The 72,089-nt window shown below is 37.2% G+C and overlaps 2 protein-coding genes and 1 pseudogene across 3 annotated transcripts; all 3 read left to right on the plus strand.

Annotated features, from left to right (window-relative positions):
- Nucleotides 1–5,484: 5,484 nt before the first annotated feature.
- On the plus strand, nt 5,485–6,385 carry LOC148875801 (small heat shock protein, chloroplastic-like; annotated as a pseudogene).
- Nucleotides 6,386–11,381: 4,996 nt separating this feature from the next.
- Nucleotides 11,382–46,745, plus strand: MOR1 (ARM repeat superfamily protein). The gene is made up of 54 exons (XM_088965397.1): nt 11,382–11,732; nt 11,936–12,041; nt 12,157–12,280; nt 21,555–21,634; nt 21,719–21,896; nt 22,009–22,073; nt 22,447–22,529; nt 22,710–22,795; nt 22,913–23,026; nt 23,960–24,079; nt 24,860–24,962; nt 25,165–25,301; nt 25,528–25,593; nt 25,766–25,883; nt 26,009–26,049; nt 28,070–28,141; nt 28,258–28,362; nt 28,467–28,572; nt 32,433–32,545; nt 32,815–32,902; nt 33,660–33,760; nt 33,907–34,014; nt 34,159–34,264; nt 34,353–34,432; nt 34,521–34,670; nt 34,818–34,893; nt 35,063–35,187; nt 35,293–35,403; nt 35,489–35,638; nt 35,729–35,803; nt 35,911–35,992; nt 36,086–36,213; nt 36,287–36,382; nt 36,462–36,536; nt 36,629–36,724; nt 36,812–36,913; nt 37,027–37,128; nt 37,217–37,399; nt 37,488–37,599; nt 37,722–37,798; nt 37,886–37,965; nt 40,206–40,268; nt 40,388–40,514; nt 41,784–41,906; nt 42,018–42,095; nt 42,182–42,340; nt 42,414–42,572; nt 44,628–44,725; nt 44,831–44,987; nt 45,097–45,213; nt 45,354–45,449; nt 45,575–45,646; nt 45,739–46,036; nt 46,133–46,745. The coding sequence occupies exons 1-54, from the start codon at nt 11,573–11,575 to the stop codon at nt 46,417–46,419; spliced, it is 6,114 nt and encodes a 2,037-aa protein (XP_088821523.1). The 5' UTR covers nt 11,382–11,572; the 3' UTR covers nt 46,420–46,745.
- Nucleotides 46,746–62,261: 15,516 nt separating this feature from the next.
- Nucleotides 62,262–65,202, plus strand: LOC148875803 (uncharacterized). 2 transcript variants are annotated; one of them, XM_088965399.1, is made up of 4 exons: nt 62,262–63,008; nt 63,289–63,426; nt 64,246–64,451; nt 64,632–65,202. In XM_088965399.1, exons 2-4 carry the CDS (start codon nt 63,337–63,339, stop codon nt 64,891–64,893), a joined length of 558 nt encoding a protein of 185 aa, XP_088821525.1. In that variant the 5' UTR covers nt 62,262–63,008; nt 63,289–63,336; the 3' UTR covers nt 64,894–65,202. The 2 variants fall into 2 exon arrangements, with proteins under 2 accessions (XP_088821525.1, XP_088821524.1); XM_088965398.1 differs by lacking the exon at nt 62,262–63,008 and having other exon boundaries at nt 63,053–63,426.
- The last annotated feature ends 6,887 nt before the right edge of the window (nt 65,203–72,089 follow it).

Genomic DNA, 72,089 nt, shown 5'->3' on the forward strand with positions numbered 1-72,089 from the left:
CTAAAAAATTTTCTCTCGCCACCATAACTAGTGTGCAACATCCATTTCTTTTGTATCATCAAACCACGGTTCTATTGTTAGTACTACAATTCCAAATAACCTTGTTCAAAACAACTCTCTCTGGATTGGAATCTCGTCGGCTCACTTGCTTTCTCTCAGACCAGCAACACTACAATTTGCAAGGTATAGTTTGGACCCTCTCTCTCACTATCGAAGCACCAACAACACCTGGGGAGAAGCATCAGCGTCCTCTGCTTTGGTGGAATCTTCGAAACCCTTCTTAAAGTTTCCGGTTATAGGAAGTAGCAATAGAGGAATCACTTTTCCTCAATTATAGCGGTCAAGACTTGGGCATCTAGAGGAGGCAAGACTTGGGCTCGCCAATGCCATTACATGCCACTAACAATAACATAGGAGGAGGCAATGTTTGAGCTCACTCACCGATGCCATTAGATGTTGCTGGTGTCTGGATCTGAGAAATCTTCTTATTTGAAAAACCCTTATGAAAGTTTCCGGTTATAGGAGGTATTGATAAAGGAATTCCTTTTCCTCAGCGGTAGCTCTTCTGCTAAAAATAAGATTTATTGGATAAAAGAATACAAGTGCAAACCTCCAATGGCATGCTCATGCACCGAGCAAAGAAACGTGTGACGAAATTGCGTCCGTTCAATGAAGGGTCTCCTTCTTCCTTATTAACTCCGGTTCTAGTGTAATGTGAATGCCCGTATTTTCCTAACTCTAAGAATTAGAACTTGCTGAAGAAAAACTATTTTACATGATTATCCCATCTTTTTTTTTTTACTCAATTAAGAGAAAATTTCTGCTGAAATTAGGAATCTCATACTTTCTCATATGGGTACCTTTTTTGCTCTCGTACAAGGCCTTGACTTTTATCAGATCTGGGCACCTAAATCGAGTAACTGATAAAGGGGTCAGAGGTGGAGATTATGAAATTGGGGAGAGAGAATAAAGGAGATGAAGAAGGAGAGAAAGAGAGAGAGAGAGAGAGAGAGAGATGGGCCGCTTTACAGCAGCGATGATGAAACAGGAGAGAGAACGAAGGGGAAGGAGAGAGAGAGAGAGAGAGAGAGTGAGCGAGTGAGTGTGTGTGTGTGTGTGTGTGAATGGTAAAATTGGGTTTAAAAAAATTAAATGTCACGTGCTGTCATGTGTGTATGGAATTTGACAGAATATTAGTGGATGATAATGGTAAGGGTAAACTAGTCAATTGTTAGAAACAATAGGGGTACTTCAAGACAATATTAAAGTAGTAGGGGTATAGTTAGTCAATTTCCTAAACCTTAGTGTTAGTTTAAGAAATTCACCCTTATTTTAATTATATTTTTTATTTTTATAATTCAAAATTTGTACTATTTATTTATGACATCATGGAATTATCCATTTGACCCAAATGGTTGAACTACTTACCCACCATTAGGTGGAAAATACGATTTCATTTCTAGGTAAGTAGGTTTATTTTAAAAATATAAAATTTCATTATATTAATAATTATTGTGAATGGATTTATTAGTAGAATTTAATGGTGATAAAGAAAAGTATAAATATTGGATTAAATGAGAGATAATGTGATTTGTTTAATGACTTAAATGTGAAACTTTATGAGATGTAACTGAATATACTTAATAGTATTATTTTAATTATATTGTCTCCCAATGGAAAAGAACCAAATTGAAGAATATGAGTATTTTAGTAAAGAAAAGTTTCATAAACCAGTACCCCATTCACACTTTTATAAGTAGTTCAAATTAGTTTGTAGTTGATTTTATCGATATTGAATTCTTATAAATTGCTATCATTATAACATTAGAATTTCTAGCACAAATTCTAACATTTAATATTTATTGGTTAATAAAATTTGGTGCAAATTATTTCGATGGAGTTAGTTGCATGTTTTTTATTAATAGATGGGTATACAATACAAGTTGTTTATATGAACTTTGGGGATGTTCTATGATGCAAATTGTTTTTACGATGTATTTGGAATTTTTTTTTGACAATTTTATATAAGACATAATATAAGTTTTTTTTCTTTGATAATTGGGTGTAAAGTACAAACTACATTGATAAGATACAATGTTTTCTTCTTCTTCTTTTTTTTGACAATTGGATATAAGGGGCGGATTACCTTAATGAGTAGTACAGATTAATTTGTAGTTGATTTTATCGATATTGAATTCTTATAAATTGCTATCATTATAACATTAGAATTTCTAGCACAAATTCTAACATTTAATATTTATTGGTTGATGAAGTTTGGTGCAAATTATGTGGATGGAGTTAGTTGCATGTTTTTTATTAATAGATGGGTATACAATACAAGTTGTTTATATGAACTTTGGGGATGTTTTATGATGCAAGTTGTTTTTATGATGTATTTGGAAATTTTTTTTTTTGACAATTTGGTATAAAACATAATATAAGTCTTTTTTCTTTGATAATTGAGTGTAAAGTACAAACTACATTGATAAGATACATTGTTTTCTTCTTCTTTTTTTGATAATTGGATATAAGGGACGGGTTGTTTTAATGAGATACCACTTTTTTTTTTTTTTTACAATTGGATATAAGGGACAAGTTACATTGATGAAATACAAATTATTTCAAAAGTTGGGTTGTATACGATACATCCATATATGTTATTTTGTTCAAATTGGATACATGTGACTTATATGTAAGTTGATTTGGTTATGCAAGATAAATGTGAAATTTATCATTTTTGATAAAGGTTAATATGTATTTTGTTGATTATACTTGGAGTTTTGTATCATCATGAATAGTTTAACAAAAATGTTGGTTCATAGTTAACACATATGAATTTTGTATCATTTTGACCCAAGGGAATTCATTGAATTCTATCCATTTCTCTATCATTTTGGTTTATAGTTATGATAATATGTTTGAGCTTTGTGTCATTTTGAACAATTGAACAAATACAATTGATTGGGTACTCTCTATCCCTTTGTCACATTAATTTATAATTAAGATAGTATAGTGAGGCTTGTACCATTTTGAATAGTCAAACAAATGTTCATTAAGTACTCTCCATCTTCCCCCCCCCCCCACACCTCCCCCTCGACCTACCCACCCACCCACACACCAAACAACCACATCATTGCTATTGCTACAATAAAACCACCATAGCCACTATCACAATAGCTGCCACATCATTACTATACAATAAAAGGAAAAGTATTCTCACAAAATAATAAAACATGAATTTTAGGAGGAAATTGTTCACAAATTATAAGTGTGTATTCAATTACAAACACCTACTATTAACTGAAAAAATACACAAATATAAGTGTGTATTCAAGTACATCATCTACAAGGTCATAATCATTTGAAACCTATCTAATGTTATTGATCTAAAATAAGAGGTTAACTTAGACAATTTAATGTATCCAAAACAAATATCAAAATCCAAATACATACATTTCAATTTTACTTATTATACATATAAAACAAGGGAACCCAATAATAGATGTAATGCCTAAGACATGCATGGTCTTTATCCCTCTATAACTAGTTTATTAGGAAGACTCCAATAATTTCAAATGATCGTTGACATCAACTATCTATCTAAGAAACTCCCTAACAGGGTTTTCTATTGAATTTGTTTTTAGATTGGCTTCATTACAATCATTTGTTAGAATTTCCCAATAAAAAAAGTTGTATGGTGTAGGTGTGATCTCCTACATATATAGTAAAATACAATAAACGTTAATACAACTACTATTTGATAATCAAGATCCATACATATATACAATTATTAGAATGCTTACAAGATTATTGGGGCAACTGTAAAATATTCAATTTGGATTGTAACATGTTTTGATCACCCGGATCATGCATCTCTTTCCACAGTTATATGAAGGTCATTTATTAGAACACTCCCATTGTTTCATAAATTTACTTATAGGAAGACTCCAATAATTTCAAATGATCGTTGACATCAACTATCTATCTAAGAAACTCCCTAACAGGGTTTTCTATTGAATTTGTTTTTAGATTGGCTTCATTACAATCATTTGTTAGAATTTCCCAATAAAAAAAGTTGTATGGTGTAGGTGTGATCTCCTACATATATAGTAAAATACAATAAACGTTAATACAACTACTATTTGATAATCAAAATCCATACATATATACAATTATTAGAATGCTTACAAGATTATTGGGGCAACTGTAAAATATTCAATTTGGATTGTAACATGTTTTGATCACCCGGATCATGCATCTCTTTCTACAGTTATATGAAGGTCATTTATTAGAACACTCCCATTGTTTCATAAATTTACTTAAACATACCCTATAGTTTTCATTTTACTAAAACACCCCCTACAGTTTACAACTTATTTACTTAATTGACCTTTCGTTAAGAAGTGTTTGTTTTTCCACCTGAAAATAATAACATTATAACTTAAATTGAGTGGAAAATGTTCAAGTGTATGGTTTCATGGTTGTTTATTCCAAAAGTCCCCTTAATACGTTTTCATACAAAAAAAAAAAACAAAACCAACTAAATAAAGCCAAATATTGTGGTTGCTTATATCTTAATAGGGGCAAAAAATGATATTTTTATTTTTATTTTTTATTTTATTGAATTTATCCAGATGGACATTAGGGTTAAAGCCATCATTTTCCACTGTTATCTAAAAAATGACGATTAAGTAAACCAATTGCAAACTATAGGGGCATTTTAGTAAAACACAAACTATAAGGTGGGTTTTAGTAAATCCATGAAACTATAAGGGGTGTTTTAGTAAATGATCTAAAGTTTATTGTATGAATACATATTAATTATTGCATATCACTAATTATTTAATAAATCAATGATTAATAAGTTAGATGTTTTAGAGATATCTTGGAATTCCAAAGCCTTTTAATTAATGAACTTGACAATGAAATTTATTGTAAAAATTTCCAATTTAATTTTTTTTGTACTTTTTATTTACAATAATTAACAATTTTCACTTCAGTACCTTGAACTTTGGGCGGTAGTGTCAAGTTAGTACCCAGACTTACAAAAAGTGTCAAGTTGGTCCAAAACTATTAACGAACGTTAAAAACATGCAAAAAGACAAAAAATGTCCATTTACCACATTCCCTACACACTGATCTCTCATGATCCTCCATCATTCTCCACAGACAGATCTCTCATGGGCCCCAACTCTTTTGTGGTAAAATGAAAAATTATAGAGCATGTTCATCTAAAACACCACGATCCATAACCATATCCAAATAAATAGTGTGCCTTCTCTATCTCTCTCTAGAGACTTCTAGAAACTAGAGCCTCTATTAAATACCCAACGAAAGCAAAACCCTTCGAAAAATGTCAACGCCTCCTTTTAAATATCACCCCAAACTGATTTCGATTTGATTCTTTGTTGAGTTTTGCTTTATTACCTTGAACTTCATCATTTCTAACTTCTTATTGCTTCACCTAGTAATAAAAATAGAAAAATGACAACATCTCTCACAAATTTGAGCGTCCCATTAGCTGCCTCATCCGAGAAAAACATTGGGTATAAGCTTCCATTGGCTAGATTTCCGCCTTTATTGAGACCGATTGGTAATATATGTTACAACAATATTAAGGCCATGGCAAGAGGAGGAGGGAGAGACAATCTCAATCACTTGCAGAGAGCAAGCAAGCATCAATAACCTCAACCAAAGACCCGAGTAGCCCTAGCTACACCAATAGGTAACTATTTATTAACTAATTCATTGAACATAAGGCCTAAAAGTGATAAAGTAGTGGTCTGGCAAGCAGAGGAAGTTGATTAAGTTTGTTGTATTTATCATTTGATCTGAACTTTGGTGAACGGGTTCTATGTAGGGATATGGGGTCGTTTTCCAACAATAGGGACAATGCAACTAATGATGGAGATGATGGAGAGAATGATGGAGAACCATTTTGCTTACAACACCACCTAATCATCGTTGATGCTAACTATGAGAGGGAGGGGGTTACAATTACAGGAGGGACGCCATGGGAGATAAAAGAGGGGGAGCAAGAGTACGAGATGAAGTTCAATATGCCAGGTATGACCAGGAACGATGTGAAGGTGTGGGTGGAGTAAAAGATATTGGTAGTTAAAGTTGAGAAGGTGCCAAAGAAGAAAGTTGAAGATGGGCAACAAGGAATTGAATAAGAGAAAGAAGAAAGTTGAAGATGGGCAACAAGGAATTGAATAAGAAGAAGAGTGGTCTCCCAAGAGCTATGACAAGTATAGCAACCAAATTGCTTTGCCAAAGAACGTCGAGCTTGAGAAGATCAAGCCAAAGGTCAAAGATAGTCTTGTATATAACCATTCCCAAGGCCACCACTTCCACCAAAATCTTGGACATTAACGTCCAATAGCTTTTCTTTTCTATTTCATTGTATGTGATGCTTTTGAAGTGTAATACAATATATACCTTAAAAAGACATAACTTTTTAAAACTTATGTAAACACTTTCATACCACCAGTGAAGGTTTGATACTTGGATATTGCATCAACTTCAGTTTAATCACAAAACTGGATCCCTGAATTAATACATTTGTATGTTTTCATTAAATTTGGCAAAATTTGGTAATAGAAAGGATGATGACAATGATTTACAGGATTAGAGATCATTACATGGCAAGGCCAAGGAAGGAGTGTGTCATGGGCATTCTCCAAATTTCATATTCCGTGATTACAACAAGAAGGATGATCATTTGATAGTACTTACCATGGAACATTGCGCTTGACATCATTATCCGATTTAGCAACATGCGTTAAGTTTTAGGATTACAAAGGAGCAATTGAGCAACCCAATGCATGAGACCGTCGATGCGGGGTCTAGGAAGCAAATGCACTCAAGCTGATGAATGAACTACAATTGCTACCAATAAACATGAGGAAATCGATCTTCAAAGATAAGAGAAGAAAAAAATGGAATAATTGGTGGCTGGTTAACACCTCATATAGCTCAGTCTCAAGGTAGAAGACAATGAACAATGTCTTCATTTGAAGGGTAGTTTCAGCATTTTTAAAAATTTTAAGTTGCACATGTCATCATGTGATTAGATAACTAACGGTCGGTTAACGACATTGACCAACTTGACACTTTTGAAAGTTTGGGTACCATAGTGACACATTTAAAAGTTCGAGTACTAACTTGACACTACCCCTAAAGTTCATGGTACTAAAGTGAAAACTTCCCTTAATTTAATTAGGAATAGCAATGGATTGGGAATCATATTCCCCATCATCAACCCCAATTTTGAAATAAATCTTTGTCTTCAACCCTGGTCCCCATAGGGATAAAAATTACCCTTATTCCCTAATCCCTGATTGAGCAGATTCCCCATAGGGACACAATATATATATATATATATATATATATATATATATATATATAGAGAGAGAGAGAGAGAGAGAGAGAGAGAGAGAGAGACTTATATGGAAACTTGATCAACTTATGAAGTCAAGTGGTGTCTAACCAATTCAACCATTTTTAATCTGAATCAAATTGATCAATCTATGAAGTCATAGTTCGGTAATAAAAAATTTTAAAATAAAAATAAATATAGAAATTTACAAATAATGTAGAAAAATTAGACACATTTATTATATTTTTATTAATTAAATTAAAAAAATAAGAGTAATAAATAATAATTATTTTTATTGGTAATGAAGATGAAATACACAATTTAGAACTAACCAAACTATTTGACAAAGATCAATAGTTCAAATTTTGGGTCAGACATGTTAACCTTTAATGTCATAAATAAATAATAAAAGTTAATAAAATATAAAAATACATAAATTAAAAAATATATTTAGGCACATGTATAATATCATATATTTATCATATTAAACAAAAAGTAAGCGTGACATATTAAAATTATTTTTACACATAATAATGCAAAAAAGTTATAGAAAAATTTGAACACAACTATAATTCTATATTTACAATATTATTAAAAATATAAATAAGATTTTGGAACTTTATTTTGACTAAGATACTCATTTTTTAATTTAGTTCTTATTTAATTATGAGTTTTAAATTGTAAATTGCACTACTACTTTTCACCCCATTCAATCCTCTATTTAAATCTTACATTTTCATAAATAAATAAAAAAACACCAAAAAGATTAAATACTACAAAAAGAAGAATCTAGCCAAGCAAATAGGTCTATTAGTGGTACTTTAAACTTTAAAACTCGATCTGATTATCACATATTTGATTTTTCAATCTACATACGATTAATAATAAAAAACAAAAAAATAAAAAATACATAAAATTTATAGAAAAATTATATACATTATTATTATCATTATCATAATTTAGAATTACCATGTTCAAAGCTCGTTGTCATGGGGTGACACAATGGGTTGTTAGGCTAGAGGTTTTTTAGATGTTTATTGAGGCTTCTAATCAATTCTGCATGCTTTTGAGGTATTATGGAATGTTCTTCATGTGTCTATAAGGGTTTAGATGTTGGTGGAACTCTCTAGAGCCTTGTGGAACAATTTGTGTTTGTATAGAACAACCTACTGGTGTTGGGAACAATCTAGACTTCTTCTAGAGTGTTTTTGCACGTATCTTATGGAGAAGGCATCTTCTAGAAGAGTGTAGAAGGTAGAACGTTCTAGGGGTGCTTCTGGATGATGCCAAGTGTATATGGTTTTAGAGGATTCCTGAAGGGTGTTAGTGTATAAATAGGGGTCCCCTCCTTCATTTGCAAGAGGCATTCAAGTTTCAAAATCATTATTTGAGTTGTAAGCTTTTTTCTAGTGCAATACAATATTTTCCTCTTACAATACTTTGTGTGCTTTTGTGTGCATTGGTGTATGTCCTTAGCATTTAAGTAGCCTAACATGAAGGGTCTTAGGCGTGCATTTTGGCTGATTTGCTTGGAGGGTCAAGTGAGTGCCATACGACTTATCCAATGGGAATAGTCAGGTCGTGACAACGTGCACACTTATTAGTGTGTGTGTGTGTGTTTGTTTGTGTGTAATTAGGGTGAGGACTTCACTCCCATTCCCATCATTGTCCTTGACCGGGTATCTCTATTAATTGCCACTCTAGATTTAATTATAATTTACATAAACTTATAGTTAATTAATTTCATTAATAGATAAATCTAATATCAAATCTATACTATATTCTAAGATGTAATCGTCCACAACAACTTACTCTCTTTTACTTCCTAACTATTTCAAAATTTTGTGTTTTTTTAATTGAAAAAATAAAAAGTAAATATATAGTGATTTAAGTTCATCAAACCAATTCAATTATGAAACTGAAGTAAATTAAATTACTTAAACATTTATCGACATTTAAATATATAAACATGCTTATATTCAACAACGCAAGTACATATGTATAAATCCACATATATAGCCTTATTGTATTTATCTTTATTTTTATTAAATCAATTTATTTTTATTTTTACTAAAAATAAGTTTAGTTAAAATTAAATCAATTTAATAAAAAAATAAACAGGAATGTCTTAATGGTCTTTCTTGGGGTGCAACTTGGGTGGGTTGGGTTATATTGAGGGTCGACCCAAGCATAATCCTAAGCCTCAAACCTCGAGCTCAGACTTGGCCCACTCAAGGTTAATCCTGAATTTACCAACTCATGCCTAACTTGCACTTAATCCAATATCTCAAGTTGGGCTTGGGCATGTTGAGATTTATACATCGACTTCCAAATATAATGGATTGGTAATATGCATGTATGTATGTCTGATGTTGGATTTTGTTGGGCTTGGCAATTCGAGGCATCAACCCAAGCCCAACATTGATTGAATTGAATCGAGCCCACCCAAATAACATCCCTAACTCCTATTTCCTCAAATTCTTTTAACGATGGTTGTGCACCATACAAATCTATGTTAGTTCATCTATATAAAATCACTAAAATTTGCATCAAAATATAAGAATTATATAGGGGTGTAAGCGGATCAAATTCGAATCGGATTAAAAAATTCGAGATCTAAATTCAATTTGATATCCAACGGATATCGAAAATTAATATTCGAATTCGAATATGATTAAATATTCAAATATTCGATTCAAATTAATTAATTATTTTAGGTAATTAATGAATATATAAAATAAATATTTTTATTTATATAATTTTTAATTATTATATATAAAATACATAAAACATTTAAATTTTATATATTATATATACAAATTAAAAAATCAGTTGAATTCAGATATTTATCGAATCAAATCAGGCCATATCCGAATTCGAATCCAATTAACTATTCAATATGTCGAATTCAACCAATTAAATATTCAAATTATTTAAATTCAATTGAATTATGTCAATCCGAGCACAAGCTGATCCAGTGTAGGGCTTCCCCCTCCCCCAAAAAACTCAAGTATATAACAATGTATAATTGTATATAATAACTTAAACTCAATTCTAATCCTATTACAAGCAGTCAGGACGGTGACCTGATTAGCCCTTTCCATCGACAATTTGATAAATGCGCAAATGCAGATTTTGTTTAAATTTCGAAGGACCCGGACCCGGACCCGATGCTGTCAAATCGCGTACCCGACTTGTCCTCCTCTACCCATCAAGAATATAAAAACAGGATGAAGCTCAGAAATTGGAGGAGGAATTCTGAGATGAGCGGCAGAATTATCAAATACGTCGTTGGCCACAGTGTTTTCCAATAAGATGACAATGATACGGAGAAACCCAATCATGGCCACAGGTGGGCCGCAGAGCCGGTGGGGCTCTTTAGTCCCTACTCCGGATTCCAACATACTGTTGTATAATTGCGCAACACCGTAATTTATCCCACACCTTTCATCTCTTTTGAAAATTTTCAAATTGCCTTAGCGGAATCAACCGCGACCGATATATTTTTTTAACAAAACAACACGACCGCCGTTGATTATTTTTATTTTCTTCATTTTTCATTATTTTCTAATATTTCTACTTACGACAGGTAAGTACAGAAAAGTAATTAAAGCGAAACCGACGTCATGTGACACCATCTCTAACAACCGTCGCATTAGAATAACTGCTCTGGTAGGTCCAACCAATCATTCTAATCCGACGGTGGTGAGAGGCTATTTCTTTTATATTATTACATTTTTGATTTTTTTAATTACGCTGTCACCGCTCCTCTCTCTTTCTCTCTCTCTCTCTTGAAAACCTTCAAAGGGATTAAGGTAAAGGGACCTCAGAGACCTAACAATGTTTGTATTTCCATGCGCAATCATAATAAAATTACGCACATAGCGTAGAATCCAAATTACCCTCCTTCCTCCACTTTCTCTCTCTACTCTCTCTTTCTCTCTCTCTCCAACGTGTAGCGAGGGAAGGAGATATAGGCACCGTACGCACCTTCTTTCCTCCTTTTGTCATTTGGGCGCTCCCTCCCTACCTGTGCCGGCAGGGACAAAAACGAAGAAGCAGAGGGACTACGCTCATTCTCTCTGCATTCTCTCTCTCTCTCTCTCTCTGGTACTCTCCTTCTTCAAAGCCATTTTTGTTCATCAGTGTAGATAAGATAGGTTTCGTTAGATTTGAATCGAATAAACAGAAATGTCGGAAGACGAGAAGTTATTAAAAGAAGCGAAGAAGCTGCCATGGGAAGATCGTCTATTGCACAAGAACTGGAAGGTCAGGAACGATGCCAACATCGATCTGGCCGCCGTCTGCGATTCCATTACCGATCCCAAGGATGCTCGTCTCAGAGAATTCGGTGAGTTTGCTCTACTATTTCTAGGGCACAGATCTGCTAGATTATTGTCTGAGTTTTGATCTATCTATCCCTTCACCTATGGTGCCTACTGATGCATTTTTCAATGGATCGAATACCAAAGTCTCTTTGCCCTGACTTGTATATATCTTATTTGTTGTGCTTGATGAATTGAAATTGTCATTGCTGTTATGTTTTGTAATCAGGTCCGCTTTTTAAGAAGACCGTCGCTGATTCGAACGCTCCTGTTCAAGAGAAAGCCCTTGATGCACTGATTTCTTTCTTAAAAGCTGCCGACTCTGATGCTGGAAGGTAAAATGCACCATTTAGAATAATTATAAAAAAAATGCACCTTTTAGAATGTTGCCTTCATTTCTATGCGTTCTCTCATTTGCTTTCTAATATGTACATGTGATCTTTTATGAAGGTATGCAAAAGAAGTTTGCGATTCGATTGTCGCTAAATGCCTAACCGGTCGGCCCAAGACAGTGGAGAAGGCTCAGATGGCGTTTATGCTTTGGGTGGAGTTGGAAGCGACGGAGGTGTTCCTGGTAAGTCTTTGTATTTTGAATACAAGATAAAAAAGGGTTCTGTGCACCTGGCTTAGGCAGAATTTGACAATACACTTTCTGCACAATTCAATGCTTTAGAAAGAAAATGGGTTCAGTTATTGTTAAAGAAGTCCAACTCTGGAATTTGCTTAATCCTCTCTTCTGTATTATCGTAAGTTCCTTCCTATGGCATTCATTTTGTTCCTGATAGTAAATCATATCTTCCTGGATTTGAAGTCTCAGTTCCTGTCGGCAGTCAGTTTTAATCTCATTAAACTATTTCTTGGTTCTGAACTTTCCGAATGGTTTTCTTACTAATACTGGGTCATTATCTGTGCCATGCCAATTCATATTGGAATGTTTTCACACATTCTGGTATTCTTGGCATTTCTTCTTTTTGAGTAATTGTTCATGGCAATTGATGCAATTCCCACTGCTCATATGCTCATCATGCATATGATGCAATCTTGCTGTTTTCTGAAATTGTGGGTTTCTATATGCAGAATTGATATTTAGCTAATCCCTAAATGGTTAAATATGAGAAGCAAACCTATTGGGTCTAATATAAAATTACCTATTTTTGGAATTTTGGAGATGAAGATAACCCTCCCTCCCTCTATTAGGTAATATAAAATTACCTATTAGCACTTAGGATAATAGGATCTTTTTTGAAGCTGAGTCTGATGAAACTGTTCCATTTTTCAGTTGTCAGTTTCACAGCATTTGAATGCATAGACAAATCTCCCAATTGGAAAAATTGGATTATAATAGAAAAATTGATAAGGTTGAAATTAGTTCATTTCATGAAATCATCAAATTACCTTATTACGTTTTTATTAGTAGTCCTGTATTGGGTCATCTTAGATTATGAGTTTGTTTTCAAATACTATGGTGAACCACTGAAACATTTTTTGTTCTATGTGCATTTTAATATCTTGTTGTTAAATCTTTAGAGTTTAGAAACACTAGAAATGTTAACAAATGTTGAAACTTTGGTATTATGGTTCTTGGTGATACCCACATACATGCATAAGTGGATGTATCTTGTTGGATATTTCCATTTTTAGTGTAATTTTTTTTTTCCAACACCTTATCTAGTTGTGACCTTGCCATATCCAGGTAACATAGGTAGACTATGTTATTTTGTAAGCTGGAGGGGGATGTATATGTGAGACTATGATATATCATTTCAGATATGGTTATTTTGTAGAATGTTTTGTTTTCTTCATTAATGATATCCGATTTTTCAATTGTGAAGGACGGACCTTAGATCTTACTGTCAGTTAACTTGGCTATGGATATGCTTTAAAGATCATTTAGAATAAAGACTCGAAGAACACTGCATCGGATAAATGTTTGACGACTAATGTCCTCATTAAAAGGGGTGTGATCTTGGATGGTCATATGTTCTTTGTCTAGTGTGTGCAGATTCCTCTAGTCAACCATTTATTCATTGCAAATTCTCTTATCAGTTGTGGATGTGGCTTTACCATGCTTTGGGGGTGTCTGGCTGCTAACCAGAATCAGTGGAATCCCTGTTTTCAAGGCCGATGAGTGCATGATTTGAGTAAAAGGGCAAGAGTCTTTGTGGGATGTTTAAATTTGCAATTTTATTGTTTATATGGAATGAGAGAAACTCTTGAATTTTTGAAAACAAATTTGTTGAAAATATGAAATAGAAGTGGCAATGATGACATGCACAAATCAAGAAATAGAAGTGGCAATGAGGAAATTGAAGGGTTTGGTTCATGTCAGGGTATCCAAAAAAACAATTCTGGGGTAATGGTGGTTGAGATTATAGTGGCTGGATTTTGAGTTTTGATGAGTCAAAGGGCAAAATTGAGTTTTTACCTCAGGCAAGGGCCAGGGAGATATGTTTAGAGAGTTGTGTGACTTTTAGTGATGCCTTTGTTTTGGGTGAGACCCAATATGCTGCATTTCATTGTTTAGAATGAGGGTTTGGACAAGGCAGCATGTAGATACTCATCTTGCGTTCTTGAATTTCTTCTTCCCACCAGCCTAATTTTTGTTATAAGTGCAAAGTAGGTGCTTTAGTAGCTGTTCTTGAGCATAAAGATGGTTCAAGTTAAAACTTGAAATTCAGAAAATCTGTGTAAATGGTGATAGAGCATGTTTACATGTTAGAGGACAAAGATAAAAAGTAGGGTGGTGTTGATGGAAATCATGTTTGTAGTCAAGAGATTTTTTATCAATTGTTGAGTCATGAAAAGGTAATAGATCTTAATTCTGGTAAATCTCTTAAAGTTTTCTTGGCCAAACGCCAAAGGCTTTGTTATGCTTTATGCTTGGAGGGGATGTTGTGCAAAATTTCAGCAGGGGCTTTGGTGAAGCGTGTATCGATATATGTTAGTTTATTTGAATGTTTTTGTTCTGAAATGGGTAAAGGAGATCTTTGTTGATGCTACAGGGTTTGATGTTGGACTTGGAGATTATATGAAGCAGCAAGATTGCAAGACGTAGGGTTCCTTCTCCATCTGAAATTGATTTTGTGTTTAAAGTTAAACCTGAGGTCATTTTGTGTAGGGTGCAATCAGATAGTTGTTGTGTCAGAAGATCTGAAATAGCTGATAATTTGGAAAAAGGAATTGAGGTGGGGGGTTTTGCTTGATTGTTCTAGCAATCTTTTTTTTTTTTTTTTGAGAAATGGTGGGGAGTCTTTCTTTTAGATATATAATGATGTGATTTCTGCTGCTCAGTTGATGAGGCAGTGCTCATAAATGTGAGAAGGGGTTTGGGTAATTGCATGGGATGTTGGGGTAATGGTGTGTGGGGTTGTGTAAGTTCAAGATGAAGTTTTATCAGAAATAAAAAAGGCTATTATGGTTTGGTATATTGCCAGAGAAAGTTTTTACGGGTCCAAATTTGAAAGTTGTGGGTGATTTTTGGCTGATGTAATGCTGATAAAAGAAGGGCTGAAGTAGATGGGTATAGGATGTAAATGGAATGACTTTGAATTGAATCAGGGCATATTTGAATTCATATTCAATCAGAAAGTTAGTGATTAGAGATTTAGAGTTTGATTTGATATTTGTCAGATCTATACAAAGGCATACTGAGTTTGAATTTGCCTAATTTGTCAAATATCTAAATTCAATTTGAATTCAACTGATCAACCCTTTAGTTGTGTTGAGGAGGGGCAATCACTAAGCCTTTAGTTTATTTATTTTTTTTTTGTTTTTGATCAGTCTAAGCCTTTAGTTTAATGTCAAATGAACAGAAATAGAGATGGCCTTTCTTGATAGATCAGTGTTAGATTGAACATGTATGTATATATTAATCATGTATCCATTAGGGAACCCCGGGCAATCAGGGATTGGAGGTGTCTTCAGGGATCAGAATGGGGTTGTTTCTGCCATGTTCTCAGGCCCAATTGGAGTGGGTGACTCTCTCAGCACTGAGATCCACGCAGTTATGGAAGGTGTCCAGAAAGCTAGGGAGATGAATATCAGAAAACTAATAATTGAAGGAGACTCGGAAGTGGTGGTTAGGTGGTTGAACAAAGAAGAGAGTGGTTTATGGAGTTATAGTAACTTGAAGAGGAAATTCAGATGGATGGTTCGAGAAATGGAAGTTAAAATCAGTTGGGTAAAAAGATAAGCTAATTCTTTTGCTGATGGGTTAGCTAAACAAGGGGTGGACAGGGATGTTATGTTTTGGGCACAGATGTAATTTAATTTTTCTCTTCTTATATTCTCTCTTTCTCTCTTGTTTCTTCTCTTGGGGCTCATAATGTAGTTGGAAGATAAGAAAGTTTGTCTTCCTCTTTGTAATTATTGTGATAATTAATGAATTGTGTTATTGATAAAAAAAAATCATGTATACTTAATTGTAGAAATCGTTGGGTATTTATTGAATTGAACGAATCAGGCATATCTGAATTGCAGGTGATAAATTAACTGGTGAAATCCATTATCTGAATCCAACAATACTGCATTCAGATAGTCTGAATTTTGATCTGATTATGGTGGATCTTGAATACAAAATCAGACTTTTGGGTGCCATTTACACCCCTAGTAGTGGTATTCAGAAATGGACAAATGAAGGATTTGTGACGAAGTGATTTTGGGCTTGTTCTTTGCCCACAACTCCTTGTTGTACTCCTTTTTATAATTACTAAATCATTTTTGTGTTGCTGATAAAAAAAATCAGTGCTGGCATTGTTAAACGGTTAAGGGTCTACGGTCCATACTCCATATTACTGAAGTTTTTTTTTTTTTTTTTAAATTTCTTTGACTGAAAAGTGGACTCTGTATGTGGGGTTGGGTAATGTAAAAAATTTCAAAGGGTTTATAAGAGGAGGGAGTTTAAGGATTTCTCTCATTAACTTGGTTAATCTGAATTGTTTAGCTGACAATCCTATGGTTGTGGGGAGAATTGAAGGGGCAAGAAAGGTGGGGCCATTGACAACTCTGAGATTTGTAAGGACCCATTTGCATTGTCTCAGTTTGAAGGAAATGCTGTTTATTCAGAGGATTTTAATCTGAATTCTGTTGTTATGGAGAACAAATTATTGAACTAGACCATCCTTCGAATTTTCAGGAGATCCCAAGAATAATCTTGTTGGTAATTCATAATTCAGAGATAGAAATCAAGAAACAGACATTAGTGGGACCTTGTTCTCTAGAGAAGATTAATCTGGTTTGGAAAAAGGTGGAATATGAGGCAAGGTGCCAACCAGCTGGTTACTGAAGTCTCATGCTGGTCGTAGTGGAGACTTGGGATTGAATCCCACCTGCACCTGGGTTGGGGGATGGGCTACCCCCCGTTGTGTAGCCCTTCAAAAGAAATAAAAAAAGGTGGAATATGAGCCATTTCCTAGAGTGGAGGGTTTGGAAGCAGGTACAGGACTTCACCATGGACTACTCAGGGGAAATGCCCAAGCAACCCAACAAAGAGTTGGGGGTTTTGGAGCATTGAAAGGAAGATGGTGATATTTTATTAGACCAAATTGGGTAGATTGAGAAGTGGTTCTCCAAAAAATTAATACATTGGACGTGCTTCAAATAAAAAGATCAAATTGGTGCTTGTCCTCACATGTGTGTAGCCTTTTCTTGTGGAGTGGTGAGATGGTGAATTACCTATTAATATCTTGCCCTTTTATTGCTCTTATTTGGGATTGGTTCTCCTCTCTCTTTGATTGTAGGTGGAGTCCTTCGTCAAGTGTAGGTCTTTTTGACCCTAGCTTCTTCTGACAACCAAAGAAGAAGGAAAGGGTATGGAGAACAATGAGTGCAACTATCTTGTGGGCAGTTTGGGAAGAGAGAAATAATAGGATTTTCTAAGGGAAAGAAAAAAACAGTTCCTGAACTTATAGAAGGGATCACCATCAAGGTCATACATCGGTTGAAAACTCTAAACTTATTCAAGGATGTTTCTGTAAATGACTTGACTAGAGATTAAGTATAATAGCAAGATCTTCTGCTTCATCTTCTCTACCATTCAGGCAGTTTGGTCTCCTCCTATGCAATGTAATGTGAAACTAAACTCTGGAATTGAGGGTGTTTTTAGAGATGCAGGAGGAAGAATCCCAGCCATTTTTTCTAGTCCAATAGGGTTGGGTGACTCGCTTAGAGCAGAAGTGATGGCCCTCCTCTAGGGGCTCAGATTAGCTAAGCAATTGGGCATTCAATAGTTAGAAGTGGAGGGAGACTCAAAATTATTAGTAGGCTTGGATGCAAACAAATAGTTTGGGAATGTGGTCCCTTAGACAACTTGTAAGGGAAGTATTGAACCTCACAAGGGAGCTGGGTGCACATGCTAAATGGACTAGGAGGTCAGCAAATGCTTTAGCTGACACTCTAGCAAAGCAAGGAGTTAAATGGGAGTCTTTGTGTTGGGCTGTTTTGTAATCTGTCTATATGATGAGGGGCCACCTTATGTCTCTGTAGGTGACCGTTGTATTTTTTCTCATATTAAGCTAATGAAAGTTATCGTTTCCTATAAAAAATGGATAGGTTGAGAAGAAGATAGATCCTGGGAGCATAATCGATAAAGAAGTTCAAGTTGGTAAAAAGCTGTGTTTATTCTTTTTAGGTTCTGAAGAGTTTGTAAAAGAAGCTTTTCTGGAGTTTGAAGAAAGAGACTATATGATGTTGATGAATTCCTTTATGATAATGAATATGGAGCTGGGATAGGGCTGGATTGAATATTGGGAGTTGGAGAGGTGATTGTAGATCGTAAGGGAATGGCTTGTAGTTTTTGTTAGGGGTGGATGTGGGTGGGTGGTGTTTGGAGTAAATATTTATTGGTTTGGAGTTGGGTGAGTTTGAGTCTTTTGGTTTATTGAGGTGGTGTGTAGTGGGGAGGGAAGAAGGCTTTGTTTTAATTTATTTTGGTTTGTGGTCATATCTGATCACCTCTTCTCTTGTGCTTAGCTTATTTCTTTTAATAATTATTTTTTGGTAATAAATAAAAAAATCTTGAAAGAGAAAGAGATATGAAAAAGGATGATAAGATATCACCCACAAAGAAGGGAGAAAAAACTCAAAACCCAAACACCATAACTCTCCAAGCCCCTCAAAATACAAATCTTTTTTCTTTTCTTTTAATAGTCATTTTCCTTACTATAAAAAAGAAGCCATTATAGAAACGGATCAAGGACTTGGCAACTTGCTTATGATGTCATAATGTATCTTTTGTAAAGGATGCTTTTTTGGGTTTTCTCTTCCTCTGTTGAAAATTATATGAGCTTCAATTCCCTTCTGCTCTTTTGATGATATAATTGCCCTAAATTTTGCACCAATGAAAAAAAAGTTCTAAATTTTCTTCTGCCAAGATAAAAAATTCTTGACATTCACATGTTGACAATTATTAGGGGCTATTTGATAATGAATTCATAAGGGGCCATTGCTTGGTGTAATGGTCAAAGGTCAGGGTCGTATCCGGTGTGCCCCTCCCCAGACCCCAGATAGCTAGGACCAACATTGGGTAATGACCTTTTTATTTGATAGTGGTTGAATTGTTTTAAGTTTTAACTGAATGACTTTTGGCTTTTTCTTTGTGGATAAAGTACTCATATAATAAAATAATTATGTTATAATAATCAACCAAATATGTCATTCAACCATTAAGTAAATTGCAACTTACTGCTTATAAAAAAAGTAGACTGCAACTAACTTAATGACTAATACATTGAAGAGCAAAGCGATAGGCCATTCAGTTTAGCCACTTAAGATATTATCAAATTGCCACTTTGACTATTAGATTGCTTCAGCCTATCTAATTTAATTTGAGTTGGATTTCAACCTAAATGGAAACTGTCGATGTGCCATTGCCTTATTATATAGTTCCAGATATTGTTAGAATTTTAAGCTTACCTCCTTGTGATGTTAAAAATTCTGTCACCCTTCTGCAATCTCCCTGCCCCCCTCTTTATCTTGCAAAAGGCACTAAGTATTCTAGTAATAAGTGAAAAATGATATGTAGATGTCAGAATGTGGAATGCAGATAAAAAATGGAACCTACCACTAAATGGTGATATGGTTTTGATGGGACTAGATCTAAAGAGGGGAGGGCAATGGCAGGATGTATAGAGTAAGATGGAATCTGGAATCATATCTATCAATGTGGTTGAGGCCTAGGCAGCAGGAGAGGCCCTCAAATTAGCTATTCAGAGTGGAGTGGCAAAGGTTATAACTTATAATAATAGGAGGATATTAAAGATATAGTAATTGATAGTTTAAAAGAAAGGATTAATGCCCTATGGAACGTAAGTAACCTGATCAAGGATGGTCATGACATGGCTATCCAGAATGTACAAATTGAATACATACTTTACAGGAAAACAAATCAAGAAAAAACTTACGGGGGAGGGCTACCCCTGTTCTTTGGTGTTTCGTAACAAATAAATTATATAAAACCAAGGTTTAAAAAATTGCAATGTATTGTTCTGTATCGGCCGATACGTGTTATTCCACTTATATCCCAATACATGGAATGCTACAAATCCAGTAGTTTCGTTCCTTCTTGTCTGTATTGGATTGATACGGACCCGTATCAGGTTGTTTCGGGTCTGTATTGACCGATACAGGACCGATACAGATCGATATTAGTATATCTCTCTCTCTCTCTCATGAATAAGCCTATCTAATAATTCTTTGTCTCTCTAATAACTCTTACATTTTAGGAAACTTGCCTAAATAACTCCTAATCCCTTATAATTATTACTTCTCTCTTAATTAATTACTACATTTAAGACAATATTCAAATTCAAATTTTAATTTGACCTGCCATTAAAGCAATAAATTTGAAGTTAACTTGTCATTAAACCAACCTATTTAAAACTACAGATAAGAGAGGTAAGGAGAATTGAGCCCTGATAATTTGATTGTAATAAACATAAATAAACCACTATGCCATATTCAATTGTTGATTATAATTGTATACATTGGCTACAAACTGTGGAACTGTTTAAAAGTTTCTCCTTTGATGACATTTGGAGGAATTGGCTTTCAGTAGCTTCTAGTTAGTACAAAAGGCTAAAACACGACTTAGTTGGACACCACCCATGGAAAGCTTCATGAAACTAAACTTTGACGGGAGTAGTTGAGGCAACCCGGGACTATCTGGAATTGGAGGAACCATTAGAGACAAGGATGGGAAGCTGAGAGCACTATACTCAGGACCAATGGGAAATGGAGACTGTTTAAGGGCTGAACTATATGCAGTCCTACAAGGTGTACAGATTGCAAGAGAGATAGGGGTGAGTGCTTGGTTATAGAAACTTCTTTTAAAATTGTGCACATTGGCTACAAACTCTGAAAATTAGTGCACATTTTTCTTCTTCCATTATCTTCATTAATTACCAATTTGTCCCCATATCTCACATTTTATATAAACTATCGAGGTATGGGTTTGTATGTTTAAATAACTTCTTTTCTTTATAAGTGTTTAAATAACTTATTTAAGGTCATATAAAAGTTATATTTATTGTTATTAACGTATTCTTTAAGATTTATATAAGTTTCCTATTGTATCCATGTGTATCTTGATTTTTCGTATGTATCCATGCGTATCCAATGCATATCCCAAAACGTCTTTTAAAATTGTCTTTCCGATACTTTGGACCTTGTATAAAACCCATATCGGAAGGAAGAAAAGGAAAAAGAGAATCTTTTCTGGGCATTGTAATTAATACATGTTTTATTGGCTTTCCTTTATTAGCTATTAAATGTGCTGTATGCATTCTTGTCACGCTTGGGATTGTATTGAAAGAATTCTTTCAATTATCTAAATTATTCTGCTGGAGTTTCAGGATGCTATGGAAAAAGCAATTAAGAACAAAGTTGCCAAAGCAGTTGTGCCAGCCATTGATGTCATGTTTCAAGCCCTCAGGTTTGCCATGAGAAGAATTTAATGGTACTGTACAATTACGTGTTTCCATGTAATATATGAACTATTCTTTCATCTTATTCGTAGTGAATTTGGGGCAAAGGTTGTGCCTCCAAAAAGAATTCTTAAGATGCTTCCTGAACTTTTTGACCACCAAGACCAAAATGTCCGTGCTTGCTCCAAAGGGTTAACACTTGAGCTTTGTCGTTGGATTGGAAAAGATCCAGTAAAATCAATTTTGTTTGAGAAAATGCGGGATACAATGGTGAGAATAATATCAGTTTTTAGTTATCAATTTTTTGATTAGCTGAAACAATTTCAATTTATGTGTTTTACCCATATTCTAGCGACTAATGTTCGTGTCCTATGGTGTTTAGAAAAAAGAGCTTGAGGCAGAACTTGTCAATGTCACAGGGGCAGCTAGGCCAACACGCAAAATAAGGCAGGGCACCACATTTCTAAACTGTTTTTTTTTTTCCTGTTGTAATATTATGCTTGTATCTCTCAAAAGAAAAAGTTTTGAAATATTAGTCAGTGGCATGATGACTAGGTTTTAATGAATTACTTGCACCAAGTTTGTCCCATCTCTAGTCTGTGCATATGCAGTTTTGTTTTTTGTACTTGTATGTCTTCTATTTTCTTACTATCTGGTATATTTGAGTTGGTTTCATGCATTTTATGGATTTCTAAGAGCTTTCCATTTCATCTATGTCTAAATTTCTTACCTCATTGTAGTGGAGCTTCACATAAGCACATAGGCGGGAAGTTCATCTTTGTTGTTTATTTCGTTTAACATTATGCTAGTCTCTTATCAGATCTGAACAAGACAAGGAGCCAGAGCAGGAAGTTGCCTCTGAAGCTACAGGCCCTGGCCCCTCTGAAGAATCCACTGCTGATGGTAAGGAGTCAAATATATGGAGTCCACTAATTTCATTAAATGGTGTTTATAAAATAATGTTAATTATCTTTATCAGAAGAAATCAATAAGACGTTGCAGGCCTATATTTTTTATAAGTGTTGCAAGCCATTAATTTACTTCATACCCTACATGTATCCTGACATAGATCTTAATTGCCAGGTCCTCAGGAAATAGATGAGTATGAACTTGTTGATCCGGTTGATATTTTGACTCCTTTGGAGAAGTCAGGGTTTTGGGATGGAGTGGTCAGTGTTACCTCTTTCATGCCATTTAATGCATCCTTCAATTTTATAAGTTACCTTGGTTCATATTATATTTATTGATCCATACAATTGCATGAACCTTTCTTTTTGCGATTTTAGAAAGCTGCCAAATGGTCTGAGAGGAAGGAAGCTGTTGCCGAACTAACAAAGCTTGCTTCAACAAAGAAGATAGCTCCTGGTGATTTCACTGAAGTCTGTCGGACACTGAAGAAGGTCTTCTGATTTTTCTCTTTGTTGTTTTGTTGCAATTAAACTTACATTTCCAATAAATTCACCATTTGTAAAATCTCAACATATTTTACCTTTTCCTTATTTGTGCTTCATGTATATCAGTGTATGTTTTACTGATTCCTGTTTTTTATCTACTTGCAATATTCATTCTTTTGTGATAAAAAAGAATGTTTCTTTTCCCATAGGGGGTGGATCAATAGACCGAACAAAACCTCAAAGAGCTACAAACACAAAGAAATAGAAGCAAGAGCCACAAAAGAATACAAAAAAGATATCCCCTGGGAAGGTGTTTGGAACCCCAAAACAAGCAGCTCTTCTCAACTCCACTCCACTCCTAATTATAGTATCTGCAGAGTGTTAGTCATCCTAGAAATCCACTCAAATTGTTATATTGTTTAATGTTCCTGAAAATAGCTTGTTCATTGTTTTTAATTCTTATGCAATTGGTTCGTCTCCTTTGCTTCTTAGTTGTATGCTGCTTGTATAAGTTACATGTCCAAAAAATGTCCCACCAGGGGAGACATTTTTAATTTCTCTGTAGTTTTTTAAAAAGTCTCACTGTTTCATGCACAATCTCCTTGAATCTTACATTGATTATATGGATATCTTTGTTGCTCAATTTTTGTATTTTCTAAAATCTTATGCTGGATTCAGGTAGGTGTGCTAGGCATGTAACTTGGTTGGGTCCTTGTTCAATGGTCATTTAGTCATACATCCTTCATACCATTGTCTGGGTTTCATGGTGGTGGTTGCTTCTGTTGTATTTTGAAATGTTAAGCTTATATTTATTTGTCTGATGCATGTTTTGTTGTTTAATTCTTGAATTTTGATTTCCATGTTTGAACCATGTTTTTTTATTTTCCATTTATTAATTGCTCATATAGTCCATTAAGTGGGTAAGGCCTTTACTTGCAGCTTATTATGGATGTGAATATTGCTGTTGCTGTTGAAGCCATCCAAGCTATTGGGAATCTTGCCAAGGGTCTGAGGATTAATTTCTCTGGGAACTCGCGCTTTCTGTTGCCAGTTTTGCTTGTAAGTCTACTGAAGCATATATGGAAACTTATGATTCTTGGATTTTTTCTGACATCTTGATGTTCCTTGTGCCATTAATTTTTTTTGAAGGATAAGCAAAAAAGGATTTCATTAACGAAAAAACAAGGTTTTCCTTATCAGACTTTATTGGGATTTGGGATAACAATATGGAACTAGATATTTGCCAAACCGTGTTCTACCTAATGCCATGGGTCAATTTTGTCCTACCTTTCTTTGACTCAGCAGCAACTTTTTTAGGGGGTAAAGAAAAGACATGTTTGAACCATGATGAAGTTTTTTCATTTTTTCTGTAGTACTAGGTGCCTGTTTGGGAGGGCTTTGACATGATGGCTTTTGGCTTTGTGAGGTAGGCCCCACTCTGACAGCTTATAAGCAAGTTTGGTGTAAATTCCAGAAAGCCCAAACTTTTCTGTCCTTCAGCCAAATAAGGGGCTTCCCATTGAAGTTTCTGTTAATAGCTTCTCCGAAGCAGCTCAACCAAAGCTATGGCCCTCCCAAATGGGACCTAAAAATATGTTTTGACAATATTGCTTCTATGTAGATAATTTTTCTATCATGGGAGTCATGACTGTCTTGTTTATATCTTAATTTTCATACAATGTTTTTATATTTGGATTTACTTAATGTTTTCCTAGTTTTTAATATTCTTGTATTTCTTATTTTTAAGATCTTTTCTTTTCCTTCTGGAATTAATTATTGTGATTGCTAATTGATCTACTGGTTCATTGGTTTTAAAAGTGCACATTGTTTCTTGAATAGGAAAAATTGAAGGAGAAGAAACCAACTCTTACCGATTCACTTACTCAAACACTCCAAGCAATGCACAAGTCTGGGTGCCTAACTCTTGCTGATGTTATAGAAGGCAAGTTTTCCCTTAATAGAGTTCAGAATAAAGCTTGAAATTAGCATATATGTTTTTCTTAGTGACAAATTTTTGTCATTATTAATTAACTGCTACAAACTATGTGGTTTTGCTTTGTATGTGGCTTTGGCGTGGTACATTAAGCGCCATGTACTTATAATGGATTGAATAGAAGTACTAATGAGAATACTTGCTGTCACAGATGTTAGAACAGCAGTGAAAAATAAGGTTCCTCTTGTGCGTTCTTCAACATTAAACTGGGTCACATTCTGTATAGAAACAAGCAATAAGGCTACTATTCTGAAGCTGCATAAGGATTATGTTCCCATTTGTATGGAGGTGAGTGAATACCCTGACCTTTATGGATTAAGGATTATGTGTATATAGTAGCTGAAATATCTGCTAATATTTTCTTTGCATATTTTATTTTGATTTTAATGCTTTACGGTGGAATCTTATGGATAATATGTGTGTAAGCTGAACAATCTACAACTATTGTGTATGTGTGTGTGTTTGTTAATTTTGAATCTAGTGCTTAACACTGGTAGCATTTTGGATCATGTAGTGCCTGAATGATGGAACACCAGAAGTGAGGGATGCAGCATTTTCTGCTTTGGCAGCAATTGCAAAGGTAGTCCATCTATCAGATGAATTATGTTACCATTTTTTTACACTCAGATGTAATTCAACTTATATTGTTTTTGAGAAAAGAATCCTTCAACCGTTATTCAGTATAATTGCATCCTTTTTTTTTTGACAAAGATAACTGTAGATATATCCTTTTTGTTTTCTTTTCTGTATAGTTGGTTGGTATGAGGCCTCTAGAGAGATCACTGGAGAAACTTGACGAGGTGAGGAAAAAGAAGCTTTCTGATATGATTGGGGGTCCTGGAGGTAGCACGCTTCCTAGTACAGGTTCAGGTCTGAATATGTTTTTATCACGTCATATTGTGTGATTTTGGTTTATTCTTTCTTTTAGTCATTTGCCCTTCAAATTTTCACCTTTTAGCATCTTAGCTGTCTTACATGTTTATTTTGTGATCCAGCTCCAGCACCAGCATCAAATGGAAGTATTTCAGGATCTATGGTATTTTTTTTTTCCTTTCGGTTTTTAATTTCATTTTCTATTCTACTTTTCATGGACTTTTACTTGTCTAAATGAAAAGTGGTATGATTTTATAGTTTGATTCTTATCTCATCTGCATGCTTCCCTTTTTTTTTTCCTTTTTTTTCCATTGTTTATAGTTCACATAGATTCTATGATACCTGGATACTTGTACATGCCTAGCATACAGATGTCAGATACGATACTGGATGCTGCATGAATACTTGTAGATGTATTCCATAGCATTAAAACTTTTTTAATATGTAAAATTGCCTGAATTAAGAAATTATACTGGAAAAATTTCTGCACATGTTAAAAGTGTAGTTAAATTTGACAAGATTAAGTCTCGAGAAATGACATTACCTAGGATATAAGCATGTTACATCAGAAGTTAATCTGCGGTGGGTGAAAAGAAGTGCTAATTCTTTTGCTGACGCTTTGGAAAAACAAGGGGTGGGAAGGGATCAACTTTTCTGGGCTAGTGTAATCAGTTTTCATCTTGTAGAAGTTAAGAGAGTTTACCTCTCTCCGTGATGTTGCTTTGTACCTCTTATTTTTTTTTTGTTTTAAAGAAATTTTTGTTATCATTAAAAAAAATGCAAGCACATTACATAGATGGTCATATCCCTATTTCCTGCATCTGTGTCCCCATGTTTATAACTTTACTTCTGTAAGTTAGTGTGATAAGTTGGATCCTGTAATCAGATAGACGTAGACCTGATTCCTTGGAAGTTCTAACGCTTTAAATGCAAGATGATATTTTATTCTTGAAAAGACGAGTCTTGGCAAAGCACTACCTGTTGATGGAAGGATTACAAAAGTTGAGGGGTTTGATTATTAGAAAGCTGATTATTGAAGGAGATTCCAAGCTGGTGGAGGGATGGCTGAAAAAAAAGTAGGTGGGGGCTTTGGAACTGCATCAACAAAAGAAGGAAATCCAATTGGCTAACACAGGACATAGAAGTAAGATTGCAATGGGTTAAAAGAAGTGTAAATTCTTCTGCTGATGTTTTAGCAAAACAAGGAGTGGGTAGAGAACATATGTTTTGGGCTTAGTTGTAACTAACTGGCAGTAGGTTTCAGTGGGAGGGTTAAGAGAGCTTATCTTTCCCAATTCCTTGTTCATTGTACTTTTTTTTTTGATAGTTTAATAAAACTTTACATTTATTGATTAAAAAAACACCACTTGTTGATGCTTCTTTCAAGGGAGTGCAAAATGTTAGAAGTTTAGGTCCCATACTGACTTGTTGAGACTACTTGAGAAAAATGTAGGACTACTTAGATTTGTTGTATCCTATTGTCCTATAATACTCCCCTTCAGCAACACTCCTTAATCAATTTCCCCTTTGCCCACCAGCTCTAATTTTATGGGTCACTTCAATGGAGCCAATTTGTATCAAATGTCATTGCTTCTTATTAAGGGGAATTTATTGAATAATCAAGACAAAGGAGAGATCTAAGTTGTTGCATTTTGTTATGAGTTTCTATTTTTCAATTTTATGAATTTCTTGTTGAACAATTTAATGATTTATATTAGAGTAAAAAGAAAGGAGGGTTGGGGTAAGTTGGCTTCTGGAATAAAAGTTTGTAGCTAATCCAATATGAATTTGGTATGCCATTGTTAACATTTTTTAATAATGTTTTTGAGTGTAAAATAGGATTACAATGACGGAAAAGTTATTTGGAATTATTGATTGATATTGCAGCTTGATAGATATCTTTTGGTACATCTGCCTGCTAGTCTTCAACTAGTTAGAAACTTAGAATAAACATTTTATCCTGTTTAATATGCTCGGTTTTAGAAACTTAGAATAAACTTTGGATGATTTGGAAATGGTATAGCACTGGTGGAATCTATTCATTTGGGCTTCTTTAGATTTACAGCATTGATGTAGTTTTCAGTTAAGTTCAAACATTTAGGATTTGGGCAACTAGAAGTTTCATTTCTGTAGTTGTACCAATACTGATTACTGAAGATTTTCATTGATGTATCTGTTTGCAGGCTGTAGAGAGCTCTTTTGCCAGGAAATCAGCAGCAAGTATGCTTAGTGGGAAGAAGCCTGTCCAGGCAACTGTGAGCACTGCATTTCATTTATTTTTGACAACTCCATTTTCTTTAATTTGAATTATATCATTTTATAGGTGTTTTGATACTATTCTGTTTTATTTGTTCATGGATTGTTATCTCAGCTGGCTAGTAAGAAAAGTGGGTCAGTGAAACCTAGTGTTAACAAAAAAGGTGATGCAGTTGGACAATCAAAGACTATGGGATCAGTTGAACCTGAGGATATTGAGGTAAATTATTAATTAGTTGGACTGGTTTTCTTTTGATATCTGGTCAGTGTCTGTGCTACTTATTTATATAACACAAATTTGTCCTGGTTGTTTTGTGCTCTCAGCCTGCAGAGATGAGTCTTGAAGAGATAGAAAGCAGATTAGGTTCCCTTATACAAGCAGATACCATTTCCCAACTCAAGAGTGGTGTATGGAAAGAACGTCTTGAAGGTTCCAGATCTATTCTTTGGCTGCTACTAGTTTTAGTTTGAGCCTGTGTTGTTTGATTGCTATTATCAGTTTTTGTGTTGGTGTTTTAGGTTCGCCATTTCTTTCATATGCAAATATAGTCAAAACTTATTTGAAATGAACCTTAATGAAAATCACAATTTCTATTTGTCCGTAGAAACTAATTCCACCGCATCGATTCATAATGCATCCAATTGAACCACGAACATATTAGTTAACCATGGTAGTGTTGATTGTGTTCCTTCATTTATTGCCTTTTATATATCAACATTACAAAGCAACCCAGTACAAATGCTCCCTATTGATCCCTTGTTTAGCAAGATGATCAGCCAAGGCGTTTGCTGATCTTCCACCCATTGTAAGCTAACATTCCATATCGAAGCAAAGTTTGGGTCCAGGATTCCGTTTTGAGCACTGCATCTTACAGTTGCTCTGCTTGGAATGGGATTGGAAAAACTTCCAAGTTCCAATCTATTTAGCATAAAATTCTATCCAGAGTAGGAGATGGCATGAGATTTCATTTTCTGGAAGATGGTTGGTGTGATAGCTCATTGGCCAAAGAAATCTTCCCAAATCTATTTATGACAAAGATGAAAAAGTGGCCCAGCTGTATGTGTCAGTAAACAACCATTTTTTTGATAATAAAAAGAAATATATTAAAAAAAGAATACAAGAGAGAGGGGTGACAAGCAGTCACCCACAAGAAGGAAAAGAAAGACCTGAGAACTAACAAGACTCAAAACAATACTACAAAAACCTCCTCCCAAATCACACTCAACCACCTCACCAGACCCCCACAACTACAGATAATCATCAACCAACTAATTGAGAGACAAAAAGACATATGCCTTCATTAATCCTCCCCCTCAAACACTTCATCTCTCGCATCACCTGTTTCGTTCCAATCCTCTCATTCCTTTACGAGTTCTCCCTCCTCTCGAACTCCTCAATGGATCTTCTAGCAAAAGCCTGACCTCCCAAGAACAAACCAGGGCTTTTTCCAACCTCAATTTTTCTCAGAAATTTTTCAATAGACAAATCACCTTCCTTCTCCATTTTTTCTTCTAGACTTCCACTGTCCATTCTTGAATCAGCTACTTCCCCTTCCCCAATTTTCTTCCTTTTCTTCTGCACGTTTTCCAGCTGCCTATCTGAGTTAGTGGGGATGATGGGGTCTCCCCTTCCAGAACAATCTGAAGCTGAAGCTTTTGCCTTCATCCTGATTCTCTTATAAAGTTATTTATTTTTTTTTGTGGGACCTGCACCAACCAGGCTGAGCTTCAATCGAGAAAACACTTTAATAACATGGACAGTGTTCTTGATGAAGCTTCAAATCCAGCAGCCAAGTGCTGGAAGGGCGCAGACCAGCTTGTGTGGAAGTGGGAGAATTTGGGCATTTTTTATAGATAATTTGAAATTTTATTAAGAATGAAATATTAATGATTTTTTTTATCAATATGAATAAAGAAATGATTATGTACAATATGCCTAACATCTCTTATACAAGTAAGCTAGCTGCTGCCACTTATCCTCAATTCTTGTTTTTTACATTCTTTCTATATTTAAAGAGCCCCAAAACAACTGGTTTTATTTACTTCTTGTTTGGCTAGGTCCTAGGATATTTGTCAAGCCTTGATACTGCCATTTTTCTTGCCCTTTTCTTTTAGGCAACCTACCACTATCCCTAAATCACCTTCTAATTCCAGTTCCATTTTGCTGTAATTTAAAGATCTTGCCTGTATTGAACCTTGCAAAGCATCAAGCAGTTCAGTGCTTATGGAGTTTCCTGTGCCTATAGGTTCAGAAAACATTTTTAAAGTAGTTCCACACTCTTCTCTGAAAACTCCCCCGATGCTTGAAGGGCCTGTGTTGCTCATGCTTCACTCATCAAAGCTTAATTTTATTACTGCAGGATGTGTGCCATGGCACTAAATCTTGTACTGTGGCTGAAAATGATTAAAAGTGATTAAAAGTGTCCAATGACAAATGCAACGCCTTTACTGATACAGATTCTATTATTCTCTGTTGTTTTTTCTTTCCCTTTGAATTATATTTTGTTACTTTCTTCCCATATGATCTACAAGACTAAAATTCTAGCATGCCTCAACATTATCTTCCCTCTCTTCATTGTAGATTTGAACAGGCTCTCCATATCAGATGGACTACACCTGCAACCAAAAAGAGAGGAAAACTATTCCTAAATACTAGTGACAAATAGGTCAGGGGCTAACTGAGAACTCAGGCACATTTATGGCAATATCTTTTTTTAGGTACTTGACACCTTTACAAAACATACCAACTTTCTTTGCAAGGAAGATTGGAATACACTGGCACGATAAAAGGTTTTTCTTCCCTGCCGTGGGATCAGAAAATCAGGAGATTATCTTACACAGGAGAAATTGGTAGAGAGAAGAATGGAAATTCAATCGCCGGGCTGCTATTTCTGTAATCATGGACTGTAAATTACTGATCACAAATCCATCCACTGCCTGTATAGTAGGAAAATCTAGAACTATTTCCTAAAAAAGCTATTAACTTCATCTGGTGTTTCCCAAGGACTGCTGGAACAAGGATGGTATGTGAAAGGGCTGCAAAAGAGATGAAAAATTACTTCAAACACCACTCATGCAGCTGTTATCTGAGACTATATAGCTGGAACATAACTCCAGGATCTTCAATAATAATGCTTTACAGGATGATGAACCGTTCAGCAAAGCTGTATCTTTTGTGATTTTTTTATTTGAGTGTATGTGTGTTTGTGTAGAGACTTGTAGGTGAGTGGGTTAACAATGGACATGGCACTAAACAGATGGGAAGGGAAACAAGATTCATGTAGCTAACCCCATACATTTGTGGGGACAGGGCTTAGATGATGATGACGATGACTCGGATATAAGTGGGCTCATTATGATTTCTGGAGACCTATACGTGCTTAGTTACTGGTATCCATCTGATATGTCTAAATGTAGTCTATAGCATTACACTTCTAAAATATTTAAAGTGGTATGTTTTATAAATATTTGCAGATTAGATATTTAATTAAATTTGGAAAGATGTAAGTCTTGAGAAATGACATTTAGCATCAAAATGTCGATATAAACACTAATATAAGCATGTTACATGGATATACATACCTGTATCTGTTTCCAAAATTATAGGAAATGTTGAGTTGTATCCCTGTTCCCCTAATGGCTTATCTGTATCTGTATCTGGGCATTGTAGGGTCCATGACTATTGTCTTGTATTGGTGGGTAAGTAGTTAGTGTAGCTTGCCTTGGTAGTCTTGCTGTTGTGGTGCACAGTCTCTGACTCTCTATTGTAGTTTTGCTGTTTTATTTCAATAGATTACCTTTTTCAAGAAAAACTCTCGTGATAACTATTCACCCATAGCTATGTTGGACATATTGGTGGAGGGATTTGGAACCAAGCCTGCAGTTTGGAAGGGTACTAACTATAAGTAATAAATGAAATGGAAGTGGAACTAATGGAATTAAAATGAAATGATTTTTTTATTTATATGACTTTTTCAGTGTCAACTAACCTTTGTTATGCACTACGGTTTTTGATCTTCAGTTTACTTCTTGAGTTAAAAGTGCATTTTAATTTACCTTGAAAAGCAAAAGTTGTCTTTTGTTCTTTACATAAATGATTCAAATTTTCTTTTGAAAGTAAATTTATTATCATACTAAGAAATGTTTGTGCTGGGTTTACCTATCTGAGTGAATAGAAAAAGTTTAGTACTAGATGTGGCGTTGTTATACCATGCTGAGCTGTGTTGGAAACATAATTGTGTTATTCTTTTGTGACTGTAACCATGGTACACATATTGAATATTGTTGCAGCAATTGTTTCATTAAAAGAGCAGATTGAAGGCCTTCAAGACATTGATCAGTCTACTGAACTTTTGATCCGTCTAGTTTGTGCTGTTCCTGGGTGGGGAGAGAAAAATGTTCAGGTACTTGAAGAAGTTCCATTTTTGTGTCTTCTTTCATTGATGGTTATTGTTTTTTCCCTATGATCAAAACTTTTGATCCTTTTGTTCAGGTACTTGGTGAAGTTCCATTTATGTTTTTATTAGGTCATTCATATTTCTCGTGTCTTCTTTCACTGATGGTTATTGTTTTTTCTCTATGATCAAAACTTTTGATCCTTTTGTTCAGGTACTCGATGAAGTTCGGTTTATGTTTTTATTAGGTCATTCATATTTCTCTTGGATGGATGCAGGTCCAGCAACAAGTTATTGAAGTCATTAATCATGTAGCTGCAACAGCAAAGAAATTTCCTAAAAAATGTGTTGTACTTTGCCTTCCTGGTAAGTGTCAGTTGTCAAATTCACAAGAGAGTTGCACTTTTTTTATCATTCAAATTTACCTAAGGTTCCCTTTTTGTAAGACAATACAAATTTGATACGTGCTAATTAATCTATGGCAAGGGATGCCAGTTGGTTGGGTTAAGTGACCTGACCCTATCTGGTTAGGGTTGGGTCAGCTTTAATTAGCTTGCAGGTCAGGTTTGGATTGAGGTAGGCTTGTGCCAAACCCAACCTGTTGACATTGCAGTATTACAAGTGTAGCCTTGGTTATGTATGTGTGCTTTATATGGGATGGATAGGGTTGGGTTTAGCATCCCATTTTTGTTTAGTAGGGTTGGGTTGGAATTACTTTGTGTTGGGTTCGATTTGGATCAAATCTGTGCTGAACCTGACCTATTGACATCACTGTCCAGAAGAAAATTGTTTCTGACCGAAGTCGTTCAATCACTTACAGCTTATTGAATTATCTAAAACTGGCAAGTTGTTGGTTTTGTCATAGCACTATGGAATAAACTGTTAGCTTGGTTACTTTTGATCTATAGCAGTTATTTTTATATTTGAGTAGTAAGTGGTATTCTATTCTTATATTATGGCATAATAGCTGATACCAATGGTTGTGTAAATATGCCTAACTTAGCTTGGTTACTTATGATCTATATCTGTTATTTTTATATTCTTGATTAGCAAGTTGTCTTTTATTCTTACTGTATAGCATATTGTTGATTCCAATGGTTGTGCAAATATGCCTAACTTACAGGTCTAAGCGAACGTGTAGCAGATATTAAAACCCGTACTCAGGCCATGAAATGCCTTACTACCTTCTCTGAGGCAGTTGGTCCTGGCTTTATCTTCGAAAGAGTAAGTGTAGTTGGCTTCCTATTGTAATTGTTAGACATATACATATCTGTGACCTTGAATGTGATAATGATGCTCATTGCTTCTTTTAACTATGATATCTGGATTTTTATTCCTATTAGTGATAACCTTGAAGTTTCCTTGTTTAGCTTTATAAAATTATGAAAGAGCACAAAAACCCGAAGGTTCTTAGTGAGGGAGTTTCATGGATGTTTTCTGCAGTAGAAGATTTTGGCATTTCACATGTAAAATTGAAGGTGCTTTCAGTTTCTCCAATACCCAAATTTGCATTTTTATTTGTTTTAGCTCATCTTTTTCCTTCTCACAACTCTTGGTTTTATTCAGTAGTAGTCTTATTGTCTCCTGTTGTGAACATGAAAACATTTTATTTTATTTTACAGGATTTAATTGATTTCTGCAAAGAGACTGGTCTGCAATCCAGTGCTGCTGCCACTAGAAACGCAACAATCAAACTAATTGGAGCATTGCACAAGTTTGTTGGTCCAGGTGGTTACTTCTGTTTTCCTTTTATTCTATTTTGTTTCTTTTGATGGTCTTAATTTCCTGGGGGTTTAAGGTTTCTCTTTTTCTGCAGATATTAAAGGATTTCTTTCAGATGTCAAGCCTGCACTTCTAAGTGTACTTGATGCAGAGTACGAGAAAAATCCATTTGAGGTATATTGGTTCTATGCAATAACTTTGTCTGGTATATTCTTTTATGCTATTTGTTTATACTTAGTATCGCCTATTTGGTTTCCCACAGGGTGTGTCAGCAGCGGTAAAGAAAACTGTAAAGGCATCCGAGTCCACCTCATCTATGTCTTCTGTTGGTTTGGATGGCTTGCCACGTGAAGATATTAGTGCAAAGATCACACCTACTCTGCTAAAGAACTTGGGTAGTCCTGATTGGAAGGTCTGTATGGTTGTATTTATATTTCTTCTTTTTTGTCTTTACATTCTCCTTTTTTGTTGCACGTGTGCTGATGTAAGTTTCAGTTATCTGAGTTACCTATCAAAAGTGGAAAGTTTTCTGAGCAAGATTGGTTTTCTGATATTACAGATTCGTTTGGAATCTATTGAGTCAGTGAATAAAATTTTAGAGGAAGCCCATAAGCGTATACAACCCACTGGGACTGGTGAGAAAATAGTTGTCTTTGCTTGAGATTCTAAACATAGGGCTTTTAAAGATCTTTCATTTATGTGGTACATATCTGCTTGTTTATATGTCAATCCCATATGGTTTGGTTGGACTTGTTTGCTCCCATGTAGTTCTTGTAACCTGATGCTTTGTTATTGTCTTGTTAGGAGAATTATTTAATGCTCTTAGAGGCCGTCTATATGATAGCAATAAAAATTTGGTCATGGCAGCCTTGTCTACTGTTGGCTGTATTGCATCAGCTATGGGCCCGGCTGTTGAAAAGTCAAGCAAGGTTATCAGGAACCCCTACATTTTTTTTTTGGTTTTATTATTCTTATTTTATCTGATGTATTGTTTTAGGGGCTTCAACTTTAGAATACCATTTTGGTTCTTGCAGGGGCTTCTGTCAGATGTTTTGAAATGCCTTGGGGACAATAAAAAGCACATGAGAGAATGCACTCTAAATACTCTAGATTCTTGGGTTTCTGCTGTTCAACTTGATAAGATGGTAGCTTTTGACACTTATTTTGATATGCAAAACTTGATTTTTGCATGCCTCTAACTGGGTTTCATGGAAATGCCAATTTTTTTAGGTTCCTTACATTGTGACTGCTTTGTCCGACACCAAACTTGGGGCAGAAGGACGGAAGGATCTTTTTGATTGGTTAACAAAGCAACTTTCTGGACTGAGTGACTCATCTGATGTTCTACACTTGCTCAAGCCAGCTGCCTCTGCTATGATGGTATCTTTTAAATTTAATATACTATAAATGTTAAGTTCATTGGCAGATTTAGATAGAATATGCAGATCTTTTTCTCCTTGTTTTGTTTAGGACAAATCAGCAGATGTTCGAAAAGCTTCTGAAGCCTGCATGAATGAAATTTTGAGAGTTTGTGGACAAGAGGCAGTATGTGGTCTAGGCATTTTACAAGTCTTCCTTTTTTTGCGCTTTTTGAAATTTAACTGATTTATTTAGTATATAAATGTAATCTATTATCTGATCTTTAATTGTAGGTGACAAAGAATTTAAAAGATTTACGTGGACCAGCATTAGCTCTTGTGCTTGAGCGATTTAAACTGCCCGGGGGGCTCCAAGGTATATCATCATAATCCTGGGTCGAGTGTTATGTTTCTTATCTTTTTCTTTTGTATCCATTTCTGATGCATAGTCCTGCTTGTTTGGTTCCAGAGTCATTTGACTCAGGGAAAGGACTTTCAACTGGTCTTGCGTCTAAACCTGGCACAAAGATCGGAAAATCTGGTTCAAATGGTTTTGGTGATCGTACATCCAAGCATGGCAACAGAGCCATTTCTTCGGTCTGTTTTAATTGCTTGTAACCTTTTTTTCTCTGGCACTATAGATGGTTGCTGATTGTTTGTATTTGGACAGAGAGTTCCTGCCAAGGGCTCCAGGCTAGAATCAATTTCTCCACAGGATCTTGCTTTCCAGTCACAGGCTTTATTCAATATTAAGGACTCGAATAAGGTAGTTTTTGATGTGGTTTCTTACTTCAATGCATCCGAATATTATGGGATACCTCTTACATGGGTCGATACTTGTACAGGAAGATAGGGAGAGAATGGTTGTACGCAGGTTTAAATTTGAAGAGCCACGATTGGAACAGATTCAAGATCTCGAAGTTTGTATTATGTTTTGTTCATAGAGCAATAATTTTGTTTCTTCTTATTCTTGGAATTCACAGATTTTCTCCCAATGTGACTTCTGTTGCAGAATGACTTTATGAAATATTTCAGAGAAGACCTTCATAGGCGTCTTCTGAGCAATGATTTTAAGAAGCAAGTTGATGGTCTTGAGATGTTACATAAGGTTCCTTTCTATTATTCCTAATAAACCATTGTTCTGGTTTGAACTTAGAAGCTTTTATTTAGTCAGATTTTTTCTATTTTTGTACAGGCTCTTCCATCCAGTGGAAAGGAAATAATTGAACTTGTTGATATACTTCTGAGATGGTTTGTGTTAAGGTTCTGTGAGTCAAACACAACATGCTTACTGAAGGTAAAATCCTTCTTTTTTAATCCTTTTTATTTTCTGTATTTATGTCTTGTAAGGTGAACATTCAAGTTGGCTCTCTCTCTCTCTCTCTCTCTCTCTCTCTCCCCCTCTCCCAGGTCTTGGAGTTTCTCCCTGAACTTTTTGATATGTTGAAAGATGAGGGTTACACTCTGACTGAATCAGAAGCGTCCATATTTCTTCCATGTTTGATAGAGAAGGTCTTTTCTAAATAACTCTATGCTGTAGTGCTTAATCTAGATTTCATGCATCTTTGTTTAACTTATGATGCTTGTGGCTGCAATGTAGTCTGGACATAACATTGAAAAAGTGAGGGAAAAAATGAGGGAGTTGATAAAGCAAATCACTCACACATATTCAGCAACGAAGATTTTTCCTTATATTTTGGAGGGTCTGCGCTCCAAAAACAACCGCACTCGCATAGAATGTGTTGAGTCTGTGGGGTTTTTAATTGATAACCATGGAGCTGAGGTATGAAGCTTATGCTCCCTTTTTATCTTTCCTGATTTCTGACTTGATATGATCCTTTCATTGAAGATGTGGTTTCCTGTTTCAACAGATAGGTGGGCAGTTGAAGTCCCTGCAATTTGTGGCTGGTTTAACATCTGAACGAGATGGTGAAATTCGAAAGGCTGCTCTGAATACGTTAGCTACTGCTTATAAGAATCTTGGTATGTTTTGACAATGCAGTGGGTTTTGATTGACTTTTAAATGTCTCATGTCTTTGTGGATGCATAAATGTGCATATGCTTTTTACTGTTTCACATAAATATATATACCCTTATGCTTGTAGGTGAGGATGTATGGAGATTTGTTGGGAAGTTATCAGATGCTCAAAGAAGCATGTTGGATGATAGGTTTAAGTGGAAGGTTGGTATATGCTGGTCACATATGACATCTCTGATAATTTGATAATTTGTATATACACAATTTATGGTATGGTGTATTTTTGTGTAGGCTCGTGAAATGGACAAAAGGAAGGAAGGTAAGCCTGGAGAAGCACGAGCAGCCATGAGGCGTTCTGTTAGGGACAACGGGTATGCACTTTGTGCTAATATCTTTATTATGTGTTTTCATCAGTTGATTGAAACTCTCATCCACACAATTTCTTGCTGTTTCATGCATTCTAGTTTTGTATTTGCTTTTCCTTCTAGAAATGCACTTATATGTGATAGAGAAATATGTTTACTAGAGGGAAAATTCCTATGTCAAGCAGGATGTAATAGATTTATTTATCTTCGTGAATCTGTTTTCTGTTTACTAAACATGCTATTTTCCTAAGTAACCATTCATTATTGCAATGCCAGTATCTTGGTTGTACATTGACTATTCTTGTTCTGCATCAAACTTTACATGATAAGTGTTATATAGGATCTGGTCATAAATGACCTGATTGTTTTGGTAAATGGTAAAAATATTATACTACTATATTGCAAGAAGGGGGGATAAAGTATAATGTATGGCCTATTTAAAAGCATGGAAATTATAACAACTTCTGAGTTTATGTTGCATCATTTGTATTGCAATTTGCAATGGCTGGTAATCACCAGTTACACTAGGCAAGCTTCTTTTTTGAAATTCAAGATTTCCTTGAATTATTATCTCCTAATATACTAGAACTTGTAAAGCATTCATGAAAGATTGGTATGCCCTGATGTAGGATTGTAGGTCCTGTAGGATCTAGATAGGTTCTAAAGACTAAAGGCTTAGACAAATCACTTGGGGAGATGAATTACATGGAGCTACAAACACATTGGATTGAATCAGATATACTTAGATCTGAATTTGGTTCATCAATTTTTGAATTCAAATTGAATCTTATCCATGGATTTGGGTCAGACTTGGATTGGAGTTGGATATTGAATACCGATAATGATCAAAATATTATATATTATTAATAAAGTGAATGAAAACAGATTTTGATATTGTATACCGAGAAACAGAAGAATTTTTGAAGACAGTTTCTCCTCTTTGGATAGTATTCGTCAGAAGATCTTATCCTTAATTTTCTCATGGATGCTGGTCCACCAGAATTTTTGATGGTGTGAGCATAGGGGAGAAACTGGTTGCAGATTCTGCATACTTCCCCTTCCTCTCCAACTTCAACAGCTCTACCTCCCCTGAGGAGGGAGTGTGAGTACCTGTTGCACTTTGATAGCAGCTTTAGAAGGTCACTGCTTCCTCCCTCAGCAGCTGGAATAGGGGGATTTTTAGAAACTCTTTTGGAGACATCTTGTGGGCTTTTAGTGGTCCGGTTCAAGCTGTGGATGCCTCTGAAGCAGAAGTCTGCTTCCTTCTAGAAGGCTTAAGGTCTGCTAAGAGGTTCCATTTCAGTCCCTTAGCAGTAGAAGGAGACTCAAGGATTACCATCAAGAGGGCAGAAGATTCAGATGAGGTATTGTGGAGGATAGCTCACCTTCTTGCTGAAATTCATGAGCTGTCTTCTCTGCTGAACTGCACCTTTAGATGGATGCCTGGGAGATCAATCAAACTGCTGATGTTTTAGCAAAGGAAGGATTGGTTTGAATTTTTCGTATATTGCTAATACATTGCTATCTTAGTTGATCCAGACCTTTCTTTTTTTGTTTTTTTCTGGATTGTTTGTACATCTATTATGGGCATCCCTCTGCCCTTCTTTTGAATATAAGTTATCTTTCTCTTAAAATAATATTGTATACCATGAATATTATGGGGGGGCTGTTTGTGATCCCCAACAATGTGTCCCTATTCAAAAGTTCCAAGGTGGCTTTGCAGAGACATCATGTTCTTGTTGGAAACTAGCACCACACTTTTGTTACTTTTGTTTCCTAGACAATCTACAAAGATTTCTCTGTACCAAATTCTTAATTTTTAAATTGAAATATTGGAACTCCATTGCCTCCCTTCTGAACCCTGTTAATTTTTTTTACATTGTTATTATTGTCAAACTTGTTCTTAACTTTAATTTTTATGTGCATTCTGGTGTATGTTTATGCCATTGCCTTTTGATTGCTCGCCTCAAGTTCTCATTTATAGCACAATATCCTGTTATCATTTGTCATTAACTCATTGAAGACTCGTTATTTTTTTTTTTTTTTATTTCTTGTCTAATCTTTGCCTCTACTAAGCTATCATGTATTTTGGTTTTATGTTGTCATCTGATTCTATAATGTCTATAATTTTTATTAAATACTGCAACCATGGAGTATGCGGATCATAGGGTTACAATTTGACAATTTGTTATATACAATATACCATTGGTGTTATCCAGCTAATGTTTATTTGTTTCTTGGTCTAGGTCTGATGTAGCTGAGCAGAGTGGTGAACTTGCACGTTCTGTGTCTGTCCCAACCTTGGCAAGGTACAGAGACATGACAGTTCTTAGCTGATAGTTGTATATTGATTTGTACAGTTGGGCTTCTATGAGATTTTTATTTCTATTATATTTCAGAACTTTATGCTAAAATTGTTTGGCTTCAGGGAAGCAATTGGTCATTCCGAGCCTTACATGGACAGGCAACTATTAACTCGATCATTAGCTAGTGCAAATGGCCCAACAGATTGGAATGAAGCTCTGGATATCATTTCGTTTGGTTCTCCTGAACAGGTCTTTGATGTGAAACAACTTGAACTTTTTCATTTTCCATAGTATGAACACTGTTTTTTAAAAAAGTGAACCTTGAGATGTTTTATCTTATTATAACACAAAATGGAAAATGTGGGCTATATTTCTATCATTCTAGTTTGTTCTCAAATGCTTTTGTTTATTTGTTGCCTTCATTACCCTGCTAAAATGGGTTTTATTGTCTTGAATATTATCATCAATTCAACAATGTAATTTGTGCTAATTGGAGTTCCTTTCTTGTTGGTCCTTTATTTTTTAATATCAGATGATTAAGTTATCTTAACAACACAGTGCCAAATATGAGCTATATTCCTATCATTCTATGTACTTTTAAGATCAAATGTCTATGTTTAGTCTTTGCCTTTACTACCTTGGTGAAATGGGTTTTATGCTCTTAAATATTTTTATTAATTCAACTATTTGTATTTAGTATTAAGTAGACTTGTTTGAAAATTGGGGTTTGATTTTAGTTTCTTGTCCTTTTTTTTTATGCTCAGAGGTTTTTTACTTTATGGACAAAGATAATGTTGGCTGTAAGTGGATGGATATTTTTATTTAGGATGAATTTCTTTAAAATAACATAATCGATCTAGTGAATTGTAAAGTTTTTGTCTTTTTTTGTCAATTAATGTCCTAGCCCATCTTCTTATTCATCTTGGGTTCTTGCCTAACAAGTTCATCTTTGTTGTGATTACCAAGAAATGTTTTCAAAGTCACATGCTTATGCCTTTTTTTTATCAGAGTCATGTGTCTTATGCCTTGAGACTCAGGTCTGAGGTGAGGCACAAGGCAAATGCCCTCATGTGGCTAAACATTGTCGTGCATGCCTAAAAGCATAAGAACATTCTGCACACCTCGTGAAGCTTTATGCCAGGCATATGCATTCCATATTATCAAATAAAGTTGGCTCTCATGGCTTAACTTTGTGGTATATGCATTTTTTAAATATTTTGGTGGTTTAACACCAATTCAAGTTTTGCTTTACATTATGAGCTTTCTAATGGTCTTGAAATTTACATTAGAGGCCAATTAATGATGGTAAATTGATCTATAGTTTTGTTTTGTGCATGATTTAATTCTTCTCCCATTCAAGGTCATATTTCCCCTTTATTTGCTTAAACTCATAATCGTTGTACCTTGCTTCGTAGTTCTTCATTGTAAAATATTGTTGTTTGGATTTAAGCAGCGTTCCCTCATCTTTTAGATCATTTGCGCACCACACTGACTGAAAGATTCTTTATTCTGGTGCAGTCAGTTGAAGGCATGAAAGTAGTTTGTCATGAGTTGGCCCAGGCCACAAATGATCCTGAAAGCAGCGTGATGGATGATCTTGTCAAGGATGCAGATCGGCTTGTATCGTGCCTAGCAACTAAGGCAAATTTAATCATGATTTCCTTCTATCTATCTACCTCTCTTTCTTTATGGCTCTTTATCTTCTTTAAACCATCAAGTTCTCTTAATAATTTGTACCATATTTCTTGACAGGTGGCCAAAACCTTTGACTTTAGTCTGGCAGGAGCTTCTTCACGATCATGTAAATATGTTTTGAACACACTTATGCAGGTTAGTTTTGAAATCCTTCTATATGTTTTTATTCCTAAAATAGTGATCTGTTATGTTGTGAAAATAATGGATGGTTTTCTCTACAGACCTTTCAAAATAAAAGGCTTGCACATGCTGTGAAGGAGAGTACCCTTGACAGCCTCATCACTGAACTTCTACTTTGGCTATTAGATGAACGGGTTCCACTTATGGATGATGGCAGTCAACTCCTAAAAGCATTAAATGTTTTGATGCTTAAGATTCTGGTCAGTTTTGTCCTACAATGTTTTTTTTTCAATATCTAGGCATCTGTCATACTAACATGTGCTTATAATACAGGACAACGCGGAACGTACGTCTTCTTTTGTTGTTCTGATAAATTTATTGCGTCCACTGGACCCATCAAGATGGCCATCACCTGCATCAAATGAGATATTTGCGGCTAGGAATCAGAAGTTCTCAGATCTAGTTGTCAAGTGTCTCATCAAACTTACCAAAGTAAATCTTTCATGCTTTGAGCTTTATTTGCAAGATCTGTTCATATTTACCTTTGTCCTTGGAAATTTATGAGATTGGCCTTCTTTTTTCAACTTCACCAGAGGCATTTCAAAGTAGGAATATGTTTTGCAACAACATTCACTAAGTCGTAAAAAATATTTTAACAGCTGTAATTGTCATAATCTGGATTGAAAGAAACAGAAGGATCTTCCAAAGGACCTCCAAAAGATTTAGATGAGTTACTGTCTTTCTTTTGGGAAGTTGGTTTCCTGGATTTCAGCAGCAAAAGGGTTCCGTCATCAGAACCTGGCAGTTCTGCTGAGGTGTAGAAGTCTGGGAGTTGCAACTATTAGAGGTGTATTTGGCTGTGCCCGGCCAAGAGTGTTCTCTTGGGGGCCTGTTGTAGTCTTTCAGTTTTAATAATATTTACTTTGCCTTTTTCAAAATTTTTTTAGCACTACTTAAACATTTCTACACTAGGGCAAAATTAATTTGTGCAGTAAGAGGTCTTTTGGTTGGCTTTCTAGAAATCATTATTTTAACCCAAATTTTGTTAATGTTGGAGCTATTCTAAGTGTGTATTTTGGTCTCACATTTAACTTTCACTAAGAAAGACATAATCTAAAAAACAACCAAATGTTTGAAAATTAGAGTAAAACTATAATATGCTTTAAGATAGCATTTGGATAGCATTTTTAGAAAGCATATTTTAACCACTTTCTGTTTCTAGTGAGATCCTAAGGTGTTTGTTTCGGTATTGGACTTCCAGATTGATTAATCAATTTCTTTTTTTTCTGCCTGAATATATAACCCAATTAGAAGCCTGTTCTGTGATTGTAAGAGTGGATTTTCAATAAATAATAGTCCTATTTTTTGAGTTTTTGTGTGTTTAGTCCAGATTGGACTAAGTGGCATCCAAGGAGTTCTTTATAATGGCAGCAGTTTGGTTTGGGATTTGATAATGTTCTTCTGTCTTTTTTATAATCCGGGCAACTTATCTATTCCACAGGTTTTTAAACACTTTCCAAGTCTTTAAATGCAGTTACCACTGACAGTTACCACATAATACACATTGCAGCACCTGGTAGAAGTGATATGTTACAAGTTAAATGAGCTAGAATAGCTAGGGGCAGACTGAAAAGGACTTGGGTGGAAGTACCAAGAAATGATTTAAGTGCCCCTAATTTAATGATGGATATGGTACTGAACAGAACGAATTGGTGAAATAGGATTCATGTAGCTGACCCGATATACAGGCTTGGATGAGGATGACATAGTACACATTAGTGAGACATTGGTGGGGACAGAGCAGGATGCATGTGAGGAGGCCTCACTGGCATACCAATACCATAGAGAACATGAAGTTCTGCAGGTTTGATAATGCATCTCATTTTCCAGAGTGATGCCAAGACTATTGGGCTAGTGAAGCATTAGGTAAGCAAAAAGGTGTAGAAGCACAACAGTTTGTTTCAGTGGTGGAGCCTGAAATTTTCTTTTGGGAGGGCTGATTTATTTGTAGCTGTACTGAATACGTGCTAGGTGGAACATACACCAAAAAACACACATGTTGGGTATTGGGTTTACCTGTTTGCTTTGGGTAGTTTGAAATTGGGTCGACTATAATCTGGTTTCATCATCTACATCTGTTTGCAGAAAAAGGTGGTTTGAAAAATTTAGGCCTGGAATCAGGCCTGACTCTAGGCTATATGGCCCTTATCATAGGTGCAAAGCCCAACCCATCCTATGATCACTCCTCTGGTGATGTGAGAAAGGGAGCTTTATATTTATAAAAGTTTGGAGGGGGGGGGGGGATGCAACTGCCCACCTTATTATGTGGCTCCTCTCTTGGCTCTCCTGTAACTAATGTTTTAAAAAAAGTTTGGGTGGGGGGCAAGGGCCCCCAACGGTATAATGTAGCTACACCCTTGGTGTAGCATGAAGGCTAGTGTTCCGACATGGCTACCTGAGTGTGGATGATATATAGTGCCGATTATGTGAACTTTTTAGTTGGGAAAATGTTCACTATGGTATAGATAAAACGCTATTTCCATGCAGGTCCTTCAGAGCACAATATTTGATGTTGACCTTGATCGAATTCTCCAGAGCATCCATATATATCTACAAGAACTAGGAATGGAAGAAATCAGGAGAAGGTAACTCTCTATGTACCTTTTAAACTAAAACTTTCCTATTCCTACCATAATGGAAGTTGAGTTATAACTATTTTCTTGTTCCTATTGCAATATGTTAATGGCCAGAGCTGGAGCCGATGACAAGCCACTGCGAATGGTTAAAACTGTCCTACATGAACTGGTTAAGCTTCGTGGGACGGCGATAAAGGGGCACCTTTCGATGGTTCCAATAGATACGGAACCTCAACCTATTATACTTGCTTATATTGACCTTAATCTTCAGGTACATTATTATGAGTTAACGATTAGCTTAAACATTGGCCTTATTTGTTTTGGACTGGTCTCCCTACTAAATTCTTTTTCTTTTTGTTGTTTTAAATTTCAAATGTCAGACCCTTGCTGCGGCTAGAATGCTGACCCCATCAGGCCCTGTTGGTCAAACTCATTGGGGTGATTCTACTGCCAACAATCCATCGCCTGCCACACATTCTGCTGATGCCCAGTTGAAGGTTGTATGTTGTTCCAAGTAGTTTATATTGTATCTTGTCATGCTTATGGTATCATTTACCAATGTGCCTATTACATGCATTGTTGTTTTTAATGCTAATTAATCTTCTACTGGGAACATTGTCTTGGTGGCACCTTCCAGCAAGAACTAGCTGCAATATTCAAGAAAATTGGTGACAAGCAAACATGCACCATCGGTCTTTATGAACTGTATCGTATTACCCAATTATACCCAAAGGTATACACATTTTGGCAAAAAAAATTCTGCTGGAATTTTGCGTTGGTCAAGGACTTCCTGGGTCGAGGGCAGTCTGTTTATTCAATGATTTGGTTATCTTGATTAAGTTGTATAATTTCTTCCAGGTTGATATATTTGCTCAACTCCAAAATGCAAGTGAGGCATTCCGTACATACATAAGAGATGGTTTAGCTCAGGTCTGCATGTAAATCCCTTTCTTAAATAACATGTCAAGGGGAAGATACCCGAGGTTTTTAAACTTTATGTATTGGTATTTTTTGTATTGTAGATGGAAAAGAATGCAGCTGCTGGGAGGACGCCTTCAAGTTTGCCAATGTCTACCCCACCTCCTGTTGCTCTTTCTTCCCCAAAATTTGCACCATTATCACCTGTACATACAAATTCTTTGAATGATGCCAAGCCTCTGAATGTGAAACTTGAATCCGCAAACTCCAATCTGCCACCGTCATATTCTGATGATGACAGGGCTGTTAATGCTATTTCCTTGAGAGGTCCGATATCTGATAACTCAGAATTGAGACAAAATATGGCAGCAGATGAAAGGAATGACAGATATCCATCTGCAAGTAATATTCTTCAAACCCCTTAAAAGTTTTTCATAAACTGTTGTGTTTTTAATTTTTATCCCATAAGAGAGGGTCTGACAGTGGACATGAATGCAGCAACTGCAATAACAAGCGGGACATTGGATGCAATCAGAGAAAGGATGAAGAGTATTCAATTGGCAGCTGCTACAGTGAACCCAGAAGCTGGTAACAGGGCATTAATGTTCATGAATGGCAATGTGCTGGCACATGGACCTCCTCCTAGTCAGATTCCTCAGGGGTCAGTCCGTGTTGACTCAGAGGCTCCTGTGCAGACCGGTGTCCTTCCCATGGATGAAAAAGCATTGTCTGGCCTTCAAGCCCGGATGGAAAGGCTTAAAAGCGGGACCATTGAACCCTTGTAGAGAGAACGAGCAGTTGAGGGATATACGATTTTCGTGTTCAAACCCTGTGAAATATGAATGGTGATGATCTTGTAAATGAGAGTTATACGTGGAGAGAGAGGGGAGGCGGTGGTTGCTGATAGAGATGGAGCATCCGTGGCCACTGAAACTCTTTCTGCGATGATGATGCGGTAAATGCATTGTTGGTGCCCCTGCTTTTTAATGTGGCAAGTTTGTAGATTATTATGTGTTCAGGTTTCTGTTTAAGTGCTTCAGTATGTATAACGTCTCTGTATTTCAACGATTTACCCGATTCCTAATTTCAAGTGATGCATCATTCATTTTTTTTTTTTGCATCGACTTTACTTTAGCTATTCATTATATCAATTTTAGCTCATTTGATGCTAAACAAATTTGAAAAATAAAAATGCGAGAAAAAAACCTAGTATCGTCTGGTGGTGGCCATCGGGTTGGCCATCTGGTCGAACCACTCAACCTGTAATCTCATATATGAAAATACTAGGGTCAATTTAAAGATTTGATCACTTGGAAATTGATCTACAAGGCTATTTTGATAGTGACTTTAGTGACTCAAATGGCTTCTCCATCTAGATGGTGAGTTGGCCATTCAATGAGCAGGGTTTAACTGAATGCTTTAGCAGTTCAGCGGGCTGTGGAATCAATTATAAGGTTTCACGCCCGTATTTAAATACATGGGGCCTGTGTCTTTTACACTGGGGCCCACGAGTTTATTACTGGCGTGGAACCACAGCCCGCTGAACGGTTAAAAGTGTTCAGCTAATCAGTATCATGTGATGGGTTTATAAACTTGACCATCGGATAAGAAACACGATGATTGTAATTGCATTTTCGTCCCACTTAGGTCAACTTGTTATATCATAAATTAAATAATAAAAATATTGTCGAAAATTTTATAAAACTTGTAGAAGTTTGATCATGCCTTTAATAATATATATTTGCCATAATAAACAAAAAACATGTTTGAAAAATAAGAATTGTGTTATGACTAAATTTACAAATAATGGAAAAGAAGAGTAGATGTCGTACACATTGCCTATTGAAAAGAAAAAAACCTCAAAAAATTGTCAGGGCGATAGGCCAAATCATTGTGAATATTTGATTTTGTTGCAAGTTGAAAAGTATTGATATAAATACAAGGAAGGAGACTTAAAAGTTAAAACAAGGTCTTTAGTTTGTAAGGCAATAATTCTATCATACTTTAATTACTTTTCTTTCTTATATGAGCTTTGATAAGAAAACTTTTGTTAGTGTTGTTGTTGCTATCATTTAAAATTGCTATATGCATCATATCTACATTGTATTTTGGAAAATATGATTCATTGTCATTTGTAAATCATGATCCATTGTTAATGCCATGTGGGTTGATGACTGATGGTTAATTTCTTTAAGTTGCTGGGTTTTTGACCAATTGTATGTATTTTTTTGAGTAAAAATGGATTGGGGGTTAAACTTAAACGAGAATCATGACAGTGATGGATTAAATGGTCTGACCAGCTTGGTCAACAATGGATTGGAAATATTAAATCTAAGTAAATTCTTATACAGGTATATTATGAAGTTCATATTCTTAATGTTTATATATGTTTTTGCTGGTCTAACATTAAATTCATGTTTTAAAGGTAACTAAGGTGTTGTTTGGATAGGCTTCGTGATTTGTTCTTTTGATTGTATGGAAGTACAAAGTATAAATTATATTTTTGCTTTCATACTTTTATTTTGAAATGCATTTGATTGGATAACTTTCAAAAGTATATTTTTTAAAGTAAAAGTAACACATGGCATTTTTTATACAATAAAATGCTAGACACAAGTGAATTATGTCATATGACATTCAAATATGTTGATATATTGTGTATCCAAACATCATGTGTCTTGTCTTATTGAATACATTCGAGTACTGTATTGTATATACATATATCACTATATGACACATGCCATTTTTTCATATTTAAGTGTCATGTGACATTCATATATTCTATCATGTGACGTATACATGTCATTAAATAGCCATTATTATCTATATCTATTATTATGCGAGACATATATGTTATTGATGGCATTTTATATATGCTGCCATATGACATTGAATATATTCTAATGTGATATGACATCCATATTTGCAATTATATAGCATGCATGTACACTGAATACATTCAAGTTCCATGTGGTATTTATATATCTTACAATATGACACATCATGTGACATCCATATATATGCTACCACATGAGATAAATTTTTTTGAATGCATTCTATGGTGAGAGCTATATACCACATGTGCAATTAATGCCACATGCTTTAATAAGTATTAACTATAAGGCAAAAATTAAGGTGGTTTGAAATTAGACTTTGTGCTTTTGGTGTTTTTATACTTCAACTATGTGTTTGGCATCGATGCTGCAGATGCAGCACTGTTTTCGCTGATGTGTGAGTTGGAAGCATTGTTTGTCTTTTTTTTTGGAACCGTTGCTACCAGGTAGGACGTTTCCTGGAGCAACTACTTTTTCTGTTTGGTACCAATGCTCCAAGAAATGTTTTCATCACTGGTATCTATTATCCAGTACTACATCACTGCCACCTCACATCCCTTTTGGTAGTAACGATCTGTAACTACAGGAAATGCCAAATTTGACATTGCTCCAACAGTACTTAAAAAGGATATTCGGGAACCATTGCATTTCACAAGGGTTCTATACTTCATTTTACTAAAAGTCAAGAACGACCTGCCCCAACCATGCATTGTTTTTCTAAAAAATGATGAGTGGGTGTTCAAAGTGCTTTGGTTTTATTAGCAAAATACTATATTTTAATAAAAATAAAATGAACTGTGAAATCTACATACTAACATACATCATTGCAACGGGCACGTACAAGGTGATCAAAGAATCGAGACAAAACTGCTAGGGAAAATATGGAAAATTAATTGCTATCTCAGACCAGGATAAGAAATTTTTTATGATTATTGATAATTGGTAAATTACCCACAAGAAAATTGCTACTTAACAAACGTTTTAATATTAACCCTGAGTGAATATATGATGAGAATGAAGAAGATGACTCCCCCTTTTTTTAAAACAGAGTTAAGTAATAAGGAGAAGCACAGCCCTGGAGAAGGGATGAGGACAGAAATTACACACGAATGGAAAAGATTAATGCCCCTGAAATTTATAAATCGTTTGACCTATATAAGAAAAATGGCTTAATTTCTTATTGTGGGCAGTTTAGAAATCCAGGAATGAGGCAAGAATATTAAATTCACCAATGGTGGCTCAATCGGTGACATCACCGGTTGTTTTATGGTGATAATGGAGATCAGATCAAATCCTGTCGCCACTAGGATTGAGGGCAGTGTTTTTAAACCGTCATTGATCCAGACAGTTTGATCATTTGGCTTAAAGAATCATATCACTTCTGTTTCATTTTAAATCTGTTCTTTGAATTAAAAAAAAATAGTGATTTGGTCAGTAACCTGCTGACTTGGGTGGACCCTCGACCCATTTGAGCTGAACAACGGTTTTTGGTTATATTTTTATTTTAATTAAAACGCAGAAATTATGAGGGGAGATCAGAGATGTTAGGTATCACGTCAATCACCTGCTGATCATGCTTGGGCATCAAACAAACACCGCACCCTGAAAGAAAAGGAAATCGGAGCTAATAGAGTTTGCGGATTGAAAACTTGTGATGCATTTCATTGTTTATTTATTAGCTCAAATTACGTATCACCTTGCTTGAACCAACCCCATGTTGGTAGTATAGAATGTTTATGTGAGGTATTTTTATGATGATCCGTATCATGACCTGTTCCCAATCAAGTTGACAGAAATTTGAATGCAAAATTTCATAATGATTTCTGGTGGGAATAGTAGGTGGGGGTGAGGAGCTCCTGTGGCGGTATGGACCTAATACATAATCAGCTTTTGGGTCCAATCGGAAAACAGTAATTTATCTAATTTGTTATATTTTTTTTCTTATTATGTATCTTCTGGCTTGAGAGCGTGAAATAGAGAGGTTTCTATATGTTTTGTGGTTTAGGATTTATGTGAGAGAGGTTGTGCACCTCTCTAATCTACATTGTTGATTCTATAGTGGATTTCTGCTCATTTTTTACCTATAGACTTAGGTTATAAATCGAACCATCTAAACCTATGTATTCTTTTACTCTTTACTTTTCTTTATCTTTATTTTTTCTTCATTTTATTGTGCAATTTGAATTTATGTTTATGGGTTTTCTGCAACAGAATCAACGTATGAGGTGAGACCCCTAAAATGTCATATTCTGATCCAGGATTGTTTATCGTGTTCTGTTGGTTGTCGGAATTGATACCATGATTATGTACTTTCTTGTTTTTATTTTGTGAAAATAATAATGGAGTGGAAGCCTTCTCACAGCCTTCATGGTTGCTCATTAATTATATGTAATTGGATAAGGTTTAAAATGATGATGATGATAATGAGGATGGTATATTACGTCCCCAGTGGAGTAGATGTACCATTATCTAATTAGCATTATACAAAAAGCAGCATCAGAGGTTCGGTTTTTGAAAAACTTACTTTCCAAACACTAGAGCTGTTTGGTGTTACTTCTGAAAATGGGTCTGAATCTCATTATTAGATCTGAGTTTTAAAGTTTATGGGCCGGCTCTTAACGTGTTCAGACGCGTTTCAGAGAGAGTTGAAAGTTGAAAATACCCCCCAAGAAACATGAAAATGACAGTTTTACCCCTATTAACCCCAAAACGTAACATTTTCCTTCATTTGTGTTTTCTCTCTTGAAAAGCATCCTCACGACTACCGCTCGTTTTGACTGAATATTGCTGCTTGTCTTGTTGAAAGTATCCTCCTCCTCCTCCTCTTCTTCTTCTTCTTCTTCTTCTTCAAATGTCTGTTCATAGGATTCAGATATTCTTCTTCAAATGGCTCTTTATGTTTAACAAATGTTGGCATATAGTTGTTCTAATCTTTATGTTTATTTTGACTTTGATTCTAATCTTTATGTTTACAGTTGTTCTTCTTCAAAAGACTACACTTTAAACGGCTCTTTATATTTATTTTGCTTTTGATTTGTTTAATTGCAATTGTTTATGGTTGTTATAATCTCCAAACCATTGATGAATTTGGTTATCATTTTTTTTTTCCAGTTGTATGTTTCTCAGTTTTTGATTGCATGTTTGTGTATGTTTTTGGCTTTTTCATTCATCATAACTTGCACCATGAACTCCAAGCTCAATCATCTGCAAACCACTTTTTCATTTGAAAGCCATCTTATCTATTACTTTTAGGAATACAATGCATATGCATATTTTTCTAGAAAATCCCATGGGAGTATTCTGTCCTATGAGATGAGCTATCTTTGTTTTGGAAACCAGATTAAAGTATAATTCTAATTGTTATACAATACCAATTTAAATGAATTATCAAACCACTAACTTATTATTTTAGGCGAGTGATTATTGGACTACATAAATCCAAGACAATCACTCATTGGATAGTCTTAGAACTCCTGGATTAAGGAATTATCTTTGTTTCTAATTAATAACTAGGTCCAAGAGCTATCTTTAATTATTTATTATTTTTTATTAGCCATTAGTTATTTTTATTAATTTTAGTTGTCTTAATTATCAAATATTTTTAATAATTTTAATTGTGTTATTTATTAATTTATTATTTTTTTTGTTTGTATTATTTCAATATTATTTTGAATTTCATAAATTATTTGATATGAAATAGTGCAAATTGAACTCAAAATAATCAAATAGTCTATTTTGGGGGTAAAATAGTAAAACCAAGGATCTTTAGATGCTGAATGATTGATCCAATACAAACAACCTTATCTATTCAAAGCATTTAAAAAGTAGAAAAGCATCATAGCTCTTTTAAGATTTCATACACTTAATATCTTTTTAACTTTTCAAATTTTAGACATTTTTAATATATTTTTAACTTTTCATATTTCAGATTCATCAAATGCCACCTAATTTATTTTTTATTAAATAATTAATTATAATATATAAGTTTAAAAATGTGTTGCATATTATTTTAAATTTTCAATGTGCATGTTGTAGCAATTGTTGGATAGTTTTTGTATGCCCTTAGCTTCAATCAATTCTGATGTACTCTTGATATTTAACGTAAATAAATGAAGTACATGTTTGATTCATGTTCAGTGGTATGCTTCTGGGTAAGACCCTAAAACTTTACACTTAATGAGGCTTGTGTTGGTTTTGAATGTTCACACCCATTGCATAAGTCTGGGGAGATTTATCCTGCCAAGGCTAACACTGGTGTGTTGCCAACTGTTGGGGTGGCTTGTCTCGGCCGCTAGGGTGAGACCCAAGGCACATGTAGTGTGAAATTAATTGAACCCTTGAACTGGACTAGATTTCTAGTATTGCCCTGGATCTTAGAGATTGATGGGCAAAATTGGAAAGTTACACCCGACCCCTAGACCCGATTATGGTACTGCACTAGGTATCAGATTAGGTTGTCCTTGATATGCCAATCAGTGAGATCCTTAGCGGGGGTCAAAACCTGGGTATGTTGGGACAGTTTAAGAATTCATCTGAGTGGGTGATCATAGTGACGGGATTAACCCCTTTGTCGGACAAAGGTAATGATTGGGAATGCACTCTCTGTGATGGAAACCAAACTACTGGCAGTTGATTTCAATCGTTGGAATTTTGTTTTGCAAAATTATATATATGATATATATTTAAGTATGGTTTCAAAATATTTGCAAATGATTTTATTTCCTGGGATCCATGTGAGTAGAGAGTGCAACACTATTCCTTGTAGTCGAGGGAGAGGTCATCTCTTGTCGGACAGTGCTTGATTATTATGGACTGAGAAGTTAAGTGTAAGGCCATTTGGGATAATACTTGATGGGCTAATCTTGCACATGCCCATAGTCCCTGGGTTTTTATAAAGATGACTTGGCCCAGGGACCACTTAGTGTAAGTGTTGGGCCCATAGGGTCCATATGATGGGCTCAGGTGTTCATTGGGATTTTCAGTGGATTCGGCTAGGCCCTGTAATAAAGGCTGGGCCGAACCCATGTGGCTGGTGTATAGATCAATGCTTGGGTCTCATGCCATACAAAGAAGCCCAACTGGGCAGCAGATTGGAAACTAATTGAGCATTGATTACTTAATGATCCAAAAGCTCATTTTGAATTGGGTTGATATGATCACCACTTATGGGGCAGATCTGAGAGTAGGGTTAGCTGATAGGATAGGGTTTTAACCCTATCCACTCTTAGAGACTAGATTCAAATATGACTTGAATCTGGTAACCTCCTGATAAGATCAGGAATAGACTAACCTAATCTATAGATAGGATTAAGATTATGCACATCCAAATACATATTTGGATTAGGATAACTCCTAATAGGATTAGGGGATTCTTAATCAACAAGAAAGGAGGAAACCCTATCAAGAAATATTATAATTCAAACCTAGGGTTTTCAGAGATTATTCTTCTGAAAGACAGGGATAGGATCTCATTCTCTCTAAAGCTGAAAATTGCTTCTATGCCAGTTCAACATTAGGGAATTCTTCCAGCCGCCACCACCTGCTACTTAGTTCGATCTTCACTGAGAAGGGAATCAAGAAATCAGTTCTTGATATCAGTTTTTGCTGAAGAACTGATCGAGTTCGGTGCTCATTGTTTCCAGAGGATTCTTCTGAAGAATTCGGTCTGTAGGATGCACTCTGCTAGTTCTGTTTCATAGTTGCTGTGTCATCTTCAGCAGGAGTGGATCTTGGTGTCTTCTCTGGGCGTGAACACCAAATTTGGGAGATATTATTTCTCTGGATCAGTTATAATCCCTCCCTTGTCTTTTGGTTCAGATCTAGTTCGGTTATGGTTCAAATATGATCATTGAATTTTGATTCTAAAATTAGGGAATTATTCCCAGTTAGAAGAAAGTGGGAAATTTTTGAAATTCACCCTACCCTTTTCTGCAATTTTTGGCGTCCATACGATGGATCCTACCATTTTTTTAGTGGTATCAGAGCCCCAGTTTCGAATCTTGAACCAAGAAAATCATATCTGAACCTGTGCAAATGGGCAGAAGCTGTTCTACCAGGATTTGCACAGATTATTTTCTTTAATTCAAGAAATTGTTTCTTGTTGAGGGTGATTGATCTAAAATTAATTTTACTAAATCTGAAATTTATTTTTGAATTGTCCTTTATTTATTTCTTGATTTAATGGACTGTTCGTACTTGGAGATCGAAGTGCAGCATTGGCGCAGATTGTCTGCAAATTCTTCTTTTAATTTCTATTCCATTTGGTCTGTAAAACATTTTTTTTAAAATTTTCTAGATCGAATGTATAGGATTTGATCAAGAATCTAATTAATTAATAGAAATAGGACTTCTGTAATTTTTTATTTTCTTGATTGGAGAAGGTGGCGGCGCTGGAGATTAGCAGATGGAGGGATCGCTTCCTGTGTTTTGCAGTTTATGAAACTACAACCCTAGTGACTAACTTATGTTTTGTAGGTGGTGCAAACAGTCAATGTCTGATTTATGATTGTCCAAAAAATAAGAAATATTAATTTCAGATCTTTCTTGAATTAATTCTTGAATGGAAAATCAGTTTCAGACCATCTCAGACTGGATTGGACCGATCTAGAGTTCGAAAGGGGACCATTTTCAGTCCAGTTTTCTCACACTATCAGACCCAAATCTGATGTTCAATTGTAGGGATTAATTCGGCCCAACCTGTAAAGCCCAGTTTTAAAAGGTTAAAACTACAAAAGCCCATTTTGTGAGAAAAGCTATATGGGCTGAACTGCTGACTGCTCTTCAGCCCTTATACCTAGATGATATTAATTATCAATATTGTGTTTTTATTGGGCTGATTAATGGGCTTTACAGTAGTTAATTGATTGGATCAATTCTTCCATATCATGCGATGTGTGGATGTTTGATGTACTGCCACCATGGGCCATAAGCACTTGGCCCATGATGACTCGTTAGTGGCTCTTGCACACACCATGGATGAATGCACATCATTGCCATGGTGTCCCATAAGGTCATTGGATGACCCCTCATTGCTTGGTGGGCCCCACAACCCTGAAAAGGGAAGCATGCGGAAACCCTAGCCGATTTAGGCCCACCACAAATCTGACTTTATGAAAGTCAGTGGGAGCCACTCTGGTTTGACCTAAATTAACTAAGGCATAACTTTGTTCCCTCCAAAAAATACGAGTGCATGTGATAGGGAGATCCATATGATGGTCTCTCTAAAGGCCTTCCGTCATTAGCACAATGATGGGTCTTTTAGTAATGAGGAAATGCACCATAAAATTGGGCTATCCATTTGCTGTTGGATCTGTCAGAGTGTTTCATAAGATGATAGGGGTGTCATAGATCGATGTGGGAGGGACTTCACCAGAAAATGGGAACTCTCTCACGGTACCTTGGCGTAACCTGAATATGATGGGTGAGCATTCACTGGACAGAAAAGTTTACCTGAAAATGACTCTGAACTTTGTCTGACAGAGGCCAAAGGGAAACTCATACGATGAGTAGATATGATCTATCACAAAAAGGTGGTGGGGTTATGTAGCTGAAATAGTTGGCCCCATGCACCCTATGTGATTTCCCACATTTCCAGAGACATTTCGCCGTCTCCGTCACTGAGAGAGGAGGGAAATCTCATAGATGAACAAATGGGAATGGAACATAGATTAAAAGCCATATTTATGTAGGTAACATGAATCAAACTAAAAGTTGTGGACTAACGTTTTGCTGTTTTACCAGAAAATGGTAAACGAACAATTTGCTAAGTTGCTTGATGACAACAAGCTTAAGGGACCCAATTATGCTGATTGATACAGAAACCTTATGCTGGTTCTAGCTTCAGAAAATCTGGATAAGGTGGTGAAAAATCCTACTCTGGATCGTCCGGGGGACAGGGCTTCTGAGGCTCGAAGGAGAGAATACCAAGAATGGGAGGATAAAAACCCCCTGGCCCGCTACTATATTATCGCCTCTTTGGACAATTCGATACAGAGGCAGTTCGATCAGATCGAACTCGCTAAAGACATATTGGATAGTCTAAAGAGTATATACGAAGAGCATAATCGTTTTACTCGACAAAAGGTCCTGAAACAGTTCATGACCGCGCAGATGACTAAGGGGCAACAAGTGCATGACCATTGTCTTCGGATGATGGGCTACATAAATGAGTTGGAGGCTCTTGGTTCCGGGCTAGATCTGGTCACACAGATTGATGCTATTCTCAACTCTTTGCCTCCATCCTTCAACCATTTCATTATGAATTACAATATGAACAATCTAAATGTCAACGTCCAAGAACTCAACAATATGTTGCAAAGAGCTGAGGAACTAATAAGGAAGGATGAGCTGATAGCCATGCTTGTTGAAGCTAGCAAATTTGGCAAGAAGAGGAAGGCAAAGAGAGAGCTTCAGAAGAAAACCACAAAATCTAAGAAACAAAAGAAAGACAAGGCATCCGATGCCTGTCACTTCTGCAAGCAGACCAACCACTAGAAGAGGAATTGTCCCGCCTACCTGGAATCTAAGAAAGGTACTTTTGAAAGTTGTATCATGAAAACTAATTTATTAGTGACTTCTGTGTCTTGGTGTGTTGACTCCGGGGCTTCAACTCATGCATATAATTCATTGCAGGGGTTCAAAGTAAGCAGAAGGCTGAGTGAAGGAGATGTGACACTTTACTTGGGGACTTCTGCAAGCGTTGCAGCTATGGTGATAGGAACCATAAAATTGAATTTTAGAGAAGGGATTCTTGTATTGAAAGATTGTCTTTATGTATAAAATATAAGAAGAAATTTGATTTCTGTTTCTAAACTGTGTGTGGATGGGTACACTGTCTCTTTTAGTAATGTGATTACTATCAAAAGGAACAACAAATTCATTACATGCGGGGAACTGAAGAATGGCCTCTATGTTCTACATCATTCTCTAGAAACTAATCTAACCGAAATTACTTCAGTCGAAATCCCCAAGAAAAGGACTCGTGACATGGTAAGTCCCACGTGCTTGTGGCATTACCATATTGGCCACATCGGTATTGATCGAATCACAAGATTGGTAAATGATGGTCTTTTAGGTTTTATAACCATAGAAAACCTTCCCACTTGTGAGCCTTCCCTTAGAGGCAAGATGACAAAGCAACCATTTAACGGTAAGGCTGAAAGATGCACAAACATACTTAACCTTATACACAGTGATGTATGTAGTCCCCTGAGTGTTAGGACACGCAATCAACACGTGTATTTCATCACCTTTACCGATGATTTCTATATGGTTATGTGTATCTAATGAGACATAAATCTGAATCTTTTGAAAAGTTCAAAGAGTTCAAACAAGAGGTCGAGAAATAGTTAGGGAGAGAAATTAAGGCCCTTTGATCAGATCGAGGTGGTGAGTATCTCTTTGACGAATTTAGGGACTCCTTGAAGGTCAATGGGATTGTCTACAGTTGGCTCCTCTTGCAACATCTCAGCTTAACGATGTTTCAAAGAGGAGGAATATGACATTGCTAGACATGGTCCGGTCATTTCTCACACGCTTAGAATTGCCCACATTCTTTTGGGGATATGCGTTAGAAACCACAATTTACGTGCTGAATAGGGTTCCAACCAAATCGGTTCCGAAAACTCTATACGAACTATGGATCGAAAAGAAACAAAGTGTCAGACACTTGAAGATTTGGGGTTGTCCTACGCACATTAAAAGAATGAATGTGGACAAGTTGGAATCCAAGACCAGCCGTTGCCTGTTTGTAGGCTACCCAAAGGATTCAGTGGGTTATCTCTTCCATGACCCAAGTGAGTAGAAAGTGTTTTGCAGTCGAAATGCCATGTTCTTAGAGATGGATTATATCTTGGACACTCATAATCAGGAAATAGTTTTTGATGATGAGAGCTCAGGATCAGTGGAGATGTCCCGCAGGTTTCTGGTAGTGACCAACCTAGAAGATCCACCCGGGTATCTAGGCCACTAGTCCGTTATGATTATGACCAGGATAGTTACCTGGAGGAAGCTTTGACTAGTGAGGAGGATCTCGTGACTTACGCGGAAGCTATGTTGGACATAGACTCTCAGAAGTGGGTGGAGGCCAAGAGAGTTGAGTTGGACTCGATGGAGGCCAATAGAGTCTGGACTCTAGTAGATCCGCCATCTGAGGAAAAAGCAATTGGTTGCAAATGGATCTGTAAGAGGAAAAAGGGCCCCGATGGCAGGATTGAGACCTACAAAGCTCGTTTGGTGGTGAAAGGGTATACTCAGAAAGAAGGTATCGACTATGAGGAAACCTTTTCGCCCGTGGCCATGCTTAAATCCATTAGGATCCTGCTAGCTATAGCAGCATACCATGACTACGGGATTTGGTAAATGGATGCCAAAACCGCATTCCTGAATGGAGATCTTACTGAAGATATCTATATGCAGTAGCTGCAAGGCTTCATTGCTTCCGGTTAGGAACACATGGTATGTAAACTTAATAGATCCATATATGGACTTAAGCATGGTTCTATGAATTGGAACATCCATTTTGACTCTGCCGTCAAATCGTTTGACTTTGAGCAGAATCCGGATGAGCCTTGTGTTTACTGGAAGTCTAGTGGGGATAAAGTCACCTTTTTGGTGTTATATGTGGACGATATCCTACTCATTGGGAATGATGTAGGAATGTTAACTTCAGTCAAGGTATGGTTTTCGCAACAGTTCTCCATGAAAGATCTTAGAGATGCTTCATATATACTGGGTCTTTGACTCTATAGAGATAGATCAAAGCAGATAATTGGATTATCCCAGGCTGCTTATATTGACAAAATTGTCAAAAGATACAGCATGAAGAACTCCAAGAAAGGAAATGTTCCTTTCAGGCACGGAGTCACTCTCTCCAAGAAGATGTCTCCCAAGACTTCTGAGGAGATTGAGGGCATGAAAGACGTTCCCTATGCCTCAACCGTAGGGAGCATCATGTATGCCATGATGTGCACTCGCCTTGACATTGCTCAGGCGTTGAGTGTTATAAGTAGGTTCTAAGCCAACCCAGGGCAGGAGAATTGGACACCTGTGAAGAACATACTCAAATACCTTCAAAGGACAAAAGAGTTTTGTCTGGTATTCAATGGTAGTTCACTACAAATTCTGGGGTATACTGATGCCGATTTCCAATCGGATCCAAATGATAGAAAATCTACATCTGGGTATGTTTTCACGATAGGATCGTGTGCTATTTGCTGGAAAAGCAGCAAATAGGGGTTCATGGTAGATTCCACAACCAAAGCCGAGTACATTGCCGCAAGTGAAGCTGCCAAGGAAGCAGTGTGGATGAAGAAGTTCGTTCATGAATTAAGAGTGGTTCCGTCCAGCATATCACCCATCTCGTTGTTGTGTGACAACAATGGAGCCATCGCCCAGGCTAAGGATCCTCGGGCCCACTCGAAGTCAAAGCACATCGAGAGGAAGCACCATGTACTACGAAAGATCATTGGTAGAGGGGACACTCTTGTTCAGAAGGTAGCATAAGCGGATAATGTGGCAGACCCATTAACTAAGCCACTCACACAGAATGTGTTTGAGAAACACGCGGAAAGTATGGGACTCCGGCTAGTACCAGATTGGACCTAAGTGCAAGTGGGAGCGGTTGGTCAGTTTTTGTATGCCCTTAGCTTCAATCAATTCTGATGTACTCTTGATATTTAATGTAAATAAATGAAGTACATGTTTGATTCATGTTTAGTGGTATGCTTCTGTGTAAGACCCTAAAACTGGACACTTAATGAGGCTTGTGTTGGTTTTGAATGTTCACAGCCGTTGCATAAGTCTGGGGAGATTTATCCTGCCAAGGCTGACACTAGTGTGCTGCCAACTGTTGGGGTGGCTTGTCTCGGCCGCCAAGGTGAGACCCAAGGCACATGCAATGTGTGATTAATTGAACCATTGAACCGGACCAGTTTTCCAGTATTGCCCTAGACCTTGGAGATTGATGGGAAAAACTGGAAAGTTACACCCGACCCCTAGACCCAATTATGGTACTGCACTAGGTGCCGGATTAGGCTGTCTTTGATATGCCAATCAGTGAGATCCTTAGCGGGGGTCAAAACCTGGGTATGTTGGGACAGTCTGAGAATTCATCTGAGTGGGTGATCATAGTGACGGGATTAACCCCTTTGTCGGACAAAGGTAATGATTGGGAATGCACTCTCTGTGATGGAAACCAAACTGCTGGCAGTTGATTTCAATCGTTGGAATTTTGTTTTGCAAAATTATATATATGATATATATTTAAGTATGGTTTTGAAATATTTGCAAATGATTTTAATTCCCGGGATCCATGTGAGTAGAGAGTGCAACACTGTTCCTTGTAGCCGAGGGAGAGGTCATCTCTTGTCGGGCAGTGCTTGATCATTATGGGCTAAGAGGTTAAGTGTAAGGCCATTTGGAATAATACATGATGGGTTAATCTTGCACCTGCCCATAGTCCCTGGGTTTTAATAAGATGGCTTGGCCCAGGGACCACTTAGTGTAAGTGTTGGGCTCGTAGGGTCCATATGATGGGCTCAGGGGTTCATTGGGCTTTTCAGTGGATTCGGCTAGGCCCTATAATAAAGGCTGGGTCGAACCCATGTGGATGGTGTGTAGATCAATGCTTGGGTCCCACGCCATACAAAGAAGTCCAACTGGGCAGTAGATTGAAAATTAATTGAGCATTGATTACTTAATGATCCAAAAGCCCATTTTGAATTGGGTTGATATGATCACCACTTATGGGACGGATCTGAGAGTAGGGTTAGCTGATAGGATAGGGTTTTAACCCTATCCACTCTTAGAGACTAGATTCAAATATGACTTGAATCTGGTAACCTCCTGATAAGATTAGGAGTAGGATAATCTAATTTATAGATAGGATTAAGATTATGCGCATCCAAATACAGATTTGGATTAGGATAACTCCTAATACGATTAGGGGATTCTTAATCAACAAGAAATGAGGAAACCCTATCAAGAATTATTAGAATTCAAACCTAGGGTTTTCAGAGATTATTCTTCTGAAAGATAGAGATAGGATCTCATTCTCTCTAAAGCTGAAAACTGCTTCTACGCCAATTCAGCATTAGGGAATTCTTCCAGCCGCCACCACCTGCTGCTTAGTTCGATCTTCACTGAGAAGGGAATCAAGAAATCAGTTCTTGATATCAGTTTTTGCTGAAGAACTGATCGAGTTCGGTGCTCATTGTTTCCAGAGAATTCTTCTGAAGAATTCGGTGTGTAGGATGCACTTTGCTAGTTCTGTTTCATAGTTGTTGTGTCATCTTCAGCGTGATTGAATCTTGGTGTCTTCTCTAGGCGTGAACACCAACTTTGGGAGATATTATTTCTCTGGATCAGGTATAATCCATCCATTGCCTTTTGGTTTAGATCTGGTTCGATTATGATTCAAATATGATCATTGAAATTTGATTATAAAATTAGAAAAATTGATTCCCATATAGAAGAAAATGGAAAATTTTTGAAATTCACCCTACCCTGTTCCAGAATCTTTGGCGTCCATATCCGGCCATTCTTTCTGCAATGTCCGCTATCATGAAAACATATCAAAATATTAATACAAAAAAAAATAGAATATAGTGTTTCTTATATTCATCTCTTACATAGAAATGTGTGCATAACTGTTGCGTTGATATTTTTAAATAAAATTTCGAATGCTTACTCGAACCAAATTATCACCCCAGACAAAGTACAGGGTACTGCTTTCCCTATAAATTTATTAATTGTTATTGGGCCTATTAATTAATTACCCGATAAAACCATGAATTGAGCTTTCTAGTTTTCGGTTTTGTGTGAGTCGGACATTCACGTCACGTGTGTCGAAGACGGAGGGCTGAGGACCCCTAAAAAGTTGGAGGAGATTCGAGCTCGTCCCTTTCGTAGTCGTAGCCATTAATTTATCAAACCACCAGCAGTTCCCTTGTCATCATCTTTTGCTTCTTTTTTCTTCCACTTTTCCCGTCGGAATTGGTTCTCTCCTCAGTCCTCACTTTCCATTCATTTGTTCAATAAATAAAAAGTAAAAGAGATGGATTCTGAATGTGAATGATTCACACCCGTCTACCTAACGCAAACTTCATTCCTATCATGATCAGCAACTGATCTCCACTGTCCATTTCGAAATCCACGTTGATCGAACTAGTAAAACACTCAGTAGGATAATCACTGCATACATCAGATCACCAAAGTTATTCCTTGGCCTAAATTTTCTTGGTGGTGAGATTATTCTTGTGAAACTGACACACAAATTCCAGAGAGAAGATGTGGGGACAGGGGCCCGCCCCACCACCACAGCCACGCCAGATGGGCAGATGGAGAAGGAGGCTTCATGAGAAAGGCTAAGCTTGATGGGTTACAGAGAAAAAACATGGGGGCCAAGTTATTAGCTAGCGTCTTCGGATATCTGGTGAAGAAGATTTGTCAATCAGAGAGAGAGAGAGAGTTTGAAAGCGGTGTTGCTGCTACCTCACCTAATTACTTCACCGACAATCATATAGCACAGTCAAATATTAGCAGTAAGTTCTTTTTCTTTTTTTATTTTATTTATTTATTTTCTTCTGGTCGAAGGTACTCGGTGGTTGCTCCACTTATTTTGTTAAATGAATAACAATAGTCTGCACTTTTTTTTTCCTCTTTTTATCTTGTATATATATTGCTTTTCGCCCAGTTGTCACTGAAATTTGCTGAGTATTAGCTGGGCTTTTTCTTAATTAATTAAATCATTTGCCCTCTGGGTTATTCTGCTTCCCCACGTATCATTCACCCATTCACCAGCAAATTTCTTGTGTACTATAGATACATAGAGAGCGAGATAGATCTGGTGAATCTGCTGGCAGCGCTCAAATGGCTTCCAAATTGCTGTTGATTATCGTCTTCATCTTTGATCTCATCGCTTTTGCGCTTGCTGTTGCTGCTGAGCAGCGTCGGAGTTCGGTGAGTTCTTTTCTCTAAAGCAGCCCTATTTTCCCTTTCTGGTCTCCTGTTTTATTCTCTTAAAAGATACATTTCTTTTAAGCTAGAAACTCTGTGGTTTATGATTTGCTACATTTTTGCCGCATTTTAGAAGAGAAATTGTATCACCTAATGTCCAGTTGGTCAATTTGTTTCTTCTCCGTCGTCTGTTGCTAACCTCGACCCTTGGTGTTCAAGGGAGAACAGAAATGGGATCTCTTTAGCAAAGACATGAATGTCTAAATTGGTGCTTCATCTTAACTTTCTCACTGGACTCCAACATTGATAGATTGAGTATGAATAACATGCACCCTGATTGGGAAAAAAACGGGAAAGACATTGAAGTGCTGTGCTGACTCTGATTTACAAGAAATTATAAATTTTAATGGAAAAATATCTGAATTACAGATGGGGTGCCTGAAACGTCGAAAACGAAATACTTCTAGATCTGGTAAAAGTAAAGGATCTGTTATTTTCCCCCTTTTTGTTCTTTTAGTTTGCAGCAACCAATCTGTTTCCAAAGGAATCTCTGAACAGCAGTGGTTAATTCTGTTTTCGAGATCTGCAATATTGCAATTCCTGATTCAGTGTTGGCCACAGGGCCGAGGAAGAAGCTTTTGTCAAGATCTAACAAGGAAGAAAATCTTTGCTTCTGTGTGTTTGTGTCTTTCTTTTTTTTTTTTTTTTAATTCTTCTTCTTCTTCTTCTTCTTCTTCTTCTTTAAAGTAATCTACTAATCTATATCAACATTACTAGGCAAGTAGTCCCCCCACTGATCTGACTACTTCTCTTGTATTTCAGGCTCAAATTATCCCAGACTCTACTGAGAGTTATACATATTGCGTCTATGACTCGGACATTGCAACTGGCTTTGGCGTGGGCTCATTTTTGTTCCTCATGGCTAGTCAAGCCCTTATAATGGTAGCCAGCAGTTGCTTCTGCTGTGGGAAGGCTCTAAATCCTGGAGGTACAAGGGCTTGTGCAGTTCTCCTCTTCATTACCTGCTGGTATGTCCTTGACCATGTCCATGATCACAGACAGCTTTGGGTGTCAGTTTTACAAATCTAACACATGTTATCGTCCATCACTCCGCATCTTAAGTCTTGAAAATACAGATAAACTTTGCTTGAGATGCTCAACTGCGTTGTTTTCTTACTCTCTTGCAATGTATTTATTATTTCTCTCAGGTTGACATTCTTGATTGCTGAGATTTGCTTGCTGGCTGGTTCAGTGAGGAATGCCTACCACACCAAATACAGGGGAATTTTTGGGGGCCAAGATCCTTCATGCCGGACTCTCAGGAAGGGAGTGTTTGGGGCAGGAGCAGCTTTCATTGTGTTCACTGGCATATTGTCTGAGCTTTACTATGTTAGTTATTCCAGAGCTAAGGATGGTTTCAATGCTCCTTATCCCAAAGAAACTGGGGTGGGGATGGCACCCTATCGTTGAACCGTGCTGTAGCTGATTCCACCACTGCCAGTGCCACAAACTCCTTGTGGGAGATTGAGATTTTTTGGGGTCTCCACTCTCCAGATGGGTTGGTTTCATGTGGTTTGTAGCCCATGCTTGATTCTATGGTTTATTTTATTTTTTTTTCTGGTGTAGTTTAATTTGAGCTTAGTTGGAGAACATGTGATTTTTAACTTTTTAAGGATTTGATATCATATTAATTTTTTATTTTTTTGTAATTCCACCTTTACATTTTTCAATTTCCTCTTAATTGTTTTGCGCTGATGATATAAATATTGTTTACTACAAGTAGGAGAATTATTTCTTTTATTATTATTATTATTATTATTATTATTATTATTATTATTTTGTCTCTATGGCTGTTATCTGTAATGTCCGTAGTTAGTAAGTTCTATTGTTTGGCTAGCCCTAATCAGTTTTTTCAATGGCCAGCCAACCTCCTTCACCTCTCTCAGATCCCCATTTGAGAGGGGGCTTCTGCGTTTGGGGTGCGTTGAGCTGTGGTGGTTGAACACTGGAGTAGCTTCGTATTTGAGCACTGGTTTGGGTGTTTGGGAAACTCATTGAGTTTTTGGATTTTTACCAAGGACATTTTTGTGTGGGGTCTAGCTCGGAATGTCAGCAGATGAGTCCCAAAAGCCCCTCCCAAATGGGCACTAAAGATTTTGTTTTCTGATAAATGCAGTGTTAATTAACCACGAATTATTATTAGTTGAAACTGGGGACTGGTCGGATACTCTGGTTTAGGAGTCAATGACGGAAATGTAGTGTTTTTGGATTTTGCTAGAAACTAGTTGTTGTAAGAAATGCTGTTAATACCAACCAGAATGAGATACTTGTTCAGAACATTTGTGGTGATCTCAAGACTGCTGTGAAACCTAAGAACGTGTTGGGATGGGATTTGCTGCTTCTCCCACAGTTAGAAGACTTTAGGCTATGTTTGGTTTGAAAGAAAAAGGTAGGGAAACCCATATGATGAAGGGCGATTTGGCCCGACCTAGTAAAGAAGGGACACGTGGATACGATCTGACTAAGAGATGACAACTCAGCCTAATACGACCGGTTTGCAGTAGACCGAGCTCAGATATTTAATCACCTGGGGATAAGGTGATCTCTAGACACCTCAGACAAGATCACCTCGGTACCAGATCACAATAGATCACTTCGATCCCAAAGCACTTCGGCATTCAATTTAGTTCGGAACCTAAAAGCATCAGTTCGGGAATACCAACGCCCAGGATCACTCCGCGTAACAGCTAGCATTATATCCTCCCCACCTGATTCGGGCGGAATTGATAAGCCTTATCAGCTGACAACGTCATTCCTTAATTAACGAAGAAACGGATATCATCGTGACGAAGATCCCAGAATTGATTTGCGAAACCTGTGAGGACTCAACTATATAAAGTCTCCAACCCCGGGGGCATGAGGTACGTGTGATTTCCCTGTTCTCTAGCTCTCTACATTCTTAAGCTATTTCAGCTCACAACAAGTATACTAACTTAAGCATCGGAGCGACCTTGTCGGGCTAGTCACCCTGGGTTCTTTGATCGTTCTCTTGACCCAATCGCGAGCTATTTGCTTCACGGGACCCTCCCTGCAGATCGCAATGCGGCCCGGAGGGTAGAGCGCCAGTCAGCTAAGTACGTTATTATAGACGGACAACTGTACCGAAGATCTTTCACGCTCCCCTACTTGCGCTGCTTGCGACCCTCAGAGGTCGAGCTCGTTCTCCGCAACACCCATGAGGGCTTGTGTGGCAGACACTTGGGAGGTAGAGCTCTTGCCCAAAAATCACTACGACAAGGGTACTACTGGCCCACAATGAAGGCAGACGCACTCGAGTTCGTCAAGAAGTGCGATAAGTGTTAGAGGCATGCCAACATCCACCACCGACTTGCTGTTGACCTCAAATACCTCACCAGCCCGTGGCCCTTCACACAGTGGGGAATCGACATTCTTGGCCCATTCCCGCCAACGACAGGACAGAGGAGATTCCTAGTGGTAGCAGTGGATTACTTCACAAAGTGGGTGAAAGCGAAACCCCTAACGACGATCACAACCCGCAACGTACAAAATTTCTTTTGGAGGAATATAGTATGTCGCTTCGGGCTACCTCGAGTACTCATCTCCGACAACGGAAAGCAGTTCAAAGACATCAAGTTCCAGAATTGGTGTGCCAAGATGGGGATACAACAGAACTTCACCTCGGTGGCACACCCCCAGGCAAACGGGCAAGCGAAAGTCACCAATAGAGCCATACTCCGTGGACTGAAGGCTCGCTTAGCTCAAGCCAAAGGACTGCGGGTAGACAAACTGCCCAGTCTGCTATGGACCTACTGGACTACCGTCAAGACCACCACGGGTGAGACCCCCTTCAACTTCACCTACGGTACAGAAGCGGTGATTCTAGCAGAGATCGATATGCCAACACTACGTTTGAAAGCCTATAACGAGGAAACAAACGATGAAGAGCTTCGTACCAACCTCGACCTAGTGGAGGAAGTACGGGTCCTAGCATACATTCGGACTGCAGCCTACCAGTAGAGAGTGGCTCGATACTATAACACCCGGGTCAAGAAATGACACTTCTGTGTTGACGACCTGCTTCTTCAAAAAGTTATGGTACCTGAGCCCAGTGTTGGTAAGCATGGACCGAATTGGGAAGGTCCATACCGAGTAAGACGGGTACTCGGGGAAGGTACGTACGAGCTTGAGACCTTGGAAGGGAAACAAGTACCTCGAGCGTGGAACATTGACAACCTGAGACGATACTACCTGTGATCGCTGAATTGGAGAGAGGACTGCGAGTCACTCCTAGAAGCCCAAGTGCCATGGTGCCAAGCTGACATAAGATCTCGACACTACGATAAGTCTCAGTCGCCTCCTCGGCATGGGCAGATAAGCCCAGTTGCCTCCTCGGCATGGGTAGACAAGTTCTAGAAGCCCAAGGGCCATGGTGCCGAGCTGACATAAGATCTTGGCACTATGATAAGTCTCAGTCGCCTCCTTAGCATGGGTAGATAAGTCCCAGTCGCTCCTCGGCCTGGGTAGACAAGTCCTAATCGCCTCCTTGGCATAGGCAGACAAGTCCTAGTCACCTCCTTGGCATGGGCAGACAAGTCCCAGTCGCCCCCTTGGCATGGGCAAACAAGTCCTAATCGCCTCTTCGGCATAGGAAAATCATCCCCCATGCCTAAGGCATAGACAGTTCGAGTATAAACCCTACGACGTCTAGCCTAGTTCGGTGTATAATAACAGGTTGAACCCACTAGCTCTAAGGGACAACCTGTCTGCCCGTGCACAGACAGGTCGGGTAAATACCCTACAATGTCCGCTCACCTCGGTGTACATTATATGAAGTTACCCCTATTAGTAGTCCAACTTGGTAGCTCGACTGTTTGGGGTAACCATTTGAGAATCTATTTTCGGTTACCCTTACTTGTTGTCCAGCTTCGTAGCTCGGTAGTTTGGGGTAACCTATATCTACTCCTATTTGGTTAGTTCGCCAGTTAGGGAGTTTGCACTTGGAACATTTTTGAATAAAAAGACTTAAGTCAAAAGTGTAATCCATTAATATAAGAGTTCGGTACAAAAAAAAAGAAATAGTACAGACCGAGCTCGGAGGCCTGGGGTATACATATGAAAGATAAGGGAATCTATTCATCTGGATGCTCTTTGTCCTTGCCCAAGGCTTCAGCAGGGGGGTCCACACTCTCGTAAGCTCCGGCCGCTTTCATGCCATCGAGTAGCTCGCTGTCACTTTCTGCCTCGGAGTCTGGATCTTTGATAGCCTCGACAGTCATCTCATCTGTGACCCTCGAAGTAGTGATTGCACTCAAGTCGAGCTGCGGGAATTCGCACCGGGTCAGCCATCTACTGAGCTTGAAGCCCTTGCAATAACCTTTCGTCCCCGCCTCAATCAGCTCTCCATGGAATTCCTCCGAGGTTTTATATTCCTCGACAGATTTGGTTTTGGCCTACTCCACTGCTTGAAGGAGTATCTCAGTTTGCTCCTTCACGAGGGCCTTGAGGTTCTCTACCTCCCGCTTTAATGTCGCGTTTTGCCTTGCGAGCTCCTCCTTCTCGGACATCAACACTGTAATCAATTCTTTCTGAGCCCGTGAATCATTATTCAGCTGGCTATTTTCATTGCGGGCCAGGTTTAGTTCGGAGTAAGCCTCGCGAGACAAGGCCTCAGAGGCAAGAGCCCACTTTAGGTGCAGTTCGAACTGGTACGTCAGAGCGTGTACAACAGAGTTCACTTGCCAAGAGAAGAACAACATTTAGTACAAGAAAAGTTCTCTATAGAATTGAAGGTGTAAGGACAGAACTTACCACCATACAATGGGTAGTCGCTCGATCTCCGAGCTGAGCGACTAACAGCTCGGCCCAGTTAGCGACCTCCTAAGCGTAAACCACGCTCTTGCTCTTGAGAAGGCTGTACTTCGGAGTCAGGATGCTCCGAACTGCCTCCTCGCTGCCCGAAGAAGTGGCAGCCACAAGGGCGGGCTCCAAAGATGCCTCCTCGGGTACATGGGGGGGGGGAAGACCTTTCCTGGTTCCTCCTCGACCTAATCGATCACTGGAGGTTGTGCAGTGGAGGGCTGCTCAGGCTCAGGGATGGTAGCTTGTGGAGACTCGATGTGAGCTCTTTTGGAAGCTCGCTTTGGACAAGGAGTTCGTTCGCAGGGAGTTTCATGGTTGTTGTAACAAAAGCAAAACGTCAAAAACAGTATCAAAATAAAACAAAGGCAACACAAAAGCGACGACCTACCAGGACTGAGACCGGCCTGCACGAGCTTGTCTTCGATCACATAGTCCGCGAACTTGAAACCGAGCTCCGCCCAGACTGGAGCGCTTCCCTTGTCTTCATGTCCAACCTGACATTGGGATCTTGGATGGCCGCCCTCCAGTGGGTCGAGAAAGGCCACCCCTTAGTGTTACGGACCAAAAAGTAGCCCCTTTCATAGCTGGGACCTTGTTTGGGAGTTCGTGTAAGAGCTTGTAGCTCGGACGTGGGGACAAGTTGTAAGTTCGTCTGTGCTTAGGTAGAACACAAAAAGAGTTCTTCTTTATTGAAAGGATGGAAGAAAAAATATCAAGATCAAGGGGCAGGTTATAATCGTGGAAGAGCGAGATGGTTCCTACTATGTTGCAGATGGAGTTTGGGTGCAACTGATCTATGGTAATGTTGAAGAGTTTAATGACTTCAACGACCAGGGGTGAAGTGGAAGACGAAGACCAGCTGCGAGCTGCTCCTCGAATATCACGATCTCGTCATGATCGTGCTCTCAAGGAAAGTTACCTATCAGAAGACTATAGACAAGGTCGCTTGGAAGCCTATACCGAGCTACTGAGGCCTGGAGCCTGTCCACTATCATCGTCGATGGGCCAAAGTTATCTGGCTGCCGACCTCAATGCGAGGTGGATTCCAGACCACCGGAGGCCTCTCTCACCTCCCGAGGTGATTCCACCTCAGGAGGACCGCGTATCGCTTCTTGACCCAAAGTAGCTTCTACGGTAAGGCGATCTACGATTTGATCCGAGATGCCCACTTCGGCCCCAACGGATTTACTGTTCCCATCTAGGATACTATCAAAGCTAAAACTAGACATGGAAATGACAACCGAATCAGAAAGGAGAGCTAAGGAAGACTCACAAAGGAGAGACCAAACTGCAAGAAGACATTGAACTGGAAGAACCGAGCTAAGGAACTTGAACGCAACCTCAGATCGAAGGCTAGCGAATTTGTGGCAAGGCAAATGAGTCTCGGCCCCCCTATTTATAGCTGCTATGTCCGAAAATTAGCGGTCGAGATTGAAGCAATCTAATGGCTCCTAGGAAAACCGAATGCTTGGTACCAGATCACAACAGATCACTTCGATCCCAAAGCACTTCGGCATTCAACAAATTCTGAACCGCTCGGGATCACTCTACGTAACAGCTAGCATTATCTCCTCCCCACCCGATTCGGGCGGATATGATAAGCCTTATCAGTTGACAACGTCATCCCTTAATTAACGAAAAAATGTATCTCATTGTGACGAAGATCCCAGAACCGATCCCAGAAACCCACGAGGACTCAGCTATATAAAGGCTCCAACCCCGGGGGCATGAGGTACGCATGATTTCCCTACTCTCTAGCTCTCTACATTCTTAAGCTATTTCAGCTCGCGACAAATATACTAACTTAAGCATCGGAGCAACCTCGTCGGGCTAGTCACCCCGGATTCTCTGATCGTCCTCTTGCAAATCAACCTAGTCTGTTGTCCGACTGAAAGACAGGTCACCTCCAACAGGGAGCAGCTAGATCGCGCTACATCACCATACAAGGTTTATTTAAGTTTTCTTACCTTTCCCTTCCTTTCCCTATTTTTTTCTTGGGGAAACAATGACGACTCTGGTTCAGCTCATTGTAATAAAAATCTCCTTACTGTACGAAGAAGAATTCGGTTGTAACAACCTTACTCTTTGGTTGTATATAAGTGGGCTTACCCACTTACTATGGCAATGAGAATTATCCCCTATCGGATTATGATGCCATTCTGGGAATGCAATGACTAAAGACTTCGGGTCCCATCTTATGGGGTTTCAATGAATTATGGTTCCGATTCTTTGATACAGACGGAACCCATGAACTCAAAGGGATCAAAGTATCAAACTAGAACCTAAAAGTGGTGGAGGCGGGCCCAACTCTAAAAGAGATAAATAAGGCCCATGAAATAGTCCTGTTACAAATGGTATCCTTTGTGGACCCAAGCCCAACCATAAACCCACTCCCTTAGTTCAGGAGGTGCTACAGTTCTACTCAGAAGTCTTCGAAAGATCCATGGGCCTATCCCATTAGAGGGCCCAGGCTCATGCAATCATCTTGGCAGAAGGAACCCAGCCCGTTAATGTGAGACCATATTGGTCCAAGAAATGCTGGCTTCGGGGATTATAAGGCCTAGTAATTAAGGATTTCAATGGTATTCGAGAGCCGGTCCGACTATTTCAGATTAGGATGATTTATATATGTAATCGGATTGGATTCGGATTTGACCCCATTCGGATGATGTATATATATATCCGAGACCCAACCTGACCCGATTACACAAGCCCAGCTTAATTTGGGTTTGTGTAATATTTTTTTCATGTATTATACATAATTTAGTTTCAAATTTTCTATAATT

Source organism: Nelumbo lutea, chromosome 1 (genome assembly GCF_056320005.1).
Source record: "Nelumbo lutea isolate HS-2025 chromosome 1, American lotus-T2T, whole genome shotgun sequence".
NCBI lineage: Eukaryota > Viridiplantae > Streptophyta > Magnoliopsida > Proteales > Nelumbonaceae > Nelumbo > Nelumbo lutea.

Coding starts and splice junctions, on each gene's coding strand:
- MOR1 (XM_088965397.1), top strand. CDS start 11,573: ATGTCGGAAGACGAGAAGTTATTAAAAGAAGCGAAGAAGCTGCCATGG. Junction 28,142..28,257: donor AGAAGCCTGTCCAGGCAACT/GTGAGCACTGCA, acceptor TTGTTATCTCAG/CTGGCTAGTAAGAAAAGTGG. Junction 44,726..44,830: donor ATGGAAGAAATCAGGAGAAG/GTAACTCTCTAT, acceptor GTTAATGGCCAG/AGCTGGAGCCGATGACAAGC.
- LOC148875803 (XM_088965399.1), top strand. CDS start 63,337: ATGGCTTCCAAATTGCTGTTGATTATCGTCTTCATCTTTGATCTCATC. Junction 63,427..64,245: donor CTGAGCAGCGTCGGAGTTCG/GTGAGTTCTTTT, acceptor CTTGTATTTCAG/GCTCAAATTATCCCAGACTC. Junction 64,452..64,631: donor CTCCTCTTCATTACCTGCTG/GTATGTCCTTGA, acceptor TATTTCTCTCAG/GTTGACATTCTTGATTGCTG.